This window comes from Medicago sativa, chromosome 4 (assembly GCF_051527215.1).
Source record: "Medicago sativa cultivar Bolivia chromosome 4, Bolivia_mono, whole genome shotgun sequence".
Lineage (NCBI taxonomy): Eukaryota > Viridiplantae > Streptophyta > Magnoliopsida > Fabales > Fabaceae > Medicago > Medicago sativa.
Genome location: NC_140752.1, coordinates 16,260,615 through 16,321,383, shown reverse-complemented (window position 1 = coordinate 16,321,383; position 60,769 = coordinate 16,260,615). Strand labels below are relative to the sequence as shown.

Sequence of the window (60,769 nt, the reverse complement as noted above, 5' to 3'; positions counted from 1 at the left end):
TAATTTTACTCATTTTCAATAATTTGTTCTTAATATTATATTCAATGTTGTTCTGTAATTCTAAGTTTTATTCAGTTTCAGATTCTATACCTCGAATAGCTTTCAGATTTAATTTTCCAAGCAAAGACTAATTTGGGAAAAAAAATATAGCGCGTAGGAAATCAATAGGGTGGTAAAAGTAATAGCCATATTAAAATCACAACTAATATTTCACGGCCCAAGCCCATAGTCCCTAACCCTAAAATTGAGCCCTACCTCTTATTACTCAGAATATAAATAAGTTGTAGACGCATTTTTTTTTCTCATCCATTCACTCATCTTCTTTGTTTTTCCTGTGTAGATCTAATTTTTTTTATTTGCTCTTCATATCTAACCCTTCTTCAAGATCCTTTAAAAAATCCCTTTTTCTCATTATTTGATTTTCATTTATTGTGTTGCCAGGTATTCTTCCTTTTATCACAAACATATCACGATCTCTATGAGTTGACCAATTACATATGAAATTTAGTCAACAAGATTTATTAACAAACTCAATATTCGAGTTGTATCATTTCAACTCATTTTATACCCGATTTAATAATTTCAACATTGGTTTCAACAGTGTTTTAGATATGATAACTTAGAGGTCGACTATGTGTTCAAAATTGAGCCCTACCTGTTATTACTCAGAATATATAAGTTGTAAACGCATTTTTTTTCTCATCCATTCACTCATCTTCTTTGTTTTTCCTGTGTAGATCTAATTATTTTTTATTTGCTCTTCATATCTAACCCTTCTTCACGATCCTTTAAAAAATCCCTTCTTCTCGTTATTTGATTTTCATTTATTGTGTTGCCAGGTATTCTTCCTTTTATCACAAACATATCACGATCTCTATGAGTCGACCAATTACATATGAAATTTAGTCAACAAGATTTATTAACAAACTCAATATTCGAGTTGTATCATTTCAACTCATTTTATACCCGATTTAATAATGTCAACATTGGTTTCAACAGTGTTTTAGATATGATAACTTAGCAAGGTCCACTATGTGTTCAATTTTGGGTCAAGTCAGTTCGCGACACTTGATGATGATAAAGGTGAAGATGACATTCAAGATGAAGATCTTATAATTCAATTAATCATACAGATTGAATCGACAAAGTACGAAAGGTATACCATTAAACTATATCTCTTTTTAAACTTTACTTCATTATAAATTGAATTTGAGCTTTCAATTTATTAAACCATATAAATTATTTACATAGTTGATAATATTTTTCCCCTTTCAAATTATATTCAAATTTATTTTTAAATTTACGAATGTTTTTTGTTGTTGATAATCTATGAAATTTTTTTTAATGGCCAAATTCTCTGTTTTTTATTTAATTTAGGATCAGATTAGGCTCGACTTATTTTAGGTTTATGTGTTTTTTAAAAGGATGTTGTTGCTTTAAATAAGTAAGTGCAAAGTCATCTAAAAGTTATTGCTTTAGACGATGATGAAGTGGAAGTTTTGCTTGGTCCACTTCGAGAAATGCGTTTAGAAATTGAAGACATGTCTTATGAGAAATTTTTTTGCATTGTGTGAGAGAATTTTTAATGTAAGTAATTGTTTATGTGGAAACAATTACAGCTCCATTGGAGATAAAAGTTTACACACCAAACCCTGGTAGTATTAATTTGGAAGAGTTCCCTTATGACGTCCAAGAAATTGATGTTTGCATAATATTTCAGACTTAATTTAAAGATAAAAAAATATCGGTATTCTTCTATGTAAGAATCAATATCATGTGGATTGCATAACAAAACGGTTTGTGACAAAAAATGAATGCCCTATTTGCAAATCAGAAGCCTTGACTTCTACAAAGAATGATACATAGAAATCTATGAATTCTTTATAAATATTAATAGATTTCTATGTATCATTCTTTGTAGAAGTCAAGGCTTCTTATTTTCAAATAGGGCATTCATTTTTTTATCACCAACCATTTTGTTATGCAATCTACATGATATTCATGCTTACATTGAGGAATTCCAATCTTTTTTGGTCTTTAAATTCAATCTGACATATTATGCAAGCATCAATTTCTTGAACGTCATAAAGGAACTCTTCCAAATTAATAATATTTGGGTTTCGTGTGTAAACTTTTGTCTCTATTTGAGTTGTAATTGTTTCCTCTGATAAACCAGTACTTACGCTACAAATTCTCTCAACCAACAGAATAAATTCTTCATAAGACATGTCTTCAATTTCCAAATTTCTCGATGTGGATCAAGTAGAATTTCCACTTCATCATCATCTAAAGTAATTGCATTTAGCAGATTTTGCATTTCCTCATTTAAAGCAACATCATCCTTTTCAGAAGCACATAAACTGACATTAGGCAAGGCTAATTTGTTCCCAAATTGTAAAAAAATAGAGAGAATGTTATTCAAAGAAAATGTTCATAAATTATCAACAACAAAAAAATATTCGTAAATTTAAAACATATGATCAATTATGTAAATAATTTATATTTATTAAATTAAATGATGAAATTCAATTTATAATGAAGTAAAACAAAGATCTAGTATTGATGGAATAGTGATTACATCAAGTGTGTGTGTGTAAATATATAAACACACAAAAGTGTTTGTACTGTAATCTATCTTATGATGTAATGTATCTAATCACTCTAAACCCTATAGGCTAGTGACTTGAGGTACAAGTAATCTCAGTCAATTGTAGTTTTGACTTCTTCATTCTTATTATCCAATATATGTATGTGCGCATTTCAAGATCTCATGGCCGTTGGGCATGAGAAACTCGATCTCCCTACGGCCACATCATAACTAGAGTCGAGTCCTTGACATAGAGCTTCATTTTATGAGAGTGAATATCGATGGAGGAACAAAGCAATGAATGGAAGGGTTGAATCAAGCATGTTATTATTTGCTTGTAGGCTATGGCTGTGGATCAGGCAGAGATTACAGTGCACAAGAGAATGAGGGGACAAAAGAAATTGAACATTAATTTCTTCTTCAATGTCTTAAATAATGATCCCTGTTCTTTCTTTTTAGGAATTGTGTCCCATATCAAGTTTTCAAATCTTTCTTAGTTCTTAAGTACTGCTAACATTTTGTTTAAATCAATTTCAATTCTTAGTTAACTCCTGCTTAACTCCTCATGCCAGATTTAATTTCTATGAGTGACAATCTTATTCATTTTCCAGTTAAAAAATAATAATAATATTTTCAAATAAAATGAAGCATTTCAGTAGATAAAAATCACAATAACTACAACAAGAAATGCTTTATTGAATCTGCCTGCATAGTAAGATTTCAAGCTGAAACATCAATGGCAATTCAAATTTTTTAATTACCGTTTTATCAGCGCATGCGCTTCCATAGTAAGTAATAAGAGGAGGTTATACATTCATTTTTATATCATAGGAATTATCACCAATAATTTTATTTTATATGCTTTAATTAAATTGTGAAATATTGTTATATATAACTCTCAGTTTTGGCATTTTGAATTCCCAAATCACAAGTGCTCTGAAGTGAATACTCTTTAAGGCATTTCATGGATTCCTCTAGAACAATTTATGAGATGTGTTTTGAAGTTCCCTGTATCAGCACATGTTAACTTCCTTTGTTTTTCCATGACTGCAATTTCCTTAATCTGTTACTATTTTGGCTACAATAATTTTTTCGAAACGTTTGGCTAAATTGATAAACTTTGTTCTACTAAGATGACCAAAATTTCTAGTTACCATGTTAACTTGGACATTTCTTCTTACCTTATTTTTTTAGGAATGAAATAAGTGTCTGGTTCACAATTAATCTACATGGCTTACTGTTGGACTGACAGAGCACTTATTCCCGAGACTGATAAGTGAATCGAAAGATTGAAAAACGACAACAAAATTGAAAGATTTTGCTGATGGGGGTCTGCGGATCGTGTTGATCATGTAGATGAAACTAGTTTTATGAGGTCATAAGGGTAATGATTTGATTTGTGGTGTATGCCTATTGGCAGCTTATTGCATACTCTGCAGGCGGTCTCATTTACTCATCTTTCGCTTTGATGTTTGTATCATGCTCTATAGCCTATTGGTTGTGCCTGTGTTGATTCTAAGTCATGGCACTTCTTTAAACTATTTGTATGTTTTTCTTATGATGTAGTCATTCATATGCACATAATATGTCCATGTAGTCACATCTTGAAAAAACATCTCACCCAAAAGCACAAACCTATCCCATACATGCTATATTCATTTAATCACACTTAACCAAAAAATGAAGACACAGTTACACAATTACACAGTTAAAAAACAAAAAATACCAAAACTTCAGAAAATGTGCAGGAAAAAAGTGTGTACTCATGCCATGGTTAAACCCATAGCACCAGCCTTACAATGGTTAAACCTTATGCAGACAAATTTCACGGAAGCATATAAACTCACTAAACCACTCCAATTCTTGAGCTTTAGACTAATAGCAGTGACATATTTGAAATCCTCTGCTTCTAAATAGTATCGAAATGACTAATCATCACTACATGTCTTTATGATTCACGTGTAATTGACGACAACGATAGATCATTCACATGGTGTTGTGCCTACAAAAAGATAAAATGACAGAATTGATGAATTTATATCAAATTATTTAATACAAAAAATATCAGTGACTATAAAGATCTAGTACCTATAACAATTCAAAACCATCTTTGCTACATGACTACATGAAAGAGGAAAATATTTCTTTCCATCATCACCATTTTTGCTACTAAGTATAGTAACTTTAAAACCTATAGGCTGGGCATAAATATACTTTGTAAGTTCATTTTTCGAGCTAAATATATTTCCATCAACAATATTTGGTTCTAAACTATCATCACATTTATTATTTCCTTGGTAGATTTCTTCTTCATTGAAAGATACAAATACTTCTTCCACTAACGCAATAAATTCAAAAAACAACAAGAAGAAAAAAGCTTATATATGTTAATCAACTAAAAATATAAGTGATATAGGAAGAACATCAGAATAAGCTTTAAATACAAATCTAGGCTAACCCATATCAGTTTCAAAATCACAATTGACTTAATCATAAATTAAGGGAGTTATCATTTGATCAGTGATGGGTGATAAGCCAATTTATAGGAGTGAACTTACAACTTCACCTCTGGGAAGTTTTGCTATTTTCTGATCACAACTTTCTGGTCAATTGGTCTTGTAGAATTTGCTTTAGGTTAGGGATTAGCAGGTAAAATTCCTTATTTAGCAGCAATTGGGCGACTCATACAAACTCTCCTCAAATACAATTTTTAAGTTTCCCCAAATGATAAGAGTTTTGTATTATGAAGAAAAATTATCTCTCCAAAGCCCCCCCTCCCATTTTCTCCTACTTTTTCCACTTTCTCATTCCTTTTTCCCAAAGCTCTCCCCTTCCTTCCCCTCCAAACTCGCAAACAAAACCTTAGTAAAAATTGTGTTCAGGCAAATTACCTAACATATAATTTGCATGTAAATTTCCTTCATTCAATTCGTTAGAGCCTAACATCCAACAAATGGTAATAGATACTCATTCAACAATATAAACAGGCTAATTAGAAGCTAAGCCATCACACAAAATATTCACACAATCTAATACTGTTAAATTACAAGAACTTTATAGCAACATGAAGTAACATAAACTCAAACAAGTAATATGGGGAAGAGAAACTCACTTTCAATTAGTCGAAACCAGACTTTCGACGTAATGCTTGGTCTGCGACCAGAATATTTTATCAGTAATTCCAATTTTCTTGACTCTATTGTCTCTGCAGTTATAGATAAATGTCTTGTCCTTGTGATCGTTTAACAATATCATTGTATCCCCATTCTCAGAAAGATACAACACGAGGAAATCTAACCGCTTAAGCTCCATTGGTGAAAAGAAATTGTTATAACTAATTTTATATAATTGAATCCAAGATTCCTGAACTCGAAAATCCTTCATTTTCCATATTATAAAATGGGTTTGCTCAAAATCATGACAAAAACAAAGGCAGTCCATCAACACCACAAGCTTTGGCGGATAACGTGGCGGCTTATCAAAACCCCGAGGCAGCAAAAGTTGAATGTGTGTCTCAGTGGAGAGATGAAGTGAAAGAATCACATATTGATCAATAGTAACATCACGCGCACATAAAATATCTGAACCAAAGTAATCACTGACAGCCAACCAATTAATAGTACCACTCAAATAAACACCATTGTTATAATAATGATAAGCCCAAAAAAGTGGAATAACAGGGAAAGGAGGAATATTTCTCCAAGAATTATCCCCCAAAGTGAAAACTTTCACAATGCTTCTTGCTGCATTGCCATGCTCCTTCGCTACACGGAGAGCTACCACCTTATAAGTTTCGGTCAAAGTATCATAACCAAAAGAGTGCTGAAAAGATTTATTCGAAGAAACTGAAATAAAATCAGATTTAGTCCTAGTGGCTGGGTTCAAAAAACGGAGGCATGAAGTATGAATATTAACCAAGCATATCAATCCATTACATGAACCAGTAACTAACCAACTATCGCCATTCTCAATCAATCCATGGATATAATCATAAAGAATGGTGGTCTTCAATGAATTATCGAGTAAACGAGAAATTGGGAAGGTTATGAGATCAAACAGTGGTAAGGAAGTTAGTAGGAGGTGTGGGTTTCGTGATGATTTATTGAGATGCATTTGAACAAAGTGAGGATTGGAAATGAGAGTTTTGAAAGAATTGTTAAGGCACCTGAATTTCATAAGAGGTTTCACAGAGAGTCGGGAGAATATTTCTATAATGAGTTCGTCAGGGAAGACTGCTGACAATGACGACTGAGGATGCTCCTCCATTGAGCCCTAACCATTGAATTTGTGCGTTTGTATAAAGTAAGATTTATTAAATAACTTTAACGAAAAACCATCCTGTAAATCTATGGCATCAGGATTTGAAGAACGATAATGAAGCTGTGTGAGGGTTTAAAATAGTGTTGGGGGTTTTTGGTGATGGGTTTGGGTATATTCTCGGAATTTTATAGCGTATATTCAACGCTAGTTATTCTTTTTTTTAGGTAAATCTAGTTGTTCTTGTTACTTTTTTCATCTTATTTGTTTGTTTCTCATGCGTCTATTTTTTTTTTCTTTCAAAATTACCCTTTGTTTAGATTATTTTTTTTGAGGACCTTTGTTTAAATTTTTGAATCCAAAATAGATTGATGATTATTTTTGGGTTATATAATCCAAATTAGTTTTGCCCTGAGTTTTAAAGAAACAGTGGCGTATATTATTTCATTGACATAATTATTATAAATTACAAAACCATAAAATAAATGTAAATATACAAAAAAATTAAAGAAACAAAGATGATTTATGAATTCTCATTTTATTAATATATCATAGTATATTAACAATAAAATTTAACCTTAAAGCTTATTACATAAAATCTTCAAAGGCCTAATGTTAATTTATTAAAAACTTAAAGCTAAGCATGTGGTGCAAGAAGATGAAGGGGAAGGGGACTGAGGTAAGGTTTGTTTCCTTTCTAGGGTGAAAGAGGCCTTGATGGTCAACCTTGCACCCAGACAGACCAACCTCACGCCCAGACAGACCGCCCTTCTTTGCGGCGTTACACCATCCCCATTGACCTTCCATGCAAATTCTGAATTTTCAAAGTAGTCTTTTTGTATGAAAGGCCAACGATGGAAACACATAGTTGTAGAAGAAAGGAGCAGGAGAGAATGTGAGATGATGGTGTGAGAAATTGTGAAGGATTGAAGGGTATTTATAAAGAAAATTTATGAAAAATGAGTTGCATAGAGTTTAATGATTCTTACATGGGGGTCAAAAAATCGTGTTTAAAGAACCTGACCAGTCATTAAAGCTGGTAAAACCCTTTCAATAACGTGTTTCATGAGTTACTCTTGCTGAGCAAGTAATCGTCCAACCCTCTGAGCTGATATGGATTTTACAATCCTAAAATGTTCCAGAAGGTTTCGAATTATAGAACCCGAAATGCTTCAATAATGAGTGAAAATGAGTTAAACTTCGTACTTTATAGGGTGAGGGATATTTCGGATTATACAATCTGAAAATCTGATGTATAGGATTTTTTTATGATCCACGACGCACCGATAGTTTATGTGGTACACAACGCACAAAAAGTTCTATAAATTAGTGTGCATATTTTCATAAGCAGTAAACCACACCATTAAATTCTTGGACATTTTCGTCATTTATCCAAACAGCAGGCTAGCTGCAGTTTACTACAACGGAGAAAAACCACCCCATCCATTCAGGATTCGCACTTATGTCACTTTCTTCGGGTCGATGGATCAGCTGGACCAAATCAACCGTCAACTCAACCACAAAGACACAATGAGGGTGGATGGTAGAACTTTGCAGTTCAATCGGATGAAGTTCATGATCGACGACGACGTGAGAACCATGTTCTCGACGTTTGGTTAGTACAGTACCAAAGGACTGATCGAGTTGGACGTTTCGTTGGACAGATACAAATTCAGAAAATTTGATCCGTCCCAGAAACTATGAAGAGATCAGAGCTTTGTTGGAGGAACCAAACAAAGAAATTAATTTAGCTGATATGTGATCTATTATGTTTTATTTTATTACATGTTTTATGTTGTTGAATTATGTATTTGATGTATTTGAAATTGTTATACTTAATGTACGGCGTTGAAATCAAAATCAATATATTTATGGTCAGTTTATGAACCTAACTTCATCGCACATTTCATTTTGTCACTTTGTGTTGTGTAATGTGTTTATGTTCGTTCATTACATATGAAGATAAATGTGTACACCGTAGAAACACATAAAGATAAGAAGATCTATATGGTTCAAGTTAGGTTTCAGATTATATAATCTGAACTAGTTCAGTGCAGATTTTTTGTGTGGTCCACATTGCATCGACAATTTTTGTGGACCACGACGCACAGAAACTTCTATAAATAAGTGTGCTTGATTCATTTTCCGTAAAACACAACAAAAACTCTGGAAAAATCTTCCTAAAGATATGAACAGCAAGAGGTTCTTGTGAACTTGATCCGATTGACCTGCCGATCGAAATATGTCAGTTGGCACACCAGTTGGATCAAGTATGAAAGCACATCTTTGAACACCTTCCCAGACTGGGTGGACTGTGGTGTTTCACCCAAGGTTCGGACGGTTTTGTGGTGTGTTTAATGCATTTTTGGTCGGTTGGAGCATTGAAAACGTTTCCTTTGATTGTATTTACAGTCCAGGATAGGTTTACGATCTAGGATAGAATTTTATATGATCCGAACAGAGTGTATTTTTGGATAATATATGTTTAATGTTTGGATATGTTTAATGTTTGAAAATTGTGTTATGTTTTGAATTTATGTTTTTTCTATTAAAGTATTTATTTTGTACGATCATGAATATATGTTTATATCGTTTGGAAGCAATTTAAATGCCAAATGCATGTCTTAGCCAAAACACAGCACTTATGTCTCTCTAATGAGACATTTCAAATTATATAATCCAAAACGTTCTACGACATGTATTGTGCATGCATGTGAAAAGAGATGTCAGTGTTATTTCATTACATTTGTAGCCATGTTCCTTTTGGTGGATCTAATTCAGCAACATATGCTTCTTTCAACAACTCACTATTTTTTAAACTCACCAGCTTGTATGCGTTTGAACTTTGAATATATATATATATATATATATATATATATATATATATATATATATGATTAAACCTCATATGATGAGGACCATCACACCAAAAAAATCTTAAATGATGATGACCATCTTGAAACATTAAAAGCAATAAAAACTTTATATTTCAATTGAGAAGCTATCAACATAAAAATGATATTTTATTTTTAAATATATGTGTACTTTGTAAGAAATGTGTTTTCTCTTTCAATGAAAAATGATAGTTATTAAAGCTATGTAGCAATGACACATCACTGAAACCGTGTTTGGTATCAGCACGCCATTAGAGTGAAGCAGCGTAAAGATGGTTTACTGTTTAGGCATCAAAGTGTGATTCAAACCTCATTCACTTTTAATTCTTTACCATTCAATTTTCACTAACCTTTGTAACAAACTGAAAACAAACAGGTGAAAATCTAAAGGGAAATGCTAACAGATGCCCCGGGGCACTGGTTAAGGATACTAAAAAAGGAAATTATATATTAATTATTGCATTGAAAATTGTTTAATTAATCCATAAATAAGTCAACAAAGCTTCCTTTTATGGTAAGAATTTCCTTTTTTGTACGCTTAACTAGCGTCCCGGAGACACCGGTTAGCATGACCCAAATCTAAATGATCCAAGCTAAAAGGAAATCTAAATATTTGCTAGAGAATAACACATTCTAATTGAATGAAAAATAACAGCAGCCCCTTTCTATACTTCTTTTGCCATAGTGTCCACATTTTCATACAATGATCGTGATCAACACTGCACAAGTAAAAAAATGAAACAGGGGCAGATGAAAATATGCCAAGGAAATTGTTGACTCAAGGAAAGGTAATTCAAATTTAATTAACCATACTCCGATGTTAGGCAAATTCATCATTTATTTGTTTGAGTAAGCTTGATTTTCAATTTCATAATACCATGAATTAAACCATGGAAAGGTAATTGGTTAAATAACAAGATCTGAAGCATTTCATAGTGTTAAATCTATAATCGTTAGTCTCTAATTTCTATCCTCTTTGTTATTGATCTATGTCACTTGCTCATAAATTAGTTTCCCACTTCCACCTCTTAACACTCTTTTTTTAGAATTTCCCTTGCATTTCAGTTCTATATAATGCGTTATGTTTCCAAATTAAAGACTATTTCATATTTCTTATAAGAATATCCAAGAGTGGATGAATATTCCTTTGTAAAAATTGCGTTCAGGCAAATTTCATACAATCTAATCTAATACTATAAAATGACAAGAATTTTATAGCAACGCGTAGTAACATAAACTCAAACAACTAATATGGGGAAGAGAAACTCACTTTCAATTTGTCAAAACTAGACTTTCAACGTAATAGGCTTGCCTAATTTCAAGTTTGTGTTTCTGAAAAGTGTTTTAAATGAGGAAGTGCAAAATCTGCTAAATGCTATTGCTTTAGATGATCATGAAGTGGAAATTCTGCTTGATCCAGTTCGAGAAATCTACTTGGAAATTGAAGACAAGTCTTGTGAGGAATTTAGAGAGGGTTGAATAATGAATGAAATTGTTGAAGGATTCATGGCTATTTATAGCCATAAAATCCTAGACTATAAATACAGTTGAAGGAAACATTTACAATGCTTTAACCGATCAAAAATAACATTAAATTCACCACAAATCCTCCGAACCTTTGGTTTATATAATTCAAACACATCTTAAACATTTTTGTTTATATAACTTGAATCGTCCCAGAACGTGTTGAACCTTGCTCAGCTAAAATAAAGCATGACATACCATGGATCAGCTAAATTAATTTCTTCGTCTGGTTCCTCAACCAAAGCCCATATATCCTTGTAATTTCTAGGTCAGCTAAAACTTTCCTTAGTATCTCCAACAAAACTGACCAATGAAGCGTCCAACTCGATCGGTCGTGTAGTACTGTACTGCTCAAATATAGAGAACATTGTTCTCATGTCGTCGTCATCCATGAGCTTCATCTAGGTGAACTGCACTCTTCCACCTGAGTTGGTTGACGTCGTTACTCAACACTGTCTACCCTTCTTGTGTCTCAGTGGTTGATTTGACGGTTGATTTGATTTAGTTGATCCTTCAACACAGACTGTGTGACATCATTCTGCACCCTGAACAGATGGGGTGGTTTTCCCATGTTGAAGTAAATTGGAGCTAGCTTGGTGTTTGGATCAAGAACCAAAGTATCCATGTTTTTTTTTTTTGGTGTGGTTTACTACTTATGAAAACATGCACACTAATTTAAAGAAGTTTATGTGCGTTGTGAACCACATAAATTGTTGGTGCAATGTGGACCACAGGAAAAAAATATATATTTGAGCTGGTTCGGATTATATAATTTGAACTCTCCCTAACCCCATAAAGTGCCAAATTTAGCACAGTCTTGAGCTTATTTGGATTATATTAACTAAACAATTCTGGGAAGAGTTGCTCATTAAACACGTTTTTTCAAAAGGTATTGACTAGTCAGACCACGTTTTACCACGTATTTTTTACTGCAATTAATGGAAAATTACAATTTTTGCACCATCCTTCACAAATTTCTCCTGTAAATACTCATCAATCCTTCACAATTTCTCATTCCATCGTCTCACATTCTCCCCTTCTCTTTTCTTCTATAATGTCTTTCCAACGTTGGCATTTCGTACAAAAAGGTTACTCTAGCTTTTTAAGGGTTGTCTGAATGGGAAAAAGACATGGTGCCACTCAACAAATTTGCACCATTTGTTTGGGTGTCAAGTTGACCTATTTGGTTGTAAGGTTGACCATCAAAGTTTCCTTTGCCATAGGTTAGCTTTAGTTGTTTAATTAATTTGTGTAATTAGCTTCAATGGTAATGTAAATGTACAATGAAAGATATGATCTATTAATGATATGAGAGTTTTATTTATTTCTTGTTTCTTTGCATATTTTTCTTTTAATTTTAGTCATTTTCAATAATTTGTTCTTAATATTATATGCAATGTTGTTATGTAATTCTATGTTTCATCCAGTTTTAGATTCTATGTCGAATAGCTTTCGGATTTTATTTTTTGAGCAAAGACTAATTTGGGGAAAAAATATAGCGTGTAGGAAACCAATAGGGTGGGAAAAGTACGTAACGGCCATATTAAAATCACAACTAATATTTCAAGGCCCAGGCCCGTAGCCCCTAACCCTAAAATTGAGCCCTCCCTCTTATTACTCAGAATATAAATAAGTTGTAGACGCTTTTTTTTTCTCATCCATTCACTCATCTTCTTTGTTTTTCTTGTGCAGATCTAAAAAAAATATTTCCTCTTCATATCTAACTCTTCTTCACGATCCGTTAAAAAATACCTTCTTCTCGTTATTTGATTTTCATTTATTGTGTTGGTAGGTATTCTTCCTTTTATCAAAAACATATCACGGTCTCTACGAGTCAACCAATTATGTATGAAATTTTGTCAACAAGATTTATTAACAAACTCGGTATTTGAGTTGTATCATTTGAACTCATTTTATACCCGATTTAATGATGTCAACATTGTTTTCATCAATGTTTTAGATATGATAATTCAACAAGGGCGACTATGTGTTCAATTTTGGGTCAAGTCAGTTCACAACACTTGATGATGACAAAGGTGAAGATGACATTGAAGATGAAGATCTTATAATTCAATTAATCATACAGATTGAATCGACAAAGTACGAAAGGTATACTAGTAATACTATATTTCTTTTTAAACTTTACTTCATTATAAATTGAATTTGAGCTTTCAATTTAATAAACCATATAAATTATTTACACAATTGATAATATTTTTCTCCTTTCAATTTATATTTAAATATTGTTTTTTAATTTACGAATACTTTTTGTTATTGATAATCTATGAATTTTTTCTTTAATAACCGAATTCTATGTTTTTTTTTCGGTAATTTAGGATCAGATTAGGCTCAACTTATTTTAGGTTTATGTGTTTTTTGAAAGGATGTTGTTGCTTTAAATAAGGAAGTGCAAAGTCATATAAAAGCTATTGCTTTAGATGATGATGAGGAAATTCTACCAGGTCCACTTCGAGAAATCCGCTTAGAAATGTCTTATGAATTTTTTTTTTTGCATTGTGTGAGAGGATTTTTAATGTAAGTAATGGGTTATAAGTGGAAACAATTACAGCTCCATTGGAGAGAAAAGTTTACACACCAAACCCTAGTAGTATTAATTTAGAAGAGTTCCCTTCTGACGTCGAGGAAATGGATGTTTGCATAATATTTCAGACTTAATTTAAAGATAAAAAAATAATATTGGAATTCCTCTATGCAAGCAAGAATATCATGTTGATTTCATTACAAAATGGTTTGTGACAAAAAATGAATGCCTTATTTGCAAATCAGAAGCCTTGACTTCTACAAAGAATGACACATAAGAATCTATGAATTCTTTATAAAATATTAATAGATTTCTATGTAATATTCTTTGTAGAAGTCAAAGCTTCTGATTTGCAAATAGGGCATTCATTTTTTTTATCACCAACCATTTTGTTATGCAATGGACATGATATTCATGCTTACATTGAGGAATTCCAATCTTCTTTTGGTCTTTAAATTCAATCTCACATATGACGCAGGCATCAATTTCTTGAACGTCATAAAGGAACTCTTCCAAATTAATAATATTTGGGTTTCGGTGTGTAAACATTTGTCTTCATTTGAGTTGTAGTTGTTTCCTTTGATAAACCAGTACTTACGCTACAAATTACAAATTCTCTCACCCAACGGAATAAATTCCTCAAAAGGCATGTCTTCAATTTCCAAGCGCATTTCTCAATGTGGATCAAGTAGAATTTCCACTTCATCATCATCTAAAGCAGTTGCATTTAGCAGATTTTGCATTTCCTCATTTAAAGCAATAACATCCTTTTCAGAAGCACATAAACTGAAATTAGGCAAGGCTAATTTGTTCCTAAATTATAAAAAAAAAATAGAGAGAATTCGGTTATTCAAAGAAAATGTTCATGAATTATCAACAACAAAAAAATATTCATAAATTAAAAACATACTTAAATATAAGTTTAAGGGAGAAAATATGATCAATTATGAAAATAATTTATATTTATTAAATTAAATGTTCAAATTCGCGATCTCATGGCCGTTGGGAATGAAAAACTAAATCTCCCTACTGCCACAAACTAATGAATGGAAGGGTTGAATCAAGCATGTTATTATATGCTTGTAGGCTATGGTATTCTAGTGCACAAGAGAATGAGGAGACAAGAGAAATTGAACATTAATTTCTTCTTCAACGTTTAATATCGAACCATGTTCTTTCATTTTAGGAACTATTGTCCCACATCAAGTTTTCAAATCATTCGTAGTTCTTACGTACTGCTAACATTTTGTTTAAATCAATTTCAATTCTAAGTTAACTCCTATTTAACTCCCTCATGCCAGTTTTAATTTCTCTGAGTGACAATCTTTTTCATTTTCCAGTTAAAAAAAATATATTATTTTCAAATAAAATGAGGCAATTCAGGAGATAAAAATCACAATAACTACAACAAGAAATGCTTTATTGAATCTGCCTGCATAGTAAGATTTCAAGCTGAAACATCAATGGCAATTCAAATTTTGTAATTACCGTTTTATCAGAGCATGCGACTGCCATAGTAAGTAATAAGAGGAGGTTATACATTCATTTTTATATCATAGTATTCCATGGTTCTAGGAGTCATCACAAAATAAAAATGATTAAAAAGATAATGAATGAGTATAATGAGTGTTCTTATATATAGAGATTAGTTGGGGTAACTAACTCTAATTAAACTACTAACTCTAGTTTATTCTCACTATACTATAATAACTATCATGGAATTTGTTTTGATGCTATCACAGTTAAAAGAATTGGTTACAATAAACCGGCTTATCACCAATAATTTTTATTTTATAAGCTTTAATTAAATTGTGAAATCTTGTTATATAACTCTCAGTTTGGGCATTTTGAATTCCCAAATAACTAGTACTCTGAAGTGAATACAATTTGTTAGATGTGTTTTGAAGTTCCTTGTTTTTGCATGACTGCAATTTCCTTAATCTGTTACAATTTTGGCTACAATAAATTTTTAGAAACATTTGGCTAAATATGATAAACTTTGTTCCACTAAGATGACCAAAATTTCAAGTTACCGTGTTAACTTGGACATTTCTTGTTACCTTATTTTTCAGGAATGAAATAAGTGTCTGGTTCGCAATTACCATACATGGCTTACTGTTGCACTGGCAACGCATTTATTCACAAGACTGATAAGTGAATCGAAATTGAAAAACGACAACAAAATTGAAAGATTTTGCTCATGGGGGTCTGCGGATCTGTTGCTCATGAGTGGTTTTATTTTGTTTATGTCGAGTCAATGTAGGATCGTGTTGATCATGTAGATGGAATGGAACTAGTTTTATGAGGTTACAAGGGTATTGATTTGATTTGTGGTGTAGACCTATTGGCAGCTTATTGCACATTCGGTAGGAGGTCTCATTTACTCATCCTTCGCTCTACAGCCTCTTGGATCATTGGATCGTGTTTAAACTATTTTGTGTATGTTTTTCGTATGATGTAATTATTCATATGCAGTGGCATTGTACATAATTACGTTGTCAGTCAAATCCTGTTAGAGCATTGAATCTTTTGTTTACTTTCATCATACCTCACTTTCCACTAAGATGATTTGTGTTTTTGAACTATTGATCAATAGTAACATCACGCGCACGTAAGATATCTGAACCAAAGTAATCGCTGACAGCCAACCAATTAATAGTACCACAACCAAGTTACACTGTTAAAAAACAAAAAATAGCAAAACTTCTGAAATTGTGCAGAAAAAAGAGTGGACTCATGCCAAGCTTAAACCCATAGTACCAGCCTTACAATGTAGCCTTACATAGCAAATTTAAAAATGTGTAGAAACCTTACGCAGACAAATTCTTGAGCTTTAGACTAATTGCAGTGACATATTTGAAGCAGCTGATAAAGAATATCACAAGCAATCCTATGCTAGAGGCATAAAGTTAATAGTTCAAAAACAATCCTATGCTTCTAAGTAGTATCAAAATGACCAATCATCGCTACATGTCTTTATGATACATGTGTTATTGGTGACAACGATAGATCATTCACATGGTGTTGTGCCTATAAAAAGAAAAAATGACAGAATTAATGAATTTATATCAAATTATTTAATTAAAAAAATATCCGTGACTATAAAGATCTAGTACTTGTAACAATTCAAAATATGAAACACCATGATTCATGACTACATGAAAGAGGAAAATATTTCTTTCCATCATCACCATTTTTGCTACTAAGTTTAGTAACTCCAAAACCTATAGGCTGGGCATAACTCTTGTAATACTCTGTATGTAAGCTCATCTTTGGAGCTAAATATAGTTCCAACCTTAGGTATTTCATCTCCATCAACAATATTTGGTTCTAAACTATCATCACATTTATTATTTCCTTGGTAGATTTCTTCTTCATTGAAAGATACAAATACTTCTTCCACTAACGCAATAAATTCAAAAAACAACAAGAAGAAAAAAGCTTATATATGTTAATCAACTAAAAATATAAGTGATATAGGAAGAACATCAGAATAAGCTTTAAATACAAATCTAGGCTAATCCATATCAGTTTCAAAATCACAATTGACTTAATCATAAATTAAGGGAGTTATCATTTGATCAGTGATGGGTGATAAGCCAATTTATAGGAGTGAACTTACAACTTCACCTCTGGGAAGTTTTGCTATTTTCTGATCACAACTTTCTGGTCAATTGGTCTTGTAGAATTTGCTTTAGGTTAAGGATTAGCAGGTAAAATTCCTTATTTAGCAGCAATTGGGCGACTCATACAAACTCTCCTCAAATACAATTTTTAAGTTTCCCCAAATGATAAGAGTTTTGTATTATGAAGAAAAATTATCTCTCCAAAGCCCCCCCTCCCATTTTCTCCTACTTTTTCCACTTTCTCATTCCTTTTTCCCAAAGCTCTCCCCTTCCTTCCCCTCCAAACTCGCAAACAAAACCTTAGTAAAAATTGTGTTCAGGCAAATTACCTAACATATAATTTGCATGTAAATTTCCTTCATTCAATTCGTTAGAGCCTAACATCCAACAAATGGTAATAGATACTCATTCAACAATATAAACAGGCTAATTAGAAGCTAAGCCATCACACAAAATATTCACACAATCTAATACTGTTAAATTACAAGAACTTTATAGCAACATGAAGTAACATAAACTCAAACAAGTAATATGGGGAAGAGAAACTCACTTTCAATTAGTCGAAACCAGACTTTCGACGTAATCCTTGGTCTGCGACCAGAATATTTTATCAGTAATTCCAATTTTCTTGACTCTATTGTCTCTGCAGTTATAGATAAATGTCTTGTCCTTGTGATCGTTTAACAATATCATTGTATCCTCATTCTCAGAAAGATACAACACGAGGAAATCTAACCGCTTAAGCTCCATTGGTGAAAAGAAATTGTTATAACTAATTTTATATAATTGAATCCAAGATTCCTGAACTCGAAAATCCTTCATTTTCCATATTATAAAATGGGTTTGCTCAAAATCATGACAAAAACAAAGGCAGTCCATCAACACCACAAGTTTTGGCGGATAACGTGGCGGCTTATCAAAACCCCGAGGCAGCAAAAGTTGAATGTGTGTCTCAGTGGAGAGATGAAGTGAAAGAATCACATATTGATCAATAGTAACATCACGCACACATAAAATATCTGAACCAAAGTAATCACTGACAGCCAACCAATTAATAGTACCACTCAAATAAACACCATTGTTATAATAATGATAAGCCCAAAAAAGTGGAATAACAGGGAAAGGAGGAATATTTCTCCAAGAATTATCCCCCAAAGTGAAAATTTTCACAATGCTTCTTGCTGCATTGCCATGCTCCTTCGCTACACGGAGAGCTACCACCTTATAAGTTTCGGTCAAAGTATCATAACCAAAAGAGTGCTGAAAAGATTTATTCGAAGAAACTGAAATAAAATCTGATTTAGTCCTAGTGGCTGGGTTCAAAAAACGGAGGCATGAAGTATGAATATTAACCAAGCATATCAATCCATTACATGAACCAGTAACTAACCAACTATCGCCATTCTCAATCAATCCATGGATATAATCATAAAGAATGGTGGTCTTCAATGAATTATCGAGTAAACGAGAAATTGGGAAGGTTATGAGATCAAACAGTGGTAAGGAAGTTAGTAGGAGGTGTGGGTTTCGTGATGATTTATTGAGATGCATTTGAACAAAGTGAGGATTGGAAATGAGAGTTTTGAAAGAATTGTTAAGGCACCTGAATTTCATAAGAGGTTTCACAGAGAGTCGGGAGAATATTTCTATAATGAGTTCGTCAGGGAAGACTGCCGACAATGACGACTGAGGATGCTCCTCCATTGAGCCGTGCATGTATTCGAGTAGAACCCTAACCAATGAATCCAAAAAGAAGCACACAGTTTGAATTTGTGCGTTTGTATAAAGTAAGATTTATTAAATAACTTTAACGAAAAACCATCCTGTAAATCTATGGCATCAGGATTTGAAGAACGATAATGAAGCTGTGTGAGGGTTTAAAATAGTGTTGGGGGTTTTTGGTGATGGGTTTGGGTATATTCTCGGAATTTTATAGCGTATATTCAACGCTAGTTATTCTTTTTTTTAGGTAAATCTAGTTGTTCTTGTTACTTTTTTCATCTTATTTGTTTGTTTCTCATGCGTCTATTTTTTTTTTTTTTCAAAATTACCCTTTGTTTAGATTATTTTTTTTGAGGACCTTTGTTTAAATTTTTGAATCCAAAATAGATTGATGATTATTTTTGGGTTATATAATCCAAATTAGTTTTGCCCTGAGTTTTAAAGAAACAGTGGCGTATATTATTTCATTGACATAATTATTATAAATTACAAAACCATAAAATAAATGTAAATATACAAAAAAATTAAAGAAACAAAGATGATTTATGAATTCTCATTTTATTAATATATCATAGTATATTAACAATAAAATTTAACCTTAAAGCTTATTACATAAAATCTTCAAAGGCCTAATGTTAATTTATTACAAGCTTAAAGCTAAGCATGTGGTGCAAGAAGATGAATGGGAAGGGGACTGAGGTAAGGTTTGTTTCCTTTCTAGGGTGAAAGAGGCCTTGATGGTCAACCTTGCACCCAGACAGACCAACCTCACGCCCAGACAGACCGCCCTTCTTCGCGGCGTTACACCATCCCCATTGACCTTCCATGCAATTCCTGAATTTTCAAAGTAGTCTTTTTGTATGAAAGGCCAACGATGGAAACACATAGTTGTAGAAGAAAGGAGCGGGAGAGAATGTGAGATGATGGTGTGAGAAATTGTGAAGGATTGAAGGGTATTTATAAAGAAAATTTATGAAAAATGAGTTGCATAGAGTTTAATGATTCTTACATGGGGGTCAAAAAATCGTGTTTAAAGAACCTGACCAGTCATTAAAGCTGGTAAAACCCTTTCAATAACGTGTTTCATGAGTTACTCTTGCTGAGCAAGTAATCGTCCAACCCTCTGAGCTGATATGGATTTTACAATCCTAAAATGTTCCAGAAGGTTTCGAATTATAGAACCCGAAATGCTTCAATAATGAGTGAAAATGAGTTAAACTTCGTACTTTATAGGGTGAGGGATATTTCGGATTATACAATCTGAAAATCTGATGTATAGGATTTTTTTATGATCCACGACGCACCGATAGTTTATGTGGTACACAACGCACAAGAAGTTCTATAAATTAGTGTGCATATTTTCATAAGCAGTAAACCACACCATTAAATTCTTGGACATTTTCGTCATTTATCCAAACAGCAGGCTAGCTGCAGTTTACTACAACGGAGAAAAACCACCCCATCCATTCAGGATTCGCACTTATGTCACTTTCTTCGGGTCGATGGATCAGCTGGACCAAATCAACCGTCAACTCAACCACAAAGACACAATGAGGGTGGATGGTAGAACTTTGCAGTTCAAGCGGATGAAGTTCATGATCAACGACGACGTGAGAACCATGTTCTCGACGTTTGGTTAGTACAGTACCAAAGGACTGATTGAGTTGGACGTTTCGTTGGACAAATACAAATTCAGAAAATTTGATCCGTCCCAGAAACTATGAAGAGATCAGAGCTCTGTTGGAGGAACCAAACAAAGAAATTAATTTAGCTGATATGTGATCTATTATGTTTTATTTTATTACATGTTTTATGTTGTTGAATTATGTATTTGATGTATTTGAAATTGTTATACTTAATGTACGGCGTTGAAATCAAAATCAATATATTTATGGTCAGTTTATGAACCTAACTTCATCGCACATTTCATTTTGTCACTTTGTGTTGTGTAATGTGTTTATGTTCGTTCATTACATATGAAGATAAATGTGTACACCGTAGAAACACATAAAGATAAGAAGATCTATATGGTTCAAGTTAGGTTTCAGATTATATAATCTGAACTAGTTCAGCGCAGATTTTTTGTGTGGTCCACATTGCATCGACAATTTTTGTGGACCACGACACACAGAAACTTCTATAAATAAGTGTGCTTGATTCATTTTCCGTAAAACACAACAAAAACTCTGGAAAAATCTTCCTAAAGATATGAACAGCAAGAGGTTCTTGTGAACTTGATCCGATTGACCTGCCGATCGAAATATGTCAGTTGGCACACCAGTTGGATCAAGTATGAAAGCACATCTTTGAACACCTTCCCAGACTGGGTGGACTGTGGTGTTTCACCCAAGGTTCGGACGGTTTTGTGGTGTGTTTAATGCATTTTTGGTCGGTTGGAGCATTGAAAACGTTTCCTTTGATTGTATTTACAGTCCAGGATAGGTTTACGATCTAGGATAGAATTTTATATGATCCGAACAGAGTGTATTTTTGGATGATATATGTTTAATGTTTGGATATGTTTAATGTTTGAAAATTGTGTTATGTTTTGAATTTATGTTTTTTCTATTAAAGTATTTATTTTGTACGATCATGAATATATGTTTATATCGTTTGGAATCAATTTAAATGCCAAATGCATGTCTTAGCCAAAACACAGCACTTATGTCTCTCTAATGAGACATTTCAAATTATATAATCCAAAACGTTCTACGACATGTATTGTGCATGCATGTGAAAAGAGATGTCAGGGTTATTTCATTACATTTGTAGCCATGTTCCTTTTGGTGGATCTAATTCAGCAACATATGCTTCTTTCAACAACTCACTATTTTTAAACTCACCAGCTTGTATGCGTTTGAACTTTGAATATATATATATATATATATATATATATATATATATATATATATATACACACCTAGCAAATCCCATATATATATATATATATATATATATATATATATATGCTTAAACCTCATATGATGAGGACCATCACACCAAAAAAATCTTAAATGATGATGACCATCTTGAAACATTAAAAGCAATAAAAACTTTATATTTCAATTGAGAAGCTATCAACATAAAAATGATATTTTATTTTTAAATATATGTGTACTTTGTAAGAAATGTGTTTTCTCTTTCAATGAAAAATGATAGTTATTAAAGCTATGTAGCAATGACACATCACTGAAACCGTGTTTGGTATCAGCACGCCATTAGAGTGAAGCAGCGTAAAGATGGTTTACTGTTTAGGCATCAAAGTGTGATTCAAACCTCATTCACTTTTAATTCTTTACCATTCAATTTTCACTAACCTTTGTAACAAACTGAAAACAAACAGGTGAAAATCTAAAGGGAAATGCTAACAGATGCCCCGGGGCACTGGTTAAGGATACTAAAAAAGGAAATTATATATTAATTATTGCATTGAAAATTGTTTAATTAATCCATAAATAAGTCAACAAAGCTTCCTTTTATGGTAAGAATTTCCTTTTTTGTACGCTTAACTAGCGTCCCGGGGACACCGGTTAGCATGACCCAAATCTAAATGATCCAAGCTAAAAGGAAATCTAAATATTTGCTAGAGAATAACACATTCTAATTGAATGAAAAATAACAGCAGCCCCTTTCTATACTTCTTTTGCCATAGTGTCCACATTTTCATACAATGATCGTGATCAAAACTGCACAAGTAAAAAAATGAAACAGGGGCAGATGAAAATATGCCAAGGAAATTGTTGACTCAAGGAAAGGTAATTCAAATTTAATTAACCATACTCCGATGTTAGGCAAATTCATCATTTATTTGTTTGAGTAAGCTTGATTTTCAATTTCATAATACCATGAATTAAATCATGGAAAGGTAATTGGTTAAATAACAAGATCTGAAGCATTTCATAGTGTTAAATCTATAATCGTTAGTCTCTAATTTCTATCCTCTTTGTTATTGATCTATGTCACTTGCTCATAAATTAGTTTCCCACTTCCACCTCTTAACACTCTTTTTTTAGAATTTCCCTTGCATTTCAGTTCTATATAATGCGTTATGTTTTCAAATTAAAGACTATTTCATATTTCTTATAAGAATATCCAAGAGTGGATGAATATTCCTTTGTAAAAATTGCGTTCAGGCAAATTTCATACAATCTAATCTAATACTATAAAATGACAAGAATTTTATAGCAACGCGTAGTAACATAAACTCAAACAACTAATATGGGGAAGAGAAACTCACTTTCAATTTGTCAAAACTAGACTTTCAACGTAATAGGCTTGCCTAATTTCAAGTTTGTGTTTCTGAAAAGTGTTTTAAATGAGGAAGTGCAAAATCTGCTAAATGCTATTGCTGTAGATGATCATGAAGTGGAAATTCTGCTTGATCCAGTTCGAGAAATGTACTTGGAAATTGAAGACAAGTCTTGTGAGGAATTTAGAGAGGGTTGAATAATGAATGAAATTGTTGAAGGATTCATGGCTATTTATAGCCATAAAATCCTAGACTATAAATACAGTTGAAGGAAACATTTACAATGCTTTAACCGATCAAAAATAACATTAAATTCACCACAAATCCTCCGAACCTTTGGTTTATATAATTCAAACACATCTTAAACATTTTTGTTTATATAATTTGAATCGTCCCAGAACGTGTTGAACCTTGCTCAGCTAAAATAAAACATGACATACCATGGATCAGCTAAATTAATTTCTTCGTGTGGTTCCTCAACCAAAGCCCATATATCCTTGTAATTTCTAGGTCAGCTAAAACTTTCTTTAGTATCTCCAACAAAACTGACCAATGAAGCGTCCAACTCGATCGGTCGTGTAGTACTGTACTGCTCAAATATAGAGAACATTGTTCTCATGTCGTCGTCATCCATGAGCTTCATCTAGGTGAACTGCACTCTTCCACCTGAGTTGGTTGACGTCGTTACTCAACACTGTCTACCCTTCTTGTGTCTCAGTGGTTGATTTGACGGTTGATTTGATTTAGTTGATCCTTCAACACAGACTGTGTGACATCATTCTGCACCCTGAACAGATGGGGTGGTTTTCCCATGTTGAAGTAAATTGGAGCTAGCTTGGTGTTTGGATCAAGAACCAAAGTATCCATGTTTTTTTTTTGGTGTGGTTTACTACTTATGAAAACATGCACACTAATTTAAAGAAGTTTATGTGCGTTGTGAACCACATAAATTGTTGGTGCAATGTGGACCACAGGAAAAAAATATATATTTGAGCTGGTTTTCGGATTATATAATTTGAACTCTCCCTAACCCCATAAAGTGCCAAATTTAGCACAGTCTTGAGCTTGTTTGGATTATATTAACTAAACAATTCTGGGAAGAGTTGCTCATTAAACACGTTTTTTCAAAAGGTATTGACTAGTCAGACCACGTTTTACCACGTATTTTTTACTGCAATTAATGGAAAATTACACTTTTTGCACCATCCTTCACAAATTCCTCCTGTAAATACTCATCAATCCTTCACAATTTCTCATTCCATCGTCTCACATTCTCCCCTTCTCTTTTCTTCTATAATGTCTTTCCAACGTTGGCATTTCGTACAAAAAGGTTACTCTAGCTTTTTAAGGGTTGTCTGAATGGGAAAAAGACATGGTGCCACTCAACAAATTTGCACCATTTGTTTGGGTGTCAAGTTGACCTATTTGGTTGTAAGGTTGACCATCAAAGTTTCCTTTGCCATAGGTTAGCTTTAGTTGTTTAATTAATTTGTGTAATTAGCTTCAATGGTAATGTAAATGTACAATGAAAGATATGATCTATTAATGATATGAGAGTTTTATTTATTTCTTGTTTCTTTGCATATTTTTCTTTTAATTTTAGTCATTTTCAATAATTTGTTCTTATATTATATGCAATGTTGTTATGTAATTCTATGTTTCATCCAGTTTTAGATTCTATGTCGAATAGCTTTCGGATTTTATTTTCTGAGCAAAGACTAATTTGGGGAAAAAAATATAGCGTGTAGGAAACCAATAGGGTGGGAAAAGTACGTAACGGCCATATTAAAATCACAACTAATATTTCAAGGCCCAGGCCCGTAGCCCCTAACCCTAAAATTGAGCCCTCCCTCTTATTACTCAGAATATAAATAAGTTGTAGACGCTTTTTTTTTCTCATCCATTCACTCATCTTCTTTGTTTTTCTTGTGCAGATCTAAAAAAAATATTTCCTCTTCATATCTAACTCTTCTTCACGAAAGGTATACTAGTAATACTATATTTCTTTTTAAACTTTACTTCATTATAAATTGAATTTGAGCTTTCAATTTAATAAACCATATAAATTATTTACACAATTGATAATATTTTTCTCCTTTCAATTTATATTTAAATATGGTTTTTTAATTTACGAATACTTTTTGTTGTTGATAATCTATGAATTTTTTCTTTAATAACCGAATTCTATGTTTTTTTTTCGGTAATTTAGGATCAGATTAGGCTCAACTTATTTTAGGTTTATGTGCTTTTTGAAAGGATGTTGTTGCTTTAAATAAGGACGTGCAAAGTCATATAAAAGCTATTGCTTTAGATGATGATGAGGAAATTCTACCAGGTCCACTTCAAGAAATCCGCTTAGAAATGTCTTATGAATTTTTTTTTTTTGCATTGTGTGAGAGGATTTTTAATGTAAGTAATGGGTTATAAGTGGAAACAATTACAGCTCCATTGGAGAGAAAAGTTTACACACCAAACCCTAGTAGTATTAATTTAGAAGAGTTCCCTTCTGACGTCGAGGAAATGGATGTTTGCATAATATTTCAGACTTAATTTAAAGATAAAAAAAATATTGGAATTCCTCTATGCAAGCAAGAATATCATGTTGATTTCATTACAAAATGGTTTGTGACAAAAAATGAATGCCTTATTTGCAAATCAGAAGCCTTGACTTCTACAAAGAATGACACATAAGAATCTATGAATTCTTTATAAAATATTAATAGATTTCTATGTAATATTCTTTGTAGAAGTCAAAGCTTCTGATTTGCAAATAGGGCATTCATTTTTTTTATCACCAACCATTTTGTTATGCAATGGACATGATATTCATGCTTACATTGAGGAATTCCAATCTTCTTTTGGTCTTTAAATTCAATCTCACATATGACGCAGGCATCAATTTCTTGAACGTCATAAAGGAACTCTTCCAAATTAATAATATTTGGGTTTCGGTGTGTAAACATTTGTCTTCATTTGAGTTGTAGTTGTTTCCTTTGATAAACCAGTACTTACGCTACAAATTACAAATTCTCTCACCCAACGGAATAAATTCCTCAAAAGGCATGTCTTCAATTTCCAAGCGCATTTCTCAATGTGGATCAAGTAGAATTTCCACTTCATCATCATCTAAAGCAGTTGCATTTAGCAGATTTTGCATTTCCTCATTTAAAGCAATAACATCCTTTTCAGAAGCACATAAACTGAAATTAGGCAAGGCTAATTTGTTCCTAAATTATAAAAAAAAATAGAGAGAATTCGGTTATTCAAAGAAAATGTTCATGAATTATCAACAACAAAAAAATATTCATAAATTAAAAACATACTTAAATATAAGTTTAAGGGAGAAAATATGATCAATTATGAAAATAATTTATATTTATTAAATTAAATGTTCAAATTCGCGATCTCATGGCCGTTGGGAATGAAAAACTAAATCTCCCTACTGCCACAAACTAATGAATGGAAGGGTTGAATCAAGCATGTTATTATATGCTTGTGGGCTATGGTATTCTAGTGCACAAGAGAATGAGGAGACAAGAGAAATTGAACATTAATTTCTTCTTCAACGTTTAATATCGAACCATGTTCTTTCATTTTAGGAACTATTGTCCCACATCAAGTTTTCAAATCATTCGTAGTTCTTACGTACTGCTAACATTTTGTTTAAATCAATTTCAATTCTTAGTTAACTCCTATTTAACTCCCTCATGCCAGTTTTAATTTCTCTGAGTGACAATCTTTTTCATTTTCCAGTTAAAAAAAATATATTATTTTCAAATAAAATGAGGCAATTCAGGAGATAAAAATCACAATAACTACAACAAGAAATGCTTTATTGAATCTGCCTGCATAGTAAGATTTCAAGCTGAAACATCAATGGCAATTCAAATTTTGTAATTACCGTTTTATCAGAGCATGCGACTGCCATAGTAAGTAATAAGAGGAGGTTATACATTCATTTTTATATCATAGTATTCCATGGTTCTAGGAGTCATCACAAAATAAAAATGATTAAAAAGATAATGAATGAGTATAATGAGTGTTCTTATATATAGAGATTAGTTGGGGTAACTAACTCTAACTAAACTACTAACTCTAGTTAACTTATCTAACTCTAGTTTATTCTCACTATACTATAATAACTATCATGGAATTTGTTTTGATGCTATCACAGTTAAAAGAATAGGTTACAATAAACTGGCTTATCACCAATAATTTTTATTTTATAAGCTTTAATTAAATTGTGAAATCTTGTTATATAACTCTCAGTTTGGGCATTTTGAATTCCCAAATAACAAGTACTCTGAAGTGAATACTCTTTAAGGCATTTCATGGATTCCTTTAGAACAATTTATGAGATGTGTTTTGAAGTTTCCTGTATCAGCAACACGTTAACTTCCTTTGTTTTTCCATGACTGCAATTTCCTTAATATAAATAACTTTGTTCCACTAAGATGACCAAAATATCAAGTTACCGTGTTAATTAACTTGGACATTTCTTGTTACCTTATTTTTCAGGAATGAAATAAGTGTCTGGTTCGCAATTACTCTACATGGCTTTGGCAGCGCATTTGTTCACGAGACTGATAAGTGAATCGAAAGATTGAAAAACGACAACAAAATTGAAAGATTATGCTCATGGGGGTCTGTGGATCTGTTGCTCATGAGTGGTTTTATTTTGTTTATGTCGAGTCAATGTAGGATTGTGTTGATCATGTAGATGGAATGGAACTAGTTTTATGAGGGTATTGATTTGATTTGTGGTGTAGGCCTATTGGCAGCTTATTGCATGTTCAGTAGGAGGTCTCATTTACTCATCTTTCGCTCTATAGCCTCGTTGGATCGTGTTTAAACTATTTTGTGCATGTTTTTCTTATGATGTAATTATTCATATGCAGTGGCATTGTACATTTTTACGTTGTTAGTCAATCATGTTCGAGCGTTGAATCTTTTGAACTGTAAAAAGTGTATGAAAGAAAAGAAATTCCATCCATCTATTAAAATAACAACATAACCAAGTTACACTGTTAAAAGACAAAAATATCAAAACTTCTGAAATTGTGCACAAAAAAGTGTAGACTCGTGCCAAGCTTAAACCCACAGCACCAGCCTTACAATGTAGCCTTACATAGCAAATTTAAAAATGTGTAGAAACCTTATGCAGACAAATTTCACAGAAGCATATAAACTAACTAAACCACTCCAATTCTGGAGCTTTAGACTAATAGCAGTGCCATATTTGAAGCAGCTGATAAAGGATATCACAAGCAATCCTATGCTAAAGATATAAGGTTAATAATAGTTCAAAAGCAATACTCTGCTTCTAAATAGTATCGAAATGACCAATCATCACTACATGTCTTTATGATTCACGTGTAATTGCGAACAACGATAGATCATTCACATGGTGTTGTGCGCCTACAAAAGGAAAAATTACAGAATTAATGAATTTATATCAGATTATTTAATTAAAAAAATATCAGTGACTATAAAGATCTAGTACCTATAACAATTCAAAATATGAAACATCATGATTCATGACTACATGCAAGAGGGAAATATTTTTTCCATCATCACCATTTTCGCTACTAAGTTTAGTAACTCCAAAACCTATAGGCTGGGCAGAACTCTTGTAATACTCTGTAAGTTCATCTTTGGAGCTAAATATAGTTCCAACCTTAGGTATTTCATCACATTTATTATTTCCTTGGTAGATTTGTTCTTCATCGAATGATACAAATACTTCTTCCACTAACGCAATAAATTCAAAAAAGAACAAGAAAAAAGCTTATATATGTTAATCAACTAAAAATATAAGTGATATAGGAAGAACATCAGAATAAGCTTTAAATACAAATCTAGGCTAATCCATATCAATTTCCAAATCGCAATTGACTTAATCATAAATTAAGGAAGTTATCATTTGATCAGTGATGGGAGATAAGCCAATTTATAGGAGTGAACTTACAATTTCACCTCTGTGAAGTTTTGCTATTTTCTGATCACAACTTTCTGGTCAATTGGTCTTGTAGAATTTGCTTTAGGTTAGGGATTAGCTAAAGCAAGTTATGAAGAAAAATTATCTCTCCAAAGCCCCCCCTCCCATTTTCTTCTACTTCTTCCACTTTCTCATTCCTTTTTCCCAAAGCCCTCCCCTTCCTTTTGTGTTCAGGCAAATTACCTAACATATAAGTTGCCTGTAAATTTCCTTCATTCAATTCGTTAGAGCCTAACATCCAACAAATGGTAATAGATACTCATTCAACAATATAAACAGGCTAAGCGATCACACAAAATATTCACACAATCTAATACTATTACAAGAACTTTATAGCAACACGAAGTAACATATACTCAAACAAGTAATATGGGGAAGAGAAACTCACTTTCAATTAGTCGAAACCAGACTTTCGACGTAATCCTTAGTCTCCGACCAGAATATTTTATCAGTAATTCTAATTTTCTTGACTCTATTGTCTCTGCAGTTATAGATAAATGCATTGTCCTTGTGATCGTTTAACAATAACAGTGTATCCCCATTCTCAGAAAGACACAACATGAACAAATCTAACCGTTTATACTCCATTGCTGAAAAGAAATTGCTAAAACTAATTTTATATAATTGAATCCAAGATTCCTGAACTCCAAAATCCTTCATTTGCCATATTATAAAATGGGTTTGCTCAAAATCATGACAAAAACAAAGACAGTCCATCAACACCACAAGCTTTGGCGGATAACATGGCGGCTTATCAAAACCCCGAGGCAGCAAAAGTTGAGTGTGTGTCTCAGTGGAGAGGTGAAGTGAAAGAATCACATATTGATCAATAGTAACATCAAGCGCAAGTAAAATATCTGAACCAAAGTAATCGCTGACAGCCAACCAATTAATAGTACCACTCAAATACATACCTTTGTTATAATAATTATAAGCCCATAAAAGTGGAATAACAGGGAAAGGATGAATATTTCTCCAAGAATTATCCCCCAAAGTGAAAATTTTCACAATGCTTCTTGCTGCATTGCCATGCTCCTTCGCTATACGGAGAGCTACCACCTTATAAGTTTCGGTCAAAGTATCATAACCAAAAGAGTGCTGAAAAGATTCATTCGAAGAATCTGAAATAAAATCAGATTTAGTCCTAGTGGCTGGGTTCCAAAAACGGAGAGTATAAATATTAACCAAGCAGATTAATCCATTGCATGAACCAGCAACCATCCAATTAGCTTCATTCCTGATCAATCCATGGAAATGATCATAGTGAATGGTGGTCGTCCATGAATTATCGAGTACACGAGAAATTGGGATGGTATATATTGGTGGCGAAGTTAGAGCTAGGTGTGGGTTTCGTGTTGATTTCTTGAGATGCTTTTGAATGAAGTGATGATCGGAAATGAGAGTTTTGAAAGAATTGTTAAGGCACCTGAATTTCAAAAGAGGTTTCACAGAGAGTCGGGAGAATATTTCTATAATGAGTTCGTCAGGGAAGACTGCCGACAATGACGACTGAGGATGCTCTTCCATTGAGCCGTGCATGTATTCGAGTAGAACCCTAACCAATGAATCCAAAAAGAAGCACACAGTTTGAATTTGTGCGTTTGTATAAAGTAAGATTTATTAAATAACTTTAACGAAAAACCATCCTGTAAATCTATGGCATCAGGATTTGAAGAACGATAATGAAGCTGTGTGAGGGTTTAAAATAGTGTTGGGGGTTTCGGTGATAGGTTTGGGTATATATTCTCGGAATTTTATAGCGTTATTCAACGCTAGTTGTTCTTTTTTTTAGGTAAATCTATTTGTTCTTGTTACTCTTTTCATCCTATTTGTTTCTTGCGTCTATTTTATTTTCCAAAATTACCCTTTATTTAGATTTTAGAATCCGAAATAGATTGATGATTATTATATAATCCAAATTAGTTTTACCCAGAATTTTAAAGAAACAGTGGCGTATATTATTTCATTGATATAATTATAAATTACAAAAACATAAAATAAATGTAAATATACAAAAAATTAAAGAAACAAAGATGATTTATGAATTCTCTCATAGTATATTTACAATAAAATTTAACCTTAAAGCTTATTACATAAAATCTTCAAACATCTAATGTTAATTTATTAATTAAAACCTAAAGCTAAACTTGTGGTGCAAGAAGATGGAGGGGGTAAGAAATAGATGGAGGGGGAGGGGGACGGGGCTGGGATAAGGTTTTTTTTCCTTTCTAGGGCAAAAGAGACCTTGATGGTCAACCTTGCACCCAGACAGACCAACCTCACACTCAGACAAACCGCGCTTCTTTGCAGCGTTACACCATCCCCATTGACCGTCCATGCAATTCTTGAATTTTGAAAGTAGTCTTTTTGTATGAAAGGCCAACGATGGATACACATAGTTGTAGAAGAAAGGAGAGGGAGAGAATGTGAGATGATAGTGTGAGAAATTGTGAAGGATTGAAAGGTATTTATAGGGGAAATTTTTGAAGAATAAGTTGCATAGAGTTTAATGATTCATACACGGGGTTCAAAAAAATGTGTTTAAAGAACCCGACCAGACATTAAAGCTGGTAAAACCCTTTGAATAACGTGTTTCATGAGTTACTCTTGTTGAGCAAGTAACCTTCCAACACTCTGAGCTGATTCGGATTTTACAATCCGAAAATATTCTAGATGGTTTCACAATTATAGAACCCGAAATGCTTCAATAATGAGTGGAAATGAATCAAACTTCATACTTTATAGAGTGAGGGATATTTCGGATTATACAATCTGAAAATCTTATGTATAGAATTTTTTTTTGTGGTCCACAACGCACCGATAGTTTATGTGGTCCACAATGCACATAAAGTTCTATAAATTAGTGCGCCTGTTTTCATAAGCAGTAAACCACACCAAAAAAATCATGGACATTTCCGTCATTGATCCGAATACTAAGCTAGCTGCAGTTTACTACAACGGGGAAAAACCACCCCATCTATTCAGGATTCACACTGATGTCACTTTCTTCGGGTCAAAGGATTAGCTAGACCAAATCAACTGCCAACTCAACCACAAAGACACAATGAGGGTGGATTGTATTGAGTATTGACGTCCATCGACCAACTCAGCCAGAACTTTGTAGTTCAACCGGATGAAGCTCATGAATGATGACGACGTGAGAACCATGTTCTCGACGTTTAGTCAGTACATTACCAAAGGACTGGTCGAGTTGGACGTTTCGTTGGACAGGATACAAATTCAGAAAATTTGATCCGTCCCAAGAACTATGAAGAGATCAGATCTTTGTTGGAGGAACCAATAGAAAAAATTATTTTAGCTCATATGTGATATATTATGTTTTATTTTATTACATGTTTTATGTTGTTGAATTATGTATTTTGTGTATTTGAAATTGTTATACTTAATGTACGGCGTAGAAATTAAAGTCAATATAGTTATGGTCATATTATGAACCTAACTTCATCGCACATTTCATTTTGTCACTTTGTGTTGTGTAATGTGTTTGTATTCATTAATTACATAAGAAGATAACTGTGTACACCGTAGAAACACATAAAGATAAGAAGATCTATATGGTGCAAGTTAGGTTTCAGATTATATAATCTGAACCAATTTAGCACAGGTTTTTTTGAGTGGTCCACATTGCATCGACATTTTTTGTGATCCACGACGCACAGAAACTTCTATAAATAAGTGTGCTTGGTTCATTTGTCGTAAAACACAACAAAAACTCTGAAAAAATTTCCTAATGATATGAACAGCAAGAGGTTCTTGTGAACTTGATCCAGTTGACCTGTCGATCGAAATATGTCAGTTGGCAGACCTGCTGGATCAAGTACGAAAGCACATCTTTGAACACTTTCCCATAATTTTTATCACTTATGTGATTATGTTATTTTAAGTCATTTAATTTTCTTTTGTACCTTTTTTTTCTTTCCTTGTGTCATTCGCCATGAAAACCCTCCAAAAATCAAACTTAAACATAGAATGGGGCTGTTCGGATTATACAATCCAAAAATATTAAGATAGTTTCGGATTATATAATTTGAAGCCTCCCAGACTGGGTGGACTGTGGTGTTTCACCCAAGGTTTGAACAGTTTGTTATGTGTTTAATGCATATTTGGTCGGTTGGAGCATTGAAAATGTTTCCTTTGACTGTATTTACAGTCTAGGAGAAGTTTACAGTCTAGGATAGAATTTTATATAATCCGAACAAAGTGTATTTTTGGATAATATTTGTTTAATGTTTGGATATGTTTAATGTTTGAAAATTAGGTTATATTTTTAATTTATGTTTTTTCTATTAAATTATTTATTTTGTACGATCGTGAATATATGTTTATATCGTTTAGAAGCAATTTAAATGCCGAATGTATGTCTTAGCCAAAACACAGCACTTCTGTCTCTGTGCTGAGACATTTCGAATTCTATAATCCAAAATGTTCTATGATATGTATTGTGCATGCATGTGACTAGAGATGTCAGGGTTATTTCATTACATTTGTAGCCATGTTCCTTCTGGTAGATCTTTCAGCAACATAAGCTTCTTTCAACAACTCACTATTTTTAAACTCACCAGCTTGTATCCGTTTAAACTTTAAATATATATGCTTAAACCTCATATGATGAGGACCAGCACACCAAAAAAATCTTAAATGATAAGGACCATCTTGAAACATTAAAAGCAATAAAAACTTTGTATTTCAATTGAGATGCTATCAGCATAAAAATGATATACTTTTTAAAAAAAATATATATGTACTCTGTAAGAAATATGTTTTCTCTTTCAATGTAATCTTTGGCCCGCGACCAGAATATTTTATCCAAAAATCCAATTTTCTCGACTCTATTGTCTCTAGAATTATAGATAAACGCCTCGTCGTCGTTATCATTTAACAATAACAGTGTATCCCCATTTGTACCAACAAAAAAATAACAGTTTATCCCCATTCTCATAAAGATACAACATGAACAAATCTTACCGTTTATGCTCCATTGCTGGAAAGAAATTGTCATAACTAATTTTATATAATAGAATCCAAGACTTCTGAACTCCAAAATCCTTCATTTGCCATATAATTATAAAATGGGTTTCCTCATAATCATGACAAAAACAAAGAAGGTCCGTCAAAACCACAAGCTTTGGTGGATTACGTGGCACCTTATCAAAACCCTGAGGCAGCAAGAGTTGAGTGTGCGTCTCAGTGGATAGATCAAGTGAAAGAATCACATATTGCTCAATAGTAATATCATCGAAATTTAAATAATCTGAACCAAAGTAACCGCGCACGGCCAACCAGTTAATAGTATAAACACTCAAATACACACCGTTGTTATTAAACTTATCATTACCAAAAGAGTATTGAAAATGAAAACTATATGAAGAGGGTAAAAAAAATTCAGATTTTCTCCTGGTGGAAGGGTTCCAAAGACAAAGGCGTGAAATATGCATACTGATGAAGCATATTAGTCCATTGCACGAACCAGCAACAAACTAAATACCATCATCATTCCTTGTCATTCGAATGAAATGATCATAGTGGATGGTGGTCGTCGATGAATTCTCTAGCAAACGAGAAATTGGGAAGGTTAGGACTTCATAAACTGATATATATTCTCGGAATTTAGAAAGGAAGTTATTGCTAGGTGCGGATTTCATGCTGATTACTTGAGATGCATTTGAACAAAGTGAGGATCGGAAATGAGAGTTTTGAAAGAATTGTTAAGGCACCTGAATTTCATAAGAGGTTTCACGGAGAGCCCAGAGAATATTTCTATGATGAGTTCGTCAGCGAAGACTGCTGACAATGACGACTGAGGCCGCTCTCCAAAGCTTCCTCATCCATTGAGCCGTGCATGTCTTCAAGTAGAATTACTATATGCATGTTTCTATTATGTCAGCTTTTGTTATTTTCTTTTTTCGGTTAGAAACCATTGTAGAAGCTGTGGGTTAGCACCTTCTACCATGAGCTGATTACAGATTCTGCCTATGTGTAGTTGTAACACCCACACTAAACGTATCTAGAAAGTTTAGCATGTGCGTTAAGTTTAGTACTGGATACATTAAAAATTTACAACAATAAAACTTCGAATGAATATCTTATACAACAATGTGCATTCGTAAAATGATAATACAACTCAAATTTTTTTTTAAAACATAGTAAATGCATCCTTGCATATCCATATCATCCTGCAGCGGGTACGAACGAACACTTGTTGAACATCCATTCGGCTACTAGCTTGACATCCAACCTGTTTATCTGAAACAAATAAGGATTGGGATGAGACATAATGTCTCAGTGAGTTCCCCTAATCCTAGGCTATAGGTAACCTCAGGGGAAACCTACGGTCACCACGTGTCTACAATACAACCTGACGGTTGATTATACGTGTGTGGTATGTTTTCCTAGACGATCGTGCATACTAGATCCGTCATAGGTTCATCTTAACTTGTTATAGGCTTCACTTCTTATACGTGTCATGGCGGTCAAGGGGAAACTAAAACCGCGTTGCCAAGAATACGCTCTACGTATCGAGACCTAAGCATAACATAATCATGACACGATTCTAAACCGGACGATTAGGGAAACCTAAGATCGTCATCGGCATAACATACTTTACTTGTTCTATTTGATATCTTGTAATTGTCTAATAGCATCTCGTGCTCTTGTTCATTAACGTAATAATATTCTAAAGACGTCACTTCGATTTAATATTATAAGATTTTAATAATAAAATAAGTAAATAGTAGTATAACACCAACATTGACGTCATTCTTTAGACAGACTATAAAATGTATGTATAGTCTATGACAATAGCTGCCTCTACAAGCTTCTCAAGTCCAAGAAGGTCCTTTCAGGTGAATCATTTACATCATGTTCTTGGAAAATGTTCTTGGAAGTACAAATGTTCTTGAATCGGCTTGTTTAGATCTTGATCATGATTGATAATACAATCTCCAATTTCTAAATAATAAGAAAACAATCATGCATTCATACCAGTAATAATTTCAATGGCACTAAAATCTGCTATGTGCCCTCCATCCAAAGCATCTTCAAGAATAAGTTCAATAGCAAGCCAAAGTGAAGACCAACTATTACCATAACATTGACCTGTAAAAGCTATCTGTGCAGCAGCAGGTATGACTACATTAGACTCCAGCTTAGATTTTGTATTTCATTCCTTAGATACAATCCTGTGGATATTTTCCACCAAAGATAAAAGGGTTTCTGCATTAATATGCTACAATTTTAATGGAAGCAGCTGCATTTGATGATTGAAAGATCCCCAATTTGATGGCCTACAAAATATAACATTTTTCATTGAAGGTTCCAAAATCTAAATTGAGATTGGCTCCATTAAGTATATCAGAATTAATTTGGATCTTACATTTTTAGATGAACTAAGGAAAGAAGCCTCAAGTTATTTTATTTTGCAAAAATTGTACAATGATCTCAATAGCTATAGTTGTGTTTTGCCTCTTCAACCCCTCCTTTGAGTATTACAGAAAAAGATGTAAAATAAATAGGAGTATGTTAATAAAGAAATAATTGATGCAATTAAAAAATTTAAAGAGAATATTATAAAAAGAGACAAGATTATTTCGCCAGAGAATAACATCAACTAAGAAAATAATTTATATGGTTTATTAAACTGAAAGATCAAATTCAATTTAGAACGAAGTAAAATATAAACCAAGATATAGTTTTGATGGTATACCTTTGGTACTTCATCAATTTGATTTATATGACGAGTCATTATTTTAATTATAAGATCTTCATCTTCAATGACATCTTCACCTTTATCGTTGACAAGTGTTATGATATTCAGACAAGAGTTAACTTGACTCAAAATTGAACCCATAATCGGCCTTGTTTGGTTATCAAATCTAGAATATTGTTGAAACTATTATTGATAATGTTAAATCAGGTATACAATGATAGGGATAGAAAGATAAATCACTTTCAAGAGGTGATAGGCTCCAGAGAAATAAAGAGAGAGAAGGAGAAATCTGATATTAATTCATTATATTATCATCTTACAAACTGTTTGGTTTTATAGCTCATAAAAACTATATAACCCTATATGATCAATGACAGGTGTAACAAGATCCCTCTATTGAGGTAACTAATTTAAATAAAAAGAAACTGATAAAAGATTCCTTCTACTATGAAGGACAGCTGTCCATCTTCTGGGTCCTTCTAAGCTTCCTATTCCCATTCCTTGCATTAGCCAGCTCATAGTCCTTGGCCCACACGGGAACTCTCCTTTCCCTTGCTAGTTTTGGGCTTTTGTCCTCCTTCGGCCCAATATGGTTGTTGCCTGAGTTTGCTATTGGCACCTGCGTATCATTACCCATCCCTTCAAGACACACTTTATCCTCAATGTGGACATTTGGATAGGCCTCCAACATTTTGTCTTTGTCTTCCAAAGTAGCCTCCATGGCGGGGAGTCCTTCTCAGTGAATCAACACTTGTGCCACGATATTATTCTTAGTGTGGATCAATCTTGAGCCAAGGATTTGGAGTGGGACCATGGTGCCCACGACAGAGGAGTCCACAACGGGAAGAGTGGTAGGCGGATTACCATGGAACAACTTTAGTTCGAGACGTGGAAGATTGGATGAATGCATACCGGTGAAGAGTCAATTCGTAAGATACTGGGCCAATGCGCTTACTGATCTGATAAGGAACAAAGAACATCTTAACAGCGGTCACACATAGTTTTTTTCATGTAAGCCTGCAGTCACAGCCACACCCAATCTTCACCTTGAATTCACGATCACGATGGTGAGGGTTTGCCAAACTCCTCATTCGTAGATGCGCCTGTTGCAAGTTGTTCTTAATGACTGTTAGAATCTGGTAATTGTGCACAGCAAGCGTCTCATCCAGTGTTGCAACGATAGTCGACCCTTTTGTGTAAGAACGGATGGTAGGGGGAGCCCTTCCATATAGAGCCTCAAAAAGGGCCATCTTGATGGCGGAATGATAGGACAAATTATACATATGTTCAGCCAACGAAAGATATGATACCCACTACTACGGACTATCACTGACGAGGCAACAAAGGAAGGTTTCCAAAGGTCTGGTTGGTAACCTCTGTGTGCCCATCCTTTTGTGGGTGGTACGCACTAGAGAAACATAAAGTAGTGCCATTCAATCTAAAGAGATCCTGCAAAAAACGACTCACAAAGATTCGACAGCGGTCACTTACCATGGTTTTTGGCCTCCCATGGTGCCGTTAAATATCAGCAATGAATATGGGAACTAGAGATTCCGCTGTGAAGTGTGATGGGAGAGAAATGAAGTGGGTGTCATTTGTGAGATGATCAACCACTACACAAATAGTAGCTTTTCCATGGGAAGGAGGCAGCTGGGTGATGAAATCCATGGAGACGATCAACCACTACCCAAATAGTAGCTTTGATTAGGGTTCTCTTGGGTTGGGAAACATTGTAAACACCTTAAGGGAGTGAAAATCATTGAGTGTCTTGTTCATTGGTGAGATTGGAAAAATGAGTAGAAATTAGGTTTGTTCTTTGTGAGCTTGTTGAAGCTAATTTCTTGTAACTCATTTGTATCTCTTTGTAAGAAATCGTTGATAGTAAATTGGAGAGATCAATCTTTCCCCCAAAATAGGTCAAATTGGACCGAACTGGGTAAACATTTCTTTGTGTGTTTGTTTCTCTTTTCTCATTATATTTGGGACTGTTCTAAAATTTGTGCCAAAATATGTCTCGAAAGGAATGATATTCAATCCTAAAAGCAACAAATATATTATCAATAAAAACAATATTTTGTAAAATACTCGAGAGAAATACAATAATCTTAAATGTTAGTAAATTGCATACTCAAGACTTTTGTACATTTTTTACATTTTTATTTTGCTAATTTGATTACTTTTTTGCAGCACCAAGTTGGAAGAACAAAGCAGCAAACAGAATAGCATGCCTATATTCTTTTCATGGCTAAGAATAAAAGGAACTCGCTTATCTACCTTATATGTAACACAATTAGCAAATGCTATAAGCATCTTTCCCTCAAAAAAAAAAATGTAACACAATTAGCAGAAAAGAAGAAGAAAAAAAACTAAGTGATAAAGTTCAGAAAGTAACTGGATTATTTTCAAATGATTTTGGGTCCGTTTGTTACTGATTAAAATAAAAGTGATTTAGAGATTTTGTGTAACATCCCAAAACCGAGTAGAAATTATTAAACTTTGAAAAAAATTAAGATAGTAATTTAAAAGTTTAAATTTAATTAGATTGATGATCTTAATTAAAATAAGACAATGTATGATAATTTAAGTTTACATTTATTATTTTATAGCTATTTTTTTTTTTAGAATTGGTTGTATAAATAAAATAAATAGTAGAAGCTAGACTAGGGGAAATGATCTTTTGAAATCCAATTTGATACATATCGTTTAAATGGGAAACCGAATGAGCTATCTAATAGGGATGGATATTTGATAATTATAGTTGATATATTATTAATTTAAAATTTAAAACAAAGGACAGTTAGTTACCAACTTTAATGTAGATCGGATCAATTGAGATTTATATAAATCACTAGAAGACTAAACCAAAGGATGATAATAAAAGAGAAGGCCACACGTTGAAGATGAAACGGGGAAAATATATTAGGGCAGCAAAGAAAGAATAATCCAAGAGTGATTGTTAATCTGGTCTTGATTCAAGAGGTGAGTAATCACACCCTTTAACCCTTCCATGGTATATTGATTTTTGAGAAGAATTACAATTTATTTGAATGATTTATTTGATGAAAACCTAACCCTGTTAATTGGTGAATTTTATGAAATTCAATTATTTAGTCTTTCCTGAATTGCTGATGTTAATTGTTTAGAGTTTTGATCGGTGGATATACTCTTTCATAATTAATGGACTGTGAGCTGCTTATATATAACAATGCTTATAAATATATGATGTTTGAACGGTTAATGACCTTTTTATTTGATTAAGGAATTTATCCCACTTTTAGAGTGGTCTTATAGAGAGGTGGAAGTCAATTAATTAATTATATATATATATATATATATATATATATATATATATATATATATATATATATAGAGTCAGGATCCGTTGACACCAGATGTCAACGGATTCGTTGACACCAAATATAGACCGTTGATTTCGTTTGATCTGAAGGCTTATATTTGTTCAATCAAAAATATCATGTGATCATATCTTTTGGAGATTTCCATACCATAAATATTCCTAATTTCTTTTTGGAATAATAAATATTCCTAATTTGATCTACCAGTTTTCCTCTCTTCTCCGGTTGGTCATCTTGTTATGAAAATGGCAAACATCAACTAAATAAATTTTCTCAAAAATTATTCATGGTCCATTTTATTATGTTGTAATGGTGGTAATTTTTTGTTTTGGATTAACATAACATAGATCAAATATAGCTACTTGTTTTTAATTAAAATTAAAAGATAAGCTTTCGTTTTGAAAAGTTATCTTTGGTAGTCGTTAGCTTTAGTTTTTAATCAAAAATAGCTACTTGTTTTGAAAAGATAAGCTTTCGTTTTTAATTAGAAGAAGATGAACACCATGTTTTTAATTAGAAGAAGATGAACACCATGAAAATAGTTTTGAAAAGTTAGAGCATGGAAAATGATTAATCGGTCGGAGAAGATAGGGAAACCAATAGAACTAATTAGGAATATGTATTGTTCCCAAAAAAAAAAATTATGAATATTTATGGCATGGAAATCTCAAAAGATATGGTCACGTGATTTTATTTAAACAAATATAAACCTTTAGATCAAACAAAATCAACGGTTAATAATTTGGTGTCAACGAATCCGTTGACACCTGGTGTCAACGGATCCCATCTCATATATATATATATATATATATATATATATATATATATATATATATATATATATATATATATATATACGAACAGTAAAGAGTGGCCACCATATGATTCATAATGAAGCTACATCATTATTAAGATTATAAGTTCACTATACGTAGTATATCATAGTGATGATTGTTATACTATATTTTTAAAAGTGATTTACTGAGATGATTGTTGTAATGATAATTATGCCTGCTATTTGTAAATGTGTTTGAGATGAGCTATACGCTCCACATGGATGAGTCTTGTACTCCACAGTTACTTACCCAGATGAGCTATGTGCTCCATACATATGAGTCTTGTACTCCATATGAGATGAGTTATGTTCTCCATACAGATGAGTCTTGTACTCCACAGTTACTTACCCAGATGAGCTATGTGCTCCATATAGATGAGCTATGTGCTCCATACAGATGAGTCTTGTACTCCACAGTTACTTACCCAGATGAGCTATGTGCTCCATACAGATGAGTCTTGTACTCCACATGAGATGAGCTATACGCTCCACATGGATGAGTCTTGTACTCCACAGTTACTTACCCAGATGAGCTATGTGCTCCATATAGATGGGTCTTGTACCCCACAGTTACTTGCCCAGATGAGCTATGTGCTCCATATGGATGGGTCTTGTACCCCATATTAGATGAGGTAATGCTCCATATAACAATAATATTTTGATTGCTTTAAGTGTATTAACTATATCTATTTAAAAGACTATTTTGGAAAGAAAGCGGATACCATGGTTGATTTTTCCGGTTACCGCGCCGGCTGAGAACAATACTCATTTTTAAATTTGTGTGTATTATTCACTGGGATTTCGTATCTCATTAGAGTGTTGTTTTCAGATTTAGAGACTAAGACGAAGACCGCCGATGACATCGAAAGCTGAGGAGTTCGACATTTTAGAAGTGCCACTTCATTAGATTAGATTGATAGTTTGGGAATTAGTGGACAAAATGCCTACATAGTACTCCGATTTTGGTAGTAGTTACTAAATGCCCAGTTTTGAGTATTTTAATTGTTTATGATTTTTTTCGGATGTATAATAATTATTTATGAATTTTACAAAGATTGGTATCAAAAGATTTATAATTAATTTTTTTGCCTATTTCTCCAAAAAATTATTCTTGATATTTTCCGCTAATGTTCAATAATTAAAACTTTAAAATTGGACGTTACATTTTGGGTCCGTTTTAGAGCCCGTTTGTTATAGCTTTTTTAAGAAAAAAATCACTTTTTTTAAACAAATAATCACTTTTTAGAGTTTTGCATCCGTTTGTTACAGATTTTCAAAAAAATCAGAATCTAAAAAAAATCTAAAAACAGCTTCAAATGAGAAGCTGTTAAGAGCAGCTTCTCAAAAAATAGATTTTTTTTAGAGGAGAGATGATAGATCTCTGGCAAGTGCACCAAATACTATCGAAGTAGTAAAAATATCGTTCCCACGAGGACTGTTTTTAACTTCAATAATTTAATTGCGTTATAAAAATAGGATGTATAAAAGTTTATTTTGATTTGCCACTAGGCAGTAGATTTGGTTTGATTTTAAGAAATCAAATAAAAGAAATAGATTTGATTAAGAAAATATGGAGAGAGATGAGATCAGGTCTTCGAATCCTCTATGTTTCCCCTAATTGGTTACTGCACCTATTATTACTAATGATTTTCTAGGTTTACGATGGTTAACAAATTATCCCTAATCAATCCCTTGAGTTAGGACCCTCTTCTTAAACTACAGCCCCTAATTCCTTAGGTGGTCTAATAATCCTTGAAGGTTTTATGAACGTTAACCTAATATCACTAACAAACGATTATCTATTCCTAGATTAACCATGTTTATCAGAACAATTCAATTAGGTCTAAGTCGAAAGCTATGGTCAGTAGTCATTCGATCTCACAAAATCATGTTTATATTTGATCAGGATATAAAAAGCATTAAGAACAATTGAATTGAATAAAGACTAGAAATTCATTAATAAACAACAGAGTTTCACAGCAACATATGATCAATTAGGGTTACATAGGTTCATCTTCGACCTAATCTCTAAGAGATTTAGCTACTCATAATTGAGTTTACAAATAGCATAATCAATGAAAGAATTAAAACATACATAAACTGGGTTAGAGATGATGAAATCCTCTCCGCTGCAGCCTTCTGGGTGTTAAAATCGCACTTTAGCTCTCCAAAATCGTAATCCCCTTTGTTTGAGACTGACTTCAGCTTAAATAGGCAAATCTGGATCGCACCAAATCGTATTGTGATTTGAGAATCGTACCACGATTGCATCTTTGAACCCTAATTTCCTTAAAAGCCCTTCTTGAAATCGTATCATGATTGGATGGATCGTATTGCGATCCAACTCCTCAAAAAACATGCTCTCTGACTTCAAGAAATCGTATTGCGATTAGCAAATCGCAGTACGATGGCTTCATTCCAGTTCTTCCAAATTTGATGCTTTTAACTGCTCCTGGACACTTAATGTTGCTTAGAACTCTATCAAAATGTCAAAATAAGTCCTAAAAATTACGTAATGACAGCATGTCATCACAACCCCAAACTTAAACCATTCCTTGTCCTCAAGGAATTTGCTTGCAACAGTGACAAACGACAGTAAAATAACAGTTACCTGACAAAACGATAGTACCCAAAAGTTCATTCTCCTTCTAGCTAAAGATGAGCTAGTTTGACTTGTTCGCATCCACCAATTCACAACTCCACGCATCAATATGAAATAGGGTTCTACCAGTCGACATGCAGGTCTACATATTACCATACGCTTGAAAAGTTTCTAAATATCAATCAAAGTCAATATCATTACACACTTTTGAGGTCTTCAGGGTTATAACGGGGATTAGGTGAAAGGTGGGATATATTTGGATAAGTACGCTACACAAAATTTGAGTTAGGCATTCCTACGGAAATTAAAGTACAAAATTCAACCCTTCATTCATTCACCTTATGGAATAACAATCAATGCAAAGGTACTAGAGAATATTTTTAACATAATTTTTTCCTTATTTATTAATTTTGTTAAGTCTGCAGCAACTTAACATAATTTTTTCCCTCCACTAATCCCTTATTAGGTTTACAACAACTCAATCCTAAAATTTTGGCTCTAAATTTGCATCATTAAGGGTGCGTTTGTTTCAAGTTATATTTGTAGATTCCTGGGAATAAAACGATAGGAATACATATGCCTATGTTTGTTACAAGTTTACTAAATTTTATTCCCGGGTATAAAACGTTCCTGGGAATAGAAAAATTTTCCCAAAGAAAAGGGTGGGAATAAAGTTCCCATGGAGATGGGAATAAATTCATGAGTAATTTCCTATTATAATTCCTATTTTTATGGTTCCTAGGAATATTATAGTGTTAAACAAACATCTTTTTTCTAAATACCTTGGAATAAAATTCCCATCTTTATGTTCCAAGGAATATTATTCTTAGGAATGAATTTGGTAAACTTGAAACAAACACACCCTAAATGTTAATCCTCAACCCTAAAATTTTGGATCTAAATTTGCATCATTAGTTTGTGATTATAGATGCTACCTCAATAAAACCCTAATATTTTCCTCTTTTTTTTTCTTTCCCTATCCATAACCCTGGTGAGCATCTGGAGCTCAAATAAACTTTTTGTAACCAATTTTTTTAATAAATAATAATTTACTTTTTAAATCGTAAATTGATTGAGAAAATTTTAAATAATTATTTGGTTATTTATTTTAATCAATATTATATTTGGGGAAATAATTTTTTTTCTTACATGTGCCCTCTTTATTTATTCTAAACACATTTCTTGATTATTATTACAACTTACTCAACTAAAGTATATTAATTCTATATTTTAGATAGATGTTAGTAGTTTATTTGATAAATTGTGGGTTATAACGAGTAATAGTTTTTCTTATTATCTATAAGATATATATATTTTGAATAAATATTATAATACAAGCCAAAGAGAAATATTATATATGCAACCCGGACAACACCCGGACAACGCCGGGTAAATAATCTAGTTAATTGTTTATTCCTTGAACATAATCACTTAATAAAAATTGAAGCTTATAATGGAATTTTCCTTGCATATCGTTATTGCCAAAACTGTTAGAGATGGCCTCGTAACTTGGATCATCTTCCCTAGTTCCTTTATGACATATTTCCTTCTTTTGTTCTACATAATGACACCAGAGTCCTCAAGATACCTGTTGTGAAATTGAACAATAAAATCACACCAATAAAATTAGATGTGCGTGGTAAAGCTAAAGTAGATTTAAGCAACAACAACAATTAATTGTTTATTCCTTGAACATAAACACTTAATAAAAATTGAAGCTTATAATGGAATTTTCCTTGCATATCGTTATTGCCAAAACTGTTAGAGATGGCCTCGTAACTTGGATCATCTTCCCTAGTTCCTTTCTCACATATTTCCTTCTTTTGTTCTACATAATGACACCAGAGTCCTCAAGATACCTGTTGTGAAATTGAACAATAAAATCACACCAATAAAATTAGATGTGCGTGGTAAAGCTAAGGAGTAATTAAGAGTAAAGTAGATTTAAGCAACAACAACAATAGACCTATTTCTTCAAAAAAAAAAAAAACAATAGACCTAGATCTAGGTGTGAAGCAAACCACAAACATATCCAAAGCAACCAAGATAAGAAAGAGAGGAAAATCAACACACCAATATTTGTTTACTCATCCTACATCTAAGGAAGAGAGCAGCTCTTCAATCCACTATGATAAGAGTGATACAAAGATGTTACAAGAAATTAGTTACAAGCTCACAAAGGAGATATCATAATTTCTACCAATTTTTCAAGCCACTCAAACCCACGGTGAATCCTAAGAGAAAACAATAAAAAATATTTATCTTTTCTCTAAAAAGATCTTACTACGCAAGGTGTTTGAAATGTGTTTTCCAACCCAAGAACCTCTCACCAAAGACGCTCAACCCTAAAGTTATGTCCTTTTATTTCCCAATATTCTCTCTCTTGATGATCTCAAAAAAATTGAAGAATGAAGCTTTATATAGTGTTTAGATCTAGGCAAAATCGCGCCACATTTTTCCTGTATCACGCCATGATTTCGAGCTTCTTACACAGTACTATACCAAAAGTTTGATCCAAAATTGTGCCACAATATTTTCAGAACCAAAGCTCCAAATTGCTTAACGAAAACCGCACCACGATTTTTCCAGAACATCAACATTAATTTTGACTTAGTTTTTAACTATACCGTATGCTTGAAAGGTAGAACTACTGATGCAACTAATGTCTTGGAGACAAAGCAAGACTGAATGGTATAAAAAATTGACAACCCTTTAGGAGACACAATTTTACTCTCCCCAAGAAAAAAATGAAGTTGAACCCTTCTAGTTTATGTGGTATCTCACCACTTCAAGTGCTAAAGTGACCCAAATTATCAAGGTCAACTCTTTTATTATGGGCATAATTTTCCGATTATGATCATGTTTTGCTGACCTCTGAGTTGAACAGATATAGTAAATGTATGTCGCATTATCTGCTGATAGAGACGTCTCAGGATGTAATAAGTTACAAGGATGTTTTTATTGCCAGTTTTGCAGGTACATTTTCTAACGGTTTAAGAATTGTTTTACTATACTGTTGCCGGAAAATGCAGGATTGATTCATAATTTTGCTCATATAGGTCTCGAATGAACATTGTACTCTACAGTATTTATTTAGTAACACGTGTTAGATGTGAGAAGCAGTAACAAGAAGGGTTGAGTTTGCATTGTAAATCATTACATATAATAAAAAATACACTAGATATTTTCCAAGACCAAATATAAGAAAAGATGAGAGGGACGAAAATCAATCACAAATATATGATTCTGCATCATTGAAATACTCTTAAAGTAACAAATACAGCAGGTTGAAAATAAGAAAAGGGACTGTTGAAAATGTGTTTCCAGAATGCAAGACATGGATCAAGTATAAATACTAATGCCTATAATACTAATAGATGATCAGAAGATAAAACAATTAGGGTGGAAAAGGGAAATGGTACATAAGAATACTTTGAGACTACAATTTTTAGAAATGATTAGTAGTAAACAAAAAAGTGGAAAGTGACATAACATCAACACAAGCAATCAAATTAATCTTATGCTGATGTGGTCCAACCCGAACTTTTAATGCATAACAGAAGAATATGTCTCCCCAAGCTTCGGTGGCTGTCACGACCCAATCTGAGATCATGACCGACGCAAGGCTGCCAGTAACACATCATCCAATTGTCCTGGATAGCCAAACTTACACTAACACACATTACTACAAATAAAAATAATTGCCGAAGATAATATTTTCTAACATTTCAAAAATGCCAGCGTTTGACCCGCTTTTGATTTCACGACTGAACATTTAATTCTTTTCAAAAGAAAGTGGGAAAAGGTTCAAATGCCACGTTTTTAGGGATTAAGGGTTCGGGGATTGGTTATATTTAGGGAAGGTGTTAAGCAGCCCAAATATTCGTAGTACTCTACGAGAACCTCTTGATTTTATTTAATTATTGTGCTATAAACTTGCTTGCTTTAAAAAAATGGAATTTGAAAGAAAAATAGAGACCTAATTATCTACATTTTTCATTGATTTGGAAGGATGCGTGTCCTTCGCCTACATACCAGCAAGGGATCAAAACCTCGTAGTTCGGGGTAGAAATTGACGTTTGATTTGTTGAGTGTTTTTTATATTTTGAAGATAAGGTTTTAAAATGAAAATTCGAATGGCAAATGAGTATTTGATTTGTATTTTTTATGTTAAAGAAAATAGACTTGAAGTAGAATTAAAATTGATTTGATGTTTGATTAAGAAAATAAAATAAAAAGAACGATCACTTGATTGATTGAAAATCAAGGTTTATTATGAAAATATTTTTTTTGTGATTTTTGTTATTTGAATGTTTTTGCTGTTTTTGCTGTTTTTGAATAATGATGAAAATTAAACTAACGGAGCGATAAAAAATAAATGCGCGTTGACTTATAGTGACGTTGGATCACGACATGGTCACTAACCTAATTTTTTGCATTTTTTATATATAAAGCGGTAAAGAAATAAACTACACACACACACACACTATTTTTCATTTATATGTATTTACATTGACCCTAAATACATTCTAATTTCCATGCGATATAAAATAAATGACAAAATAAAAAAGAAATGCAAAATGATGAATATAAAATAAGATGTGAATGAAAGGAATTAAAATGCGAAAGGAAAAAATAAAAATGCAAGAAAGAATTAAAATGCATGAGAAATAAAATAAAGTGCTAGGGAGGGGGTGCAAGTAATAAAGAGGGATGTGCAGGAAAGTAAAAAAAGCTGATTGGGCCTGGGAAGCAGGCTAGAACGCATATTGGGCTTGGGTCAGACCGGTTCTGTTTAAGCAAACCGAACCGGTTCAGTGAATGTATAAAGGGGCAGGGGCCGGTTTTCTGCTTCATTTGCAAATTTCCTCCTCTCTCTTCACTAATTCTAGAGAGAGAGGCTCTCTTCTCTCTCTCTCCCATCTTATTCTTTCTCGGTCGTCTTCTCCGATGGAGAAGGGGTGGTTGGCGCGGTGGCCGACCGACCAGGAGGGCCGCGCCGCCGCGCCGGAGTGATTATACTCCTTTTTTTTATATTTTTTTTAGCTCTTTTGGTTCTACTCCTTCTCCTCTACACTATTTTACTACCAAGAGTTCCAAAATCCGACTCAAACGCCCTAAATCTAAAGTTAGATGAAAACTACCTTGTGTATTTGGATCCAGTTTAGTGTGATGGGTTTTGAGGTTTTGTTTTCTTGCAGGTTTAGAAATTGGCTCTGTGGGTGTATTTTTCTGTGTTGGTTCGAAATTGGCTCCCTCTTTTGTTGTGTGTTGCTGCTGTTTATATAGCAGTGGGATTGAGACAAAATTTATGTGGCTTGGAGAGGAAACATGACAGGTTGTGTGGCTTGGAGAGGAAACATGACAGGTTGTGTGACTTGGAGAGGAATGAAAGGGAAATGCTTGACAGGCTTGCGACAGCCTGTGCTGGATATTTTTGGACTTAATTGGATTTTTGATACATATATATAAAATAAATAAATAATAATAATAATAATAATAATAATAAATAAATAAATAAATAAATAAATAAATAAATAAACAACTAAAAGTAATTAACTTAAAATTTAAAATTAAACAACTACAAAAAAATATAAAAACTAAAAAAAATAAAAAATGAAAATTGAGAGAAGAGGGCCCGACTCAGAACCAAATATGAGGTATTTTAAAATGCCTCTCTGCCGAAATTTTCGCTGAAAAGTCAAAGACTGATCAGGGTCAAAGGACACGTGTTGGTGTATGAATGCATGATCTTTGGTCAAAATTTAGGGTACGACATCATTTTTCTAATAATGATAAAATTTATAGTGACAATATAAAATTAAACCTATCATCCTACTCCTTTCTTGAAACATTTTTGTTTTCACAACGAGAACATAGAGTTTTAATTACTTTAATGTGTGTGGAAAAGGTAAACTAAATAATCAAATGGTGAATAAAATCAAAGTATAAATAACCACGCTTACAATTCTTCAATAATAAAACCTTTTAAAAGTGGGATTTTTGGCCGATATAAGGGCCTGTACAATAATTTCCTAAATTTTCTTGCCCTTTCTCCTTTGATTTGTAGTAAAATTGTCTCATAGATTAATGATTCTTCTTATACTTACCTTGTAACCTCAATAAGACTATTATCTTCTTCTGAAGTTTGATGTAACACCCCAAATTTCTCGTTGTTAAATCTTGGTGAAATTATGATAAATTATTATTATATGCGATAATTTTTTACTTATTTGCCTTTGTAATTTATTTAAAATGGTGATTATTGATTTTAAGTCTATTCATTTTATTTTTGAATGGCAAAATTTATTAATAAGCAAGTAACTGCTCAAGACGAACAGAGACTGACAAGACATAAAAAACAACAAAGGGTGACGTTTGTAGGCGGAACAACCAAATCATAAAAAACAACAAAGGGTGACGTTTGTAGGCGGAACAACCAAATTAAACCCTTACACCTTGGATATTAAACACCAATAAAGACAACATCCAATTAAGGCTTACAACCAAAGCTAACACAAAACTAACCATCAACACCAAAGTCAACACAAAAAACAAAGCCTAAACCCTCACTATAGCAAGGTTTAAACTTTCGCCAATAATAGAAAATAAATGTTGAACTAAAGCCTTTGGGCCCAATTTAACAATCATTGAATTTATTGACTCTTTCAAGCAAACAAACTCCTTTTTCCATGTTCTATCCCTATGGGAGTGTGTTTTTTTTACTTGTCTTCATTTAAAAAAATGACATGTCGCTGATTTAATGTTCTTTTTAAATATAAGTATACAACATTCTTTTTAATTTTTTTTCATTGAACTTTTTTTTTTAATCAGAAACACAAGGAACGTATCAATTGAGAAAAGAGCATGTATTTTATCTTCTAAAGTTAAGTACATCTTTGTCTGCTAAGAAATAACATGTTACTTAATTCCATAAGAATGCCTTGGGTATTGATTGAATTAAAATAACAACCACGATTGTTAAAACTGTGATGTCTTGTTCTTTTCTCCCTTGTAATGGTTATAGACTCGATAATTCAACGTGAAATTGAGCCTCTTATCATTTTAAGTTTTAGAATATAACATATGTTTCCTAACATCCCCAGTTATTAAGCTCAGAAAAAAATTTCTTAGGTGAGCCAACATTTGCAAGTGTTACCTTTTCCGTTGCCAATTTGACAAAACCTTTATGCAAACTAGCCGGTGCTTTCGTAAGATCAGTAAACGTTCACATTCAACACAATGGGAGTGTGTTTGGGCGAAAGTTTGAGGTATTGTAATTTTTCTATCATTGGCGAAAGTTTAAACCTTGCTATAGTGAGCAGTTTAAACCTTGCGACAAGTTGGGGTTGAGGCACAATTTGTAGCCTCCGAACCATTGGTTGGATCAACCGTAACGGTTGTGGAGTTTAAAACTTTTGTACTTGTGGAACCGGTTGTTGAACAGGTTGTGGAGGAGTAAAAAAATTCACTATTCTCTCCATTTGTGTGGCAAAGGCTTGGTAACTTCGGTTTGTATCCTGCATGAAAGGATTAAACATTGTACCAATTGGATGTGTTAACAAATTAATTATTTCGTGATTACTCTCGTCCATCTGTCGCCTTTATGATCTCATTGAATCAGACCTTAAGGCTGGTAGAGAGTTTCGACTAGAAACGTTAAAACTGGAAGGACTATGTGTGTTGTGAACTGTGAAAGGATTTGCATGATTTGGAAATACGGATGCACTATTTTGTATGTTCCCCATCATCGAAGTTGGCATACCATACTGTTGTTCTCTAGACAGGTTCTGCATAACTATATTTCGATAATCAGGCCTAAGCCTGACTAAAGGAAGAGGAGAACCTGGGACACTAGTGGACAAAGGAACACCATCAATGAATGGGGGCACAAAGGTTCCCATTTCAGTTCGTGTCATTGGTGTGGACGTCGAAACGGTTGAGGGAGCAGTTACTCTCATTTTTGTCGAAAGTGGCGTAGCCATAGTTACCCCCACGGCGGTTGACACGTTTAAATCTCCTGACAAAGTATTCGCTTGTGAAAATGGTGTTTGTGAAGATGATTATGAAGAGGAAGAATTGGCGCGAGCCATAGATTTATGCATACAAAAACCACTTGGTGTTTTCAGCAATAAAGTTAACCAAAAATAGTAACAAAATCTTAAAAACGGATCTCTCAAGGAGACAGGTTTTTGAAAAAGGTTTTTTGTTTTGAAAAAAAGTTTTTTTTAAATCAATTGCACAAACAGGGTCCCACTAGGCGTGCCAATTTGTTTACCGGTGTTTTCAGCAAACTATGGGCTAGTTTTGATTATTACAAGCGGGACCGAACTTGAAATCCCAAGACATGTGTTGCAAAGGTTTTGAGGAAAAAAATAGTTTGTAAAAAGGGGCGCGAAGTGCACTCAGGTTACTTAGAGAGCAAAATGAGTTTTCTAGAGTAAGAAAGGCACTATCTCTCGACATGTTTGAGGATACATGAAGTAAAAAGGTAAAAGCTTAAACACATAAACTTAAAGGAAAGGTGAAATGCATTGCATTAAAAGTAAAAGTGGTACGACAAATCAGTTTACATACATTCTTTATAACTCGTTTCCCTAGACGCCAGTAGTTTGAGTGTTGTAGAATTTCTGTAAATGATTTGCGACCTATTTTATGACTAGGAAACTCTTATTTATACATAAAGGAAATAACTGGAAAAAGCCTAGTCCCATGATCAGCACTTCCTCCATCTTGGACAACCGCTTGTCCCCACGTTTCCACTAGAGGAAACCGTCTTTGGCTTGAATTTGAATCTTCCCGCTTCAATTTGCCTTTGCTTAACTTCGACATCACTCCTTTGGTCTTGCCTTGTAGAACTATGAATTCTTCGTCGAACTCTAAATTCTTCTCGCTGGGCTCGTGTCTCGTCGAAACTCTTGATTTGGGATGAGGTACTCTTCGATTCATGCACAGATAAAAGTCAACTAAATGTTGACCACATTAAATGAGCCTGTCGAAATTGCAGGCTAACATCAGTGTTGATCCTTTGAAGATTGTTTGTTGGTGTTTTTCAAATCCACCATTTCCCTTCCTTCATTAAATCCACTAGCAATTCGTCCCATGCATGTTGACCCTCGAGCCAGTTGTGTGTTATCCTTCTCCTTTCAACATCACAAACTTCAAGTACCGGTATTCCCAACAAACTGTTAATTCTTCGTGGGTTGTAATCGACCCTCTTCCCCCGCACAATAGCAAACTAAACACCTTCCTTCTCATAAAATTCATTAGTAAAGAATTCTAATGTGATGGATTTGTTGTTGTATTTGGTCACCATCGCATTTAAATTCTCCCAGCCCTTCTCCTTCAAGGTTGCTTCAAAAGTTGGGTGGCAGACAGATGTGCTAAGTCAAATCCTCTTTCAGGAGTGAAGTCAACCTCCTTGAGACTCTTGTACCTTTCTTCGGCCTCATCAGTGGTAAGTCTTTGGAAAGGGGGTGGTTGGGTTGGTGAATTTTGAGAAACGCTGGAAAGCCAATATAAAGTTTATGTTTCAATTACTTTTGAATATTTTACCTTAATTAAAGTAGAAATTAGTCAACCAATTAATTAAAGTAATAAAGGTTGCATTCAATACTATTTAAAATAATATACAACACGCGTCCTTTCCTTTCTTTTTCATGTGAACTTTTTTTGAATATTTTTTTTTAAATCCACTTGCATCTTTCATTTCTTAACAAAAAAATTTCTCGTTGTGAATTTCACTCAAACCAATTTTCTTTCCCGTGAATTTTGTTTATCATCTTTTTTCTTTCAAACTAGTTCACGCGAAAACATGTACTCATACCAATTTTTTTCGTGAATTTTCTTCTAGAAAGATTAATTTATCAAAAGGCTGTAGATTTTTTTATATTAAAAGCCTAGTGAGAATCTAGAAAGAAAAGAAGATTAATTGGCAGAGTAAACAGGCGCGTGTATTGATGTGGGAAGCCATATATGTTGTGTTTTTTAAAGAGCAAGTTGACTAATTTATCACTTTGATTGAGATAAAACAAGTGGGACCCAATAATTTATTGTTCTTAATGCCCCGGGCATCGGAAGCATTACCCTTTAATTTATTGCATTGACTTTCCTTGTCATTATATATAGCCTATTGTAAGGTGTTACTGCTTGACAAGCTATCAAAAAATAATGGCAACCCGCATGACTCTTCTCATGTTTACCTTTGCAATTATGTGCATTGCTTCAGTTCAAATTGAAGGTAACAACAATCTAGTTCCACAATGAAACCTTTGTTATGTTTTCAACGAAATGATTTGCATTTGTAGAATATGATAGTTATGTTTTTAAATGAATATGTTTTTATTGTAATCTTTAAGTCTTTATTTTCCAACTTCCTTATTCATTTTTCTTAGCAAAACTTCGTTGTTCATTTTAATCTTTAAGTTGTAGGATTTTATGGAAAAATCTATAATATCTTTGAAATATGAAATAGTTATTCAGAATATTAGACTATGTGTCTAACAATGTTTAATTTTCTGTAATGTAGGTGCAAATAGTGGAAAATTTTGCGGTTTTATCGAACATTGTAATCAAGACACCACCTGCCTCAAATATTGTAAATCAAGGGGCTTTAATTATGGAGAGTGTTTTGGAAACGACTTATGTTGTTGCCTTGGATAGGTCTGACGATTACAAGTTTTCAATATCATTGTAATAATATATCTGCAAACATAGTCATTATGACTTTCATAAAATAAGTTTCAAATTAAAGATTGTAATTTCAATCAAAACTAGATTATTATAATATTTTATTATAAATGAATAATTATATTATATTATAGTACTTATCATTTTTCTAATAATGATAAAAGTTATAATGACATAAATGACAATATTAAATTGATGGATAATAAATATCACCACTGTACTAAATATAGTCAAAAAGCTATATTTTCCTTTTGCTCTTCATAAAACCTATCATCCTACTCCTTTCTTGAAACATTTTTGTTTTCATAACGAGAACATAACTCTCTTTCTCTCTTTTTTTTTTTAATAATTTAGCAACGGAATAGGCTTGCCTAATTTCAAGTTTATGTGTTTATGAAAAGGATGTTGTTGTTTTAAACGAGGAAGTGCAAAATCTGCTAAATGCTATTGCTTTAGATGATGATGAAGTGGAAATTCTGCTTGATCCAGTTCGAGAAATGTGGTTGGAAATTGAAGACATTTCTTGTGAGGTGTTATGAATATATTAACTTTAGTGGATGTCCATCCTTAGTCTTCCGCCTTCCTATAACTCTCATAAGTGAATGAATGGTTCTTCCACCTTCCTATAACTCCCATAAGTGAATGGATGGTTAGTGGTCCTTAATCACTTTGGTCATTCACTTTGAAGGTGAGAAAAACACAAGAAGGGGGGTTGAATTGTGTTAGATTTTTCTTCGTTTTCTCCTAAGCTGAAAACACTAGTAAGAAGTAAAGTGAGGACTGCTTCTGAAGTGAAGTTCATAACTAAGATGCAGCACATAAAAACAGAGAGAGAGAGAGAGAGAGAGGGGGAGAGAGAGAGAGAGAAGGAAGAAAGACACAAAACAATTATATTGGTTCCTTCCACAATCCGAAAGTAGTTCAGTCCCCCTTGAACTTCCAAGGAGATTTCACTAAAAATGTAATGTCAAATTACAAATGCTCACTGCTACAACTAGCAAGAGACTTCAAATTGCTCAAGCACACAAGCAAGAGACTTCCTATGCTCAAGCACACAAGCAAGAGACTTCTAATGCTCAAACACACAAGCAAGAGACTTCTGATCAAACAAAATTACAAGGAAAAATTTTTGAGGTTGAACACTTGATATACAATCAGAGGTGCTCACAATACAAATCAGATACAGACTCTTAAGACTTTAGAATTTCTAAGATATGAACTTGAAAACAGAAATTCTAAGTGACTTTGAAAGCAGAACAATTTCAGCAGAGTTTTGGCGCTTGTAAATTGTAGTTGAGTCGTATGCCAATCTCTGAGTCTTCATTCCTTTATATAGAGGTGTGAAAGAGACGTTGTGAAATTGCCAGCACATCAAAAGAGTCGTTGTTGAAGTTTGATCAATCACCAATGATCTTTTGCCTGATATGGTTGTTGTCCTATGAAGAACCAATTTGAAATCCATTCCTATTGTGAAGGAACATTGTTGCAGGCAGCTGTATTCTGGAGCTGTTTTCTTGTCTTGTAGCGTGGACACTGCAGAGTAGTGGAGATAGTGGTTGTACACTTTGTACTTTGTCAACGCTTTTTGAAGATAAGCATCCAATGCCTTCAAATCTTCACAAAATGACCGTTGCTTTGTATTTCCAGTCTTCTGCATTGCTTTCAAATCCAATAGACAGCTTTTGAAGTGTTAAATCTTGAATCTTCAGCTTCTGATGAGGTTGCTTCTGAGTAACTTGCTTCTGATGAACTTCAGCTTTTGATGACGTCATCATCTTCAGGAGCACTTTGTCTTCAGAAGCACTTTTGACTTCAGGAGCACTTTTCTTCACACGCTTTAAGCTTCCTTTTTGTTGATTTCTAAGCTCTCTTTTGTTCTTCAGAACCCATTTATGATGTAAAAATTTTAACTATGGTCTTGTTCACTTGAACAAATATTAGCTAGTCCAATTGACAATTTTTAATACCTTGTTAGAGAGAGAGAGAGAGAGAGAGAGAGAGTTTGATATGTTCACCTGAAGTGAATTAGTAAAACTGTCTATCATTTATTTTTAAGAGACATATTCTTTAGACACATATTCACCTGATGTGGATTCAAGAACTTTTTCATACTTGATTAAATTCAGTAGCACATGAAAGGCTCAAATTATATGAAAGATGTGCTACAATATTGTATGGCTCACTTGATAGTGATATATGAAACTCCCTGAAGGATTTCATTTGCGTAATAGACACTATCAAAATTATTGAAAAGGTGACATCATTTGTCCATTTTAAGGATTTGGAAATGAATTCGTTATAATCGATTTTATGATAATGGTATAAAATATTATTAGAAATCCTGAAGAGATTCTAAAATTTGTTATTATATAAATGTTGATATGGACAAATCTAATTGATTATGTACTAGAATGATTGTGATGTCACTTGATGTGAGTAAAGATCATGTCCTCAAGAAAATTATGAACAACTTGAATTGGTCATGTGAAGACACTAATGTATTTTGCTTATTATATATATTGTGTTGTTTTAGTTTTGTCAATACAGATATTGCAGCAAAGTCAAACATACAATTTGTACCTCAGAGAAAGAACAATATTGCCCAGTTGTTTGAAAATGCTAACACCACATCAAGGAAGTGGAGAATGCTTTTCATTAAAGATTATGATTTTATACATACAAGAAACTTGTGGTATTCTAATTTTAAAAGGAGGTTCTTTCAAACAACTCAATATGAAGATATCTCAAGAGCCGCTAATTTGGAGAAGAGTATGAAGATAGATTATATCTTTCTACACAGTCACCGCCAAGTAAAGATTTTGAGTAACTGGTATAAAAGATTATTTAAACTTCTTTGTTGTCTTTATGAGGGGGAGACAAAAATGTGTTCTGCACTCTTTTTCCCTTAACCATGGTTTTATCCCACTGGGTTTTTCTGGTAAAGTTTTTAACGAGGCAGATTATGACACAAAAGGATGTTGTACTCTTTTTCCATCACTGAGATTTTTTCCCACTGGGTTTTTTATTAGTAAGGTTTTAATGAGGCATATCCTGATGGACATCCAAGGGGGAGTGTTATGAATATATTAACTTTAGTGGATGTCCATCCTTAGTCTTCCACCTTCCTATAACTCCATAAGTGAATGAATGGTTCTTCCACCTTCCTATAACTCCCATAAGTGAATGAATGGTTCTTCCACCTTCCTATAACTCCCATAAGTGAATGGATGGTTAGTGGTCCTTAATTACTTTGGTCATTCACTTGCTTATATTGTATCCTATAAATAGGACCTACATTTCCATGTAAAGTACACACTTGAGAAGCAATACACTATATCTTGTTCTCTCTTTGTTTCTTTCTCTCTATTATTCTTATATACTTTATAATATCTTGCAATGCTAAGGATCAATTTCATAACATGAGGAACTTAGTGTAAGGAATTTAGAACCGATGACAAGTGAATAATGAATGAAATTGTTGAAGGATTCATGGCTATTTATAGCCTTGAAACTATCCTAGACTATGAATGTAGTCCAAGGAGACATTTACAATGTCTAAACCGATCAAAAATAACATTAAATTCACGACAAATCCTCCAAACCTTTGGTTTATATAATTCAAACACATCTTAAACATTTTTGTTTATATAATTTGAATAGTCCCAGAACGTGTTTAACCTTGCTCAGCTAAAATAAAACATGACATACCATGGATCAACTAAATTAATATCTTTGTCGGGTTCCTCAACCAGAGCCTAGATCTCCTTGTAGTTTCTAGGCCAGATCAAATTTTTTGGAATATCTCCAACAAATTTGACCAATGAAGCGTCCAACTCGATCGGTTGTGTAGTACTGTACTGCAAAATTATCGAGAACATCGTTCTCACGTCGTCGTCATTTCTGAGCTTCATCTACGTGAACTGCACTCTTCCAGATGAGTCGGTCGACGTCGATACTCAACATTGTCTACCCTCCTTGTGTCTCTGTGGTTGATTTGACGGTTGACTCAGAGTTTGTGACATCATTCTGGACCCTGAACAGATGAAGTAGTTTTCCCATGTTGAAGTAAATTGCAGCTAGCTTGGTGTTTAGATCAAGAACCGTAATATCCATGATTTTTTTTTGGTGGTTTATTGGTTATGAAAACATGCACACTAATTTAAAGAAGTTTATGTGCGTTGTGAACCACAGAAAATGTCGGTGCAATGTGGACCACATGAAAAAAATTATATCCTGAACTGGTTCGAATTATATAATTTGAACTCTCCCTAACCAAATAAAGTGCCAAATTTAACACAGTCTTGAGCTTGTTCGGATTATATTAAACGAACAATTTTGGGAAGAGTTGCTCATTAAACACGTTTTTTCAAAGGTATTGACTAGTCAGACCACGTTTTACCACATATTTTTTACCGCAATTAATGGAAAATTACATTTTTTGCACTATCCTTCAGAAATTCCTCTCTGTAAATACTCATCAATCCTTCACAATTTCTCATTCCATCGTCTAACATTCCCCCTTATTTTTTCTTCTATAATGCCTTTCCAACGTAGGCATTTCGTACAAAAAGGTTACTCTAGCTTTTTAGGGGTTGTATGAATGGGCAAAAGACATGGTACCACTCAGCAAATCTGCACCATTTGTTTGGGTGTCAAGTTGACCTATTTGGGTGTAAGGTTGACCATCAAAGTTTCCTTTACCATATGTTTAGATTTAGCTGTTTAATTAATTTGTGTAATTAGCTTCAATGGCGATGTAAATGTACTTTGAAAAATATGATCTATTATTGAAATTAGAGTTTTATTTATTTCTTGTTTCTTTGCATCTTTTTCTTTTATTTTAGTCATGTCCAATAATTTGTTCTTATTATTATATTCAATTTTGTTCTGTAATTCTAAGTTTCATCCAGTTTCAAATTCTATACGTCGAATAGCTTTCGGATTTTACTTTCCGAGCAAAGACTAATTTGGAAAAAAAAATTATAGCGCGTAGGAAATCAATAGGGTGGTAAAAGTAATAGCCATATTAAAATCACAACTGATATCTCACGGCCCAGGCCCATAGTCCCTAACCCTAAAATTGAGCCCTCCCTCTCATTACTCAGAATATAAATAAGTTGTAGACGCATTGTTTTTCTCATCCATTCACTCATCTTCTTTGTTTTTCCTGTGTAGATCTAAAAAAAATTATTTCTCTTCATATCTAACTCTTCTTCACGATCCTTTAAAAAAACCCCTTCTTCTCGTTATTTGATTTTCATTTATTGTGTTTCTAGGTATTCTTCCTTTTATCAGAAACATATCACGATCTCTATGAGTCGACCAATTACATACGAAATTTAGTCAACAAGATTTATTAACAAACTCAATATTTGAGTTGTATCATTTCAACTCATTTTATACCCGATTTGATAATGTCAACATTGGTTTCAACGGTTTTTTAGATACGATAACTTAACAAGGGCGACTGTGTGTTCAATTTTGGGTCAAGTCAGTTCACAACACTTGATGATGATAAATGTGAAGATGACATTCAAGATGAAGATCTTATAATTCAATTAATCATACAGATTGAATCGACAAAGTACGAAAGGTATGCCATTAATATTGTATCTCTTTTTAAACTTTACTTCATTATAAATTGAATTTGAGCTTTCAATTTATTAAACCATATAAATTATTTACATAATTGATAATATTTTTCCCCTTTCAAATTATATTCAAATATTTTTTTTAATTTACGAATGTTTTCTGTTGTTGATAATCTATGAAAAAAATTAATAGCCAAAATTCTCTGTTATTTTTTAATTTAGGATCAGATTAGGCTCGGCTTATTTTAGGTTTATGTGTTTTTTAAAAGGATGTTGTTGCTTTAAATAAGTAAGTGCAAAGTCATCTAAAAGCTATTGCTTTAGACGATGATGAAGTGGAAATTTTGTTTGGTCCACTTCGAGAAATGCGCTTAGAAATTGAAGACATGTCTTATGAGAAATTTTTTGCATTGTGTGAGAGAGTTTTTAATGTTAGTAATGGTTTATCTGTTGAAACAGTTACAGCTCCATTGGAGATAAAAGTTTACACACCAAACCCTGGTAGTATTAATTTGGAAGAGTTCTCTTATGACGTCCAAGAAATTGATGTTTGCATAATATTTCAAACTTA

The 60,769-nt window shown here is 33.1% G+C and overlaps 3 protein-coding genes, 1 long non-coding RNA gene and 1 pseudogene across 4 annotated transcripts; 1 reads left to right on the top strand and 4 right to left on the bottom strand.

The window, feature by feature from the left end:
• Window positions 1-4,223: 4,223 nt before the first annotated feature.
• LOC146926752 (F-box protein CPR1-like) lies at window positions 4,224-6,853 on the bottom strand. Its single transcript, XM_085706964.1, has 2 exons — window positions 5,700-6,853; window positions 4,224-4,589 (listed from the first exon to the last, which is right to left on the bottom strand). The coding sequence occupies exon 1, from the start codon at window positions 6,851-6,853 to the stop codon at window positions 5,702-5,704; it is 1,152 nt and encodes a 383-aa protein (XP_085563090.1). The 3' UTR covers window positions 4,224-4,589; window positions 5,700-5,701.
• Window positions 6,854-16,483: 9,630 nt separating this feature from the next.
• Window positions 16,484-19,231, bottom strand: LOC146926751 (F-box/kelch-repeat protein At3g23880-like). Its single transcript, XM_085700249.1, has 2 exons — window positions 17,981-19,231; window positions 16,484-16,834 (listed from the first exon to the last, which is right to left on the bottom strand). Exon 1 carries the CDS (start codon window positions 19,144-19,146, stop codon window positions 17,983-17,985), a length of 1,164 nt encoding a protein of 387 aa, XP_085556375.1. The 5' UTR covers window positions 19,147-19,231; the 3' UTR covers window positions 16,484-16,834; window positions 17,981-17,982.
• A 10,558-nt stretch (window positions 19,232-29,789) lies between these two features.
• Window positions 29,790-30,926, bottom strand: LOC146926750 (F-box/kelch-repeat protein At3g23880-like). Its single transcript, XM_085706963.1, has one exon. It carries the CDS (start codon window positions 30,924-30,926, stop codon window positions 29,790-29,792), a length of 1,137 nt encoding a protein of 378 aa, XP_085563089.1.
• Window positions 30,927-33,890: 2,964 nt separating this feature from the next.
• LOC146926749 (F-box/kelch-repeat protein At3g06240-like) lies at window positions 33,891-37,266 on the bottom strand (annotated as a pseudogene).
• A 16,803-nt stretch (window positions 37,267-54,069) lies between these two features.
• Window positions 54,070-54,735, top strand: LOC146926748 (uncharacterized). Its single transcript, XR_015008140.1, has 2 exons — window positions 54,070-54,158; window positions 54,447-54,735. It is a non-coding gene; the product is annotated as an uncharacterized LOC146926748 (long non-coding RNA).
• The last annotated feature ends 6,034 nt before the right edge of the window (window positions 54,736-60,769 follow it).

What these genes read in the sequence shown, in the direction of transcription:
- LOC146926751 (XM_085700249.1), bottom strand. Translation starts at nt 19,146, where the DNA reads ATGCACGGCTCAATGGAGGAGCATCCTCAGTCGTCATTGTCGGCAGTC.
- LOC146926752 (XM_085706964.1), bottom strand. Translation starts at nt 6,853, where the DNA reads ATGGAGGAGCATCCTCAGTCGTCATTGTCAGCAGTCTTCCCTGACGAA.
- LOC146926750 (XM_085706963.1), bottom strand. Translation starts at nt 30,926, where the DNA reads ATGGAAGAGCATCCTCAGTCGTCATTGTCGGCAGTCTTCCCTGACGAA.